This window comes from Lissotriton helveticus, chromosome 2_1 (genome assembly GCF_964261635.1).
Source record: "Lissotriton helveticus chromosome 2_1, aLisHel1.1, whole genome shotgun sequence".
Lineage (NCBI taxonomy): Eukaryota > Metazoa > Chordata > Amphibia > Caudata > Salamandridae > Lissotriton > Lissotriton helveticus.
In genome coordinates, this window is record NC_136059.1 from 1,470,589,820 (window position 1) to 1,470,661,908 (window position 72,089).

Sequence of the window (72,089 nt, forward strand, 5' to 3'; positions counted from 1 at the left end):
AGATCCGTTGTGCTGTTTCTATAGAAAACACCACCCAATCACTGATACACTTTGTGTCACGACAACTGAAATCTTTTCGTAGATTGGGGCTTCAGTGAAGATGGCTAATATGTTCTCCCCCTGAAGTTTTCTGCCTTTAAATGTTCCATAAGTACATGGCAATGCAATTCAGCCCATATATGTTTTTTTCTTAAGCCTTAGGACCCTGTCATCTTCATTTTGTTTTTTCATGTTACAATAGGGTTTTGTAGCTTGGAATGGGGAGGAATTAGTCAGATATTTTCTTTTAAGGTGATCCTCAGTATCAGAGAGGGTATCCTGTTCTGAAATATAAAAAAAATACAGCAACATGCTCTAACTATGGCTCTTGGTGTATGACGTACGAATGGACCAAGGGCTGGGTAGTCCAATAACCTATCATTATTCAAGTGTATTATTACGAGTGAAAAACATGTGCTCTGACAACTAAGGAGAGAACAGGGTTGTGCCCTTGATGACAGAGGAAAAGACTGCACCACTGGAAACTTGTAAAGAACAGCTGCCTCTGGGTTTAAGCAGAATACTTTTGCCATATGCTGACCTCAGTGACCAAACATATACATAACTTGCTTAATGATGGAGTGAAGCCTGGTGATAGATGAATCATAGGTAAATACTAATGTTCGAAAATGCAATGTGCCAAGATAATAAGATGGCAATATGTGCCAGATTCCCATTTTTGTGGGGCATCTCTGTGCTTAACACCCTGAAGCCATGCTCAAGGTTAAAGTTGTTCATTGGTAATTTATAACATAACGTTAGAGTAACTTTTTTCTATCTTGGAGAAATTATTTTGTACTTCAGAAAACTATTTTCCAGTCGCTCCACATCCAGGTAGACTAATTCACCTTGTCTTTTGTCCTGGATTTTCATGAAACAAGGCAGTGTGTTACAAGTGTTATATTCTTAGTTTAGTTCATTTGAGGAAATTGAACTAACACACCTAAAAATAAAGTCTTGTAAAAGGACATCCCATGAACAGACTAGGTCTGTTTTAGTGGCATAATCAAGATATATATTTCTGACTCATTCTTACACTGTCACCCCCAGAATTGATGCCCTGACCCATAGAGTAAACCCACACATATAGGTACAGACTCCCACTTTAAATATTTTGGATCATACTTCTAGGTACTGAACCCCGACCTATGGAGCCAGACTCTCAACCCAGACATGCATGCCCAGTGAACTGTCCCTTTCAATCAGTGTTCCAGGCTTCAAACCCAGACACCTGGACCAGATTCATCTACCCTCAAACTGGACACATAGGCCTAAGGTTACTGGTCTTGAAACTAAAAACGTAGTTATCACCAACTCGGACAGCTAGATATGCACTTCCAAACCAGATAATCCAGCAAAGAAAATCTACCACCGGTAGCCAAGGCGAGGCTCTTTAAATATGCATGTAGGTCAAGATTGTAAAGAAAGCTAGCAAATACAGTGGATATGGCTGGGCTGTAAAAAATATTATCGTCAACTCTTACTTGCATATTTAGTCTTGGCCTGGTCAAATGGAGACCAGCCTGTAAATTGTTCTGCTGGTAATTGTGCAGCCTTTCCCTGGAAGCAAAAATACCCGCAAGGGATATCTTTTAAGAAATGTGCAAATTATTACAGGGATAGTTGCTGATGTTACAGTTGCATCTCCTGGTAATACCCGAGATGTTTTTAAGTAGAAACTGTTTTAGGCTTACCAGAACCTGTGTAATTTGTCCCTAATTATAGATTTAGGATTACAGGATGATTCCATGTGAACATGACACTTTATTTCCAGCCTTGGTTTTCCTCAGACAAATCAATTCTGGGACATGGTGGTTTGCTTCTAGACACAGCAAACTGCTTTTTTTCATTCCATGATAAAAAAATCCTGCTGTAAATCTACACCGTTTGCAAGCATTTTGTGTGGTGCTCCCTGGGTTATGTTTTGCTAGCTAGAGAGAATTTTCTGAACTCTGCAATTCCACTCTTTACACTGGTTTCGGGTGGAGCGGGTTTAGTGAATTTCACTCATTTTGCAATCCAGCAATGTGTATCAACCCTCCTGACTTCCTTCTGTTTAGTTGAGGCAATTCAACTAACACTTGGAATCAATGATTTGTGAAAGGGAAATCCATGACTTGAATGGTTGTAGCCCAGTTAAAGGGGTCCTCTCGTACCTGCACCTAATCTTCCATTCTGACAAACAGGGCCAAACTCACTTCATTACACTCAGGCCCTGGAGTCTTGCCCTGACACAAATGCCTTTGGATCCCACCTAACCATGGTGATCATTGGCCCGCACCTCACCACCAGGGCATGGAGGGCTTGTACTCCCACTCTAATACTTGGAATGGGTATTTAGCAGAACACGTTTCAGGACTCCCACCCCCTAGCACACAAATGACTTACAGGCTGTAGACTCCCATCCACAGCATCGAACAGAGGCGTGAACGTTCGCGTGTTGCATACCTCCCAGTCCTGGATTCTTATCCCTTGGCACAAACCAAACACAGGCCCCGGTCTCCAATAACTCAGAACACAACAAAGGCCCTGAACTACAAATCCTCAGAACACAACTCAGACCCTCAACTCCCATTCCAGTAAACAACATATGCCCTTGATTCACACCACATCAGACAACAAAACAAGCCCTTAACTTAAATGTCCTTCCTCTGACAGATGGGTTTGTACTCCCACCCGACACATAGGCACTGGACTCCCACCCCTACTTACAGGCCTAGGTCTCCCAACAATGACTTTCAGGATAAGAACTTTCAATATATCATCTCACTCCACTCTCTGACTAAACCCAAACCTCATGTTACTATTCTGATCTTCCGAAGTAACACTTTCTAGACTCTTCCCTCCTCTATCCCTCCATTATCTTATTATAATAATAATACTGAAGTTTGTATAGCGCAACAGCTACCTCTCACTGAGGTGTCCCGGCGCTTAGTGAGCAAGGCCGGGGGGGCAGTGTATAAGTGAAAAAGAAGAAGTTAATGATTAAAAAGCCACGTTTTTAACTGTTTCCGGAAACACAATTCTGAACTCGCTTTGCGAAGCTCGAGTGGTAGGGCATTCCACAATTTCGCTGTTGTGGCTGAAAACGTTCTCCCTCCAAGCCGAGCTCCTGAGACACGTGGGACGAAGAGCAGATTTTGCGCATTTGAGCGCAGGGGGCGTGCCTGTTTGTAGCGGGGGAGTCTTAGTTTGAGATATTGTGGGCACTTGCCCTGCAAAGCCCGGTAGGCAAGAGTCAGAGCCTTAAACTCAATTCTGCTTGCCACTGGTAACTAGTGCAGCGCTTGTAGGTGTGGCGAGATTTGTTGTTTGACTGGTATGTGTTTGATCAGCCTTGCCGCCGCATTTTTCACCAGTTGCAATCGCTGGAGCTCATACTTCGGTAGGCCCAAGTAAAGGCCATTGACATAGTCCAGCCTAGAAGTTACTGTAGCATGGACTACTAGTTTGCGGCAATCTGCGGGTAGTAAGTCCAAGAATTTATGTAAATTTCTACGTTTATTTAGGCAACCAGCCGTTACTTGTTGAATGTGGGCGGCGAAAGAGAGGTCATCATCCCACCTCACCCCTAGGTTTTTAGCACTCGTACTCGGAGAAGGAGGAGGCCCCATTTCAGCAGGCCACCAAAGCTCTGGTGAGGGCGCAGGGGCTTTCCCAAAAAAGATCACCTCAGTTTTCCCTGCATTTAATTTTAGCTTGTTCGTGTTCATCCAGATGGCAACATCACAGAGACATCCCTTAAAATTGCTAAAGGCCTCCTTCGTCTGATCTTGGTAAGGGAGCACCAACTGAGTATCATTGACATATGAGATTGCTTTGACGCCCCAGTTGGTGATTAAGGTGAAGAGAGGGGACAGATACACATTAAAAAGCAAGGGGCTCAGGGCTGACCCCTGGGGAACACCACACCATATAGGTTTAGGTGAGGATGAAAAAGGGCAAAGGGTGACTTTATGAGAACGGGCACTCAGGTAGGATTGGAGCCAGGCCAACACCTTCCGGTACCCAGGCCGGTACATTCAAGTCTCTCAAACAGTTTAGCATGATCGACCGTGTCGAAAGCTGCAGATAGATCCAGGAGCACCAGCATTGCTGATGCTCCTGAATCTAATGACCATCTGACTGACTCAGCTAGCTCTATGAGGGCCGTCTCGGTGCTGAAGCCCGACCGAAAGCCTGACTGAGTTTCATGTAGTACATTATTTCCTTCAATGAAATTATTCAGTTGGCATGATGCTCCGGAGGGTTCCAACCAACTACAGGCTCACATGTCCACTGCTCCAATAAACAACCTATACTTTCAAATACTACACTTCCGGAGTGGCAAACTATGCACCAAAAAGAGCTTCAACACATTGTCAGGGGCAGTAACAACTATATAAATGCAATTGCAATCACAAATACATTTAATGGTTGAGTGTTGACCTAACTTTTTTACCCTGGAAAATATCTCACTCCATTGTTTGATAGAAGTATGTCTGTGTTTTCTCCGGTTAGGTACAACTTTTAAGAGGTATTTGAATATAAACAAACCTTTGAGCATCTGTCCCATATTATAATGGGTCCTCCAGCTGTGCAACGGGCATGTTTGCCCGCTTTGACGGCCCTTGGGCTCTTCTGTATTACAGAAAGGGCTGCAGACCCTTGTGCAGCCCTTTCTGTAATACAGATATCGACGGCGCACATATAGCGCCAGCACAATCACTGGCTGGTGTTCCCTCATTTACAAGGGGGTGTGTCTCCATGCAAATGAGGGAATATCTTGGCTCTGCACCACATCATAGACAATAACACAGAGACAAATAAGCTGTCAGAAGGGGCACTGACAGCGCACCACCTAAAAGATAGCACACTGTCAGTATAGCCCCTTATAGCAGCCCTCTGGAGGGGGAAAGGAGGCCTTATGGAGCCCGCAGACATACCCTTGCAGGCAGTTGTCGTCACTCACTGTATCCGCCTGCAAGGGGATCTCTCATCCCTCTTAAAAGTGCAGGCGGGTTGCCTCCTGCACAGTGAAAGATGGAGCGGCTTTGAAACAGCCACTCTGTATTTTCCTTGCATGCGCTGACCCCAGGGTAGTAAAAGTTCACAGCTGCCCTGGAAGCAGGGCATTTATTGTAATAGTGCTCACTCTCCTTGTTAGCACTGAGTGCACCTTTTGAAAGATGCGTCCAAAGCTAACAAGGAAAATGCTCCTCATTGCATAATGTGCACCCTGGGTGTTAGCCTAACTGTCTGGGGTGCCCCCTGTGAAACACTCAATCCTGCCCTAAACATGTGAATAGTGTTAATTATTCATATCAGCAAAATCTTTGCAAGAATATATGGGCCCAAGGAATATACAATTTCACCTATCCTGCATCTATAATCAGAATTGGGAATTACCCTCTGCTAGATTTGAACATTTGATTCATACTTATGTGTAAAATGCTTTGTGAGTAGACCTGGACCCTTAGCATAGTGGATCAATTGTCTAGACCCATGCTAGTCTGCTTTATTGGCCATTATGTTGTTTCAGAACCATGGCCAATGTATATTGTCTAATAAATTTAAATGAGGCTAACATTTACAAACAAATGTGCTTTCTTTATAATCATTTTTCTAACCAACTGGTCGTTTCGATAGGGTAATGGAGCCCTTGGGAAGTTCACAATCTAGTTTTTTACAAAAATCACCAATAATATTCGGTGCCTACAGGGAGAGAGCACCACTCCTCTCTCCAATAGGTGGCCTAAGCCAAAAAAACAATACTATTGTATTCCCAAGTACACACTTTTAACAATCAAAATACAAACAATAAGTTCATGTCCACTTCTGTTATTGTTCTTCTCTGAAAATGTTCTCCGATATCAGTCAACATGTGTTGCGTTGCATATTTTGCAACTTGTTCAAAGCTAAGAAATCACATAGAAATAAAACTTCACTATAAAACCAATTGCAACTACCAATATAATTTCATCATCAAAGGTGACTTAAGTGGAGTTCTTAACATGATCCAAAACTCCTCAAATCCTTACGTGTGTCCATTACATAGAATCCCATGCATTATACCAATACATGTTCCATTCTTTGAACATTTCAAAAACTGTATTTCAAAAAAATAGAGAAAGATTATTTTTCATAAATTGTGGTAAGAGAAATTGAGATCAAAGTGGCTTGTAAGCTAAATACCATTATCCACTTTCTTGTTTTCATGGTTCTGAATTTGAAATTCCGGAATATTTACATAAAAAAAACTCTTACATGTTTTACACTTCCCGTACTTAAATGTAAAGTGCCTTGTCTCCGTGTTCAGGCATGCATAAACATGCAAAACCTATGTGAGAAGTAAAGATTAGGTCGGAGCATACCTAAAGTCTTTGTATGTAGAACCTATTAGAATGAAAGTAAAATCTTGAGTAAAAGATAAAACAAACCAAAGTGATTAACTTTGTTCAATAATGTATCTATTGGGGACACCTACTGAGTAGCCGGTGATAATTCCAACCCGGATGAATATAATCTTCCTCAAGAGTCCATACTTCAGTCTTGAATATTCCCGTAATAAAATTCAAATCTGGTTGAAAAATTATAAACAGGCTCATTAGCAGTGGGAATAGATTACAATCTGCATAATTACTTCAAACATGGTTTGGAAACCACAAATATATAATCTGTCTCTTACCCTTATTGTTATCATCCAAAGGATATCTTCTTCTGGAGCCTCAGTTGGTCTCTCTCCTAGACCGTACTTGACCCAAGTCAATGAATTAGTCACTATGTATGTCAGATTCAAGGTCATATCCCCTGAAATAACATCAACAAAAGGGAGAGCACACATTATGGTGAGACAAAGTTGCTCACTGTGTGTGTACGGCTTCACTCCTTTCCGTATTGCAAGTCTCTTACCTGAACTCAAATTCTCCTGGACCCGCGAGTACGCCGAGTTTGATTTTGTTACGAATCTCGCGTCAGCTCATCTGTTAGGCATCAGTCCATCATGTCCACAGCGAGTGAACATGAACATCCAAATAGGACTACTTTTCATACAGCATTGGGCACCATATTGAAGTGTGAGTTGTAGCATTTATACAATGTTATGCATGCTCTTTGGTGACAGCACTTTGATTCCTGTAGGTAAAAATATGAATACAGTGATCGAAGGGAGCTTGTTCATTATCATTCTCCTGTCGGATCGTTAATTACATTCCGGTTCTTCATATTCACAGGGGGTAAGTATGAGCATTTAACTAGAACTACATCCCCACATGGCCTAGGGTGTCACAATTGAGTTTGCTTTCTGATGGTTGTAAAACTGTATTCATGCTCTTCATGAAAACACTTACAGGCACATGCATCAACGATAATTGCATTCGCAAATGGTGCAAATCGCAATTTTCGGCCGTTTGCGAATGCAATTATCAAAATTTTAATGCATCATGTATTTCGCAATTTTAGGAATCGCAATCATGTTGAGATTTCTAAAATTGCGATTGCATTTAAAAAATCGTAATTTCAGATTTATTCAATGCAATGCATGATCATTTTTAAATTGCGAATTGGCAATTTGGAAGTGGTAAATTAGCACGAGGTTGAACCTCATGCTAATTTACCGAAAACCTTCAAACATGCACAAAAATGAATTTTTTAAAGTTGCATTTTACACACACATGTCCTTGGGACATGTGTGTGTGTAAATTGCACTTAAGTTTAATTTCAGGGGTGCAGGGAGGGGTTCTTTGGACCCCCCTGCACCCTTGAAATTACATTTTCAATTTGCGATTCGCAAATTGAAAATCACAAATTGTAAATGCCTTCCCATTGATTCCTATGGGTCTCTTGGCCCATAGGAATCAATGGGAAGGGTTTTCCTTAATTGCGATTCGCAAATTGTGAATCGCAATTAAGGAAAAATAAGAAATCGCTAAAAAAATGCGAATTATTCATGCATTGCCGTTTGCGAATTCTTAATTGCGATTCCTTAATTTTCGCAATTAAGGATTAGCAAACGGCAACATTGATGCATGTGGCCGTTAGATTCCTATAGGCAAGCTACAAATGCTATGCTTAGAAGGACCTTGGTCTTTAAGTGTAAAAATACTATGTGTGAGATAATACATTCACACCGGTTCTAAAGTGTTTATATCGTGTATACAAGAGTGCTAATAAATATGAGAAAAACAATGTTCAGCAGGAGTATCGATGTTATTTACGAGATAAAGAAACAAACATACTTAGTGAATTTCATTATAACAGACAGTGTAAAGGTAAGTGAATACTGTCTTCATGGCTACATACATGTTTCCTTAGAAGTCTGGATAGATCAATAAAAAGGCAAGAGTGCAGAAAGGGATTCCAGATAATTCACTTTTCTCCATGTGAGCAGTTGCTATCCCAATGATATTATTACAGAAGTCTTATCCTAAAACGCAAGTTCGGTGTGTGTGGCACTCACACATCATAATACAGTCCATGGACACATTTGTACATAATTATTCGACAAGCATATATCGAATTTCCAGTAAGAACACTGTGTACATCAATCCAACTCTGACATTATTATGTATTATATCAGCATTATGTTAATGAAATTAATTTCTCCATCTCAGATTCATATATCACATGAAGAATAGGGAGCAAACAGTAAAAATCATGCATCACATAAGTCATAACAAAATATTAATGGCTTAGTACTCATGTGCTCAGCATTACATTATTGATCCTTTGCATGATGGGGCATTATAGATTCAGAAAATCATGGACCCAAGAAATAGTGCATCTCCTGATCCACATTCAGCCCTAAATCCACGCTCTGCAATCTCAAAATCCAAATTGATTCCCTCCTCTGGAGAGTCAATTCCCTATTTCCCCCTATTGGATGTGTTTGTACATGATCAATACCGTAGAACATAACATTTATTTTTTCTGTCCCGTGCTGCGCAATTGGATATGTGTTGGGAAATTTGATATCAGGTATCCCCTAGTTTCACTCCTCTCATGTGTTCTCCTATTCTTTCTTTAAGTGGTCAATTCATACTGCCCACATATTTTTTTTCAGATCTGCACTCTATAACATACACTACAAACTTGGTGTTGCAAATAATGCAAAATTTGATCGCATACTTCCCAATTCTTAGGGCCCTCAAACTGTCTTTTTTTAATCACATGCCAATTTGCAAATCACACAATGGCCACATTTATGAAAACCAACTGTGTATATATGGAGCGGGCAAATTCGTACCTGTTCTAGTACATAGATAGCTGGGACTTAGCAGGTTTTGCAAGCATGTACCTTTACAATACGTGATCTCTGGTCTGCTAGTGACGCATCCCTCCAGTGACTTATCTTCTTGGAGAATATGCCAGTGTTTTTTACAGGATGCGTACTAGTATGCCTGATAATGTGGTGTAGTCTGTGACTAAGCACACTTTCTCCTTTTGTGAGTCTGTCATGATACATTCTTTGAGTGTATTCTGTCTGTTTGCCTTCTGTATCCTGTATTTTGCTTTATTCAATAAATTACTACCATATCCTCTTTTCATAAAATGTGAGGTCATATCCTGTATACAGTCTGTGAATTCAGGCTCATGGCTTCAATTACGCCTGGCTCTTACAAATTCCCCAAACAGGATTGCCATTGTTTGGGGCCTAGGGTGTGCACTTCTGGAGTGTAATACCGCATTGCAAGCAGTCGATTTGCGATACAATGTGCTATGTATCTCATTGTCCCTAATATACAATTTAACATCTGAAAAGGTGACTTTCCTATGACTGTATTCGCTAGAAAACTTGATATTATTATGGTTACTGTACAGATACTTCAACAGAAGAACGTCAGAGAATGAAGACCAGGTCATGGGAAAGAAGGATATTGGTGAAGCTAACAGTAATCAATTTGACTGATAAAAATCTATCAGGAGATATGAAATCCTTACTGACCAAGGGTCTGGGATTTTGTCTAAATAACAGGGGAGATGGGTGCAGATTAAAAATGTATTCAATCAATTAATCAGGGGTTTGTGAAGCATGCTACCCCAGCCGAGAGGGTCTCAAAGCGCTGGGGGGCTGCAGCTCCAGGTCAGTCAAAGAGCCAGGTCTTGGGCTCTTCCTCAAGGTGTGTAGAGTGGGGGCATACCTGATATTGATGGGGAGCTCATTCCAAGTCGTTGCCACGATGTAGAAGGCTCTTCCACCCGTTCTCGCTCTGCGGATGCGCAGGGTTTTGGCAAAGGCAAGGCCGGAGGATCAGAGGTTTCTCTTGGGTACATGGAAGAAGATTCTGACATTCAGATATTGGGGTCCAGTGTTGTGGAGGCATTTGTAAGAATGTTTGAGTAACTTGAAGGTTACTCCCTTCTTAACGGAGAGCCAGTGGGTAGGTGGGGCAGGTGGTGAGTGGTGTGTTCAGGTTGAGGGATGCCGATGACGAGTCCGGCTGCAGAGTTCTGTTGTATGGTCTGGAGCTTGCGGAGCAGGGATTTCTTGATTCCAGAGTAGAGGGCATTTCCATAGTCCAGTCTGCTGGTTTTCAGTACGTGGGTGACGGTCTTTCTGGATTTGAGGAGTATCCATTTGAAGGCCTTGCGAAGGATATGGGGGGTGTTAAAACAGGTGGAGGCGACTGCGTTGATCTGTCTGTTCATAGTGAGGGATAAGTCGAGTATGGTGCCGAGGCTCCGGGTGTGGTCCATAGGGGTGGAGGGGCAGCCAAGGGCAGTGGGCCACCAGGTGTTGTCCCATGCAGAAGGGGAGGGTCAGAGGATGAGGACTTCTGTTTTCATCAAGTTGAGAGAGCAAACACAAGGAGATGATGGACGGAGCGCTGAAACTTTTCAGACACCCACCGCCAGTCACAGATCTGGGTTGAATCCATCCTCATTCTTTAGCTCGCTTTGCCACAACAGTTTAGACACAGCTGTATGCAAATCAGTCTTAACCCTGTGCCTCATAGGAAAAGTCCAGCCCGGACTGCCAAGCTGTGTGTTCCCTGGACTGGAAACAACAGCCTGGGACCAGTTTTGGGCTAACAGCCCTCATCAGCCAGGCTAGCTTAAATCCAGTGGCAAAGTGAGAAAGGGACCCACGTCAAGGCATTCCCTGCCAAGTTAGGGCGGACAAGCAAACCCAAGGAGTTGATGGATGTATCTCTGAAACTTTTCAGACACTTAGTCTGAGTAACTTATCTGGGTTGAATCCATCATCGTTCTTTAACTCACTTTGCCACCTGAGTTCAGACACACCTATATGCAAATCAGTCTTAACCCTGTGCCTCATGGGAACAGTCCAGCCCAAACTGCCAAGCTATGTTTTCCCTGGTCCGGAAACAAGCATCATGGGACCGGTTTCAGGCTGTGTTTGCCAAAGAGAGTACTGGGCTGTTCCTGGGGTACAAGTGTAGGTCAACGGAAGTGGATATTTAAGGGTGGTTAAATGGTAACCATCCAGTGGGTATCCATTTTGTTGGATATAGTGGCCTCACACACCCTTGCAGGTGTCATGCTTCATCATGGGCAATGCTCCTTGTTGGGTGTGCGGTGCAATACCCAACGGGCTACACCTCAAAGAGGTGCTCTTTGGCGGAGATCTTTTTCCAACTGCCCGTGTGGTGAAGTGTGGGTGAGGGGCCAGGTGGATAGTAGACGAAAAGTGAGTTTAAAATAACGCAGGAGTGCCAGAAGGAACTTTATTCTGATGGTCCCATGCGTTAACTAAAAACAATAGTTAGTCTGGGAGTTCTGGAAAGCGATGTATTCCGTTCTCGAGACTATACTACAAGGTGAAGGTAATGGTCGACATGTTTCTCGCTTTGGGTAAGGTCACCCGCGATTCATCAGGGCCTATAAGTTCGCTGTCTACAGTGTTTCTGATCTATCTATGTATCAGTATTCACATCAACAGTATGGAAAGTACCTGCTTATACATAGTTTCATGCCTGGTGTTGGAAACAAAAAGGGAGAAGACAAAGTATTACATCTCGCGAGTAAGTGAGGTACAAAATTCCACTTACGTATTGACCTGGTGCACTGTGTGGCATGCTAGTGTTGGTGACTACTAGCTATACGTGACAATAAAATCACACTAACGAAAACATCTCCTGGTGGAGCAGTGATAAGTGATTCGCTCAACCGTAACAACTGGATGGAGATAATACTAGTGACATTAAAAAACAGGAAGAGCTGCAGCTATAATGTTTTTCTGGCAGGACACCACTCACCTAAAGGTCAGGAGTTAAATGTACCTGCAGTGCCTGGCGGGATGGACATCGGTGAGTCAAGTCTCTGTAGCTAAGGCTAGGTTAGGGAGGGAAACAAAGGAGACAAGCAGACAGAATACATTTTCATCTCTAGTTGTGATGTGCCATGTACAATCAAGTGTCTAATGTCTAATGTCTGCACAGGGGAGTGTGAGGAGAAATACAGTATTGTTTAGTATTTCGACCGTGTGGTGGTCTGACGCTGTGCTCTACACCACTTTCTTGTGAGGAGTAAAAGTATCCAATGATGGTGGAGTACGGGAGCCACCCGGAGTGTTGTTATGAGGGTTATCTTGTCAAGCATGGACAGCTCATATCAGGGTTCCGTGTATCTCTCGCGGTAAAAGTATCCAATGATAGTGGAGTACGGGAGCCACCCGGTGTGTTGTTATGAGGGTTATCTTGTCATGCATGGACAGCTCATACCGGGGTTCCGTGTATCTCTCGCGGTAAACAGTTTCGAACTGGCTGCTATCAATGTTCGAGCACACTCCAAGCGCCCGAGAAGCCCGTCAATAGTAAAGTGCCCCTGTGTATTGAGTAGGAAAGCCAGGCGGTGGGTCGTCTAGAGACCCGTCGGGATGGTTATTTTAAGTAAATACAAGGGTCGCTCGTGGCGAGTTATCCCCACTGCACGATAATCACTTATTTGTAGCTCCCGTGTCTGCGCAGGAACGCCTACCCTTCTCCGCCAGGACCAGATAGTAACGACTGGCCCGGCGGAAGTGTTATTATAATGAGGTCGGTAGGCGGGCAGGGTGTTTCCCCTGTTTGCTGCGGGTCATGTGATTAGCTAAGTGAATGGCGCGGCCATTTTAAAGTGGTGCCGAGTAATGCTATTCCCTATTACTATTGCTTTTCCAATGGGGGAAGGCGTGTAATTGTTTTGTGATAGTGATGGCTGTGGGTAATAACTTGAATCACTTATACTGCCGCGGTACCGGGGTGGGAAGGAAACTTGGCAGTTTAATTATTATTCTTGCCGTGGAGGGATGTAAGAGGTGCGGCCATCTTGCAGCAGTGAATAGTGGGTCTGGAAACCTATTTACAAAGCCTAATCCAGATGTGGGGACACAGGTTGCTGGTGTTAATTTTAGGGTGTTGAATAGGAATGCAGAGTATAGGGAGCTGGCAGCTGTTTCAACAATTGTTGAGGACTTGATTCCTCTAGTAGGTTGATAGATTATAGGCTGACCCTCACCTAAGCAGTGTGGGAGAACATCTATCGCTAAAGGGAGCTCCAGGTGATATCCTCATTGAGGCTCTTCTTGTCTGAGGCCAAACGATGGATCCATCTTTGTTCCCTATAGAAGAGATTCTGTTTTGTGATGTTTGGGCTTGCTTCAATTATTAACCACTTGAGGGAGTCAGCTGTGTGGTTGGTCTCTAGATAGTGTTTACACATCTCAGTGTTAGTCTTTTTGCAGCGGAAATTACTCCGATGTTCAGAGATGCGTTGTTTAATCTGTCTGGTGGTCATCCCCACGTATTGGAGACCGCAGGGACACAGTAGTAAATATACACAGTTTGATGTGTTGCAATTTGTGTGTTTCCTTAGTTCCCATGTAAATGAGTCTGTTAGTTGGACGGTCTTGTGTGTTGTAGTGAAAGGGCATGCACTGCATGTACCGCAGGGTTAATGGCCTGTTTCAGGCTAACAGCCCTCATCAGCCAGCCTAGCTTGAATCCAGTGGAAAAGTGAGCAAGGGACCCACGCCTAGGCATACCCTGCCAACTTAGGGCGAACAAAGCAAACACAAGGAGATGATGGATGGAGTGCTGAAACTTTTCAGACACTAACCCCCAGTCATAGATCTGGGTTGAATCCATCATTGTTCTTTAGCTCACTTTGCCACCTCAGTTCAGAGACAGCTATATGCAAATCAGTCTTGACCCTGTGCCTCATAGGAACAATCTAGCCCGAACTGCCAAGCTATGATCCTCTTAGCTAGAGTCACCTGAACCTTCTTATAAATACCTACTGATAAGTGCTAGTCGATAACTTTTACCAGGAATGTATTTGCTGAAGTCATCGTATGCCTATGTATTTGTCAAATCACCTTTATGTGCCTTGTAAAGCGCTCTGATACCCGCAAGGGTCTTTTTCGTGCTATACAAAACTGTCAAAATAAAATAAAATAAATAAATATGTCTTCCCTGGACCGGAAACAAGCATCCTGGCGCCGGTTTTAGGCTAACAGCCCTCATCAGCCAGGCTAGCTTAAATCCAGTGGCAAAGTGAGCAAGGGACACGTGTCTTGACTTACCCTGCCAATTTAGGGCTAAAAAAGCAAACACAAGGAGATGATGGACAGAGCGATGAAACTTTTCAGACACTCATTCCCAGTCACAGATCTGGGTTGAATCCAACATTGTTCTTTAGCTCACTTTGCCACCCCAGTTTAGACATAGCTATATGCAAATCAGTCTTTTTTCTTTTTGAATCCTCATTCGCCACACCTCTCACTTCGATAGGCACCCAAGTAATCCATACCCTCATTCAGCGAGCTGAGAGGCGTTGGGGTCTAAGATGGAAAAGACCCGCCTACTGGTACCAAGACTTCCCTGGGTTGTCACGAAGAACCAGCTGAGACAACTCTTCTGCTAAGCTCCGAGAACTAGCTGACCTTTATTGTGGGGCAAGCAGTGACAGACTGGAAGATTCCAATAAAGCCCAGAGAGCATGTAGGCAGCATAATCATATGACTCAGGGAAAGAAGAACCAGCTGAGACAACTCTTCTGCTAAGCTCCGAGAACTAGCTGGCCTTTATCGTGGGGCAAGCAGTGACAGACTGGAAGATTCCAATAAAGCCCAGAGAGCATGTAGGCAGCATAATCATATGACTCAGGGAAAAAAAACCCTCTCTGAGCCTTATCTAGGTAATAAAAAATAGGAATTTTCTCAGTTTAGGAGTAGTAAAGTTAGGACTCCTAACTTTAGGACTCCTAAACTGAGAAAAAGTCTAACTTTAAGACTTTCGGAATTCACAGAAGGCATTTAGGAGTCCTAAAGTTAGGAGTCTCAACTTTACTACTCCTAAACTGAGAAAAATCCTAACTTTAAGACTCTGTATTCACAGAAGGCATTAGGAGTCCTAAAGTTAGGATTCCTAACTTCTGTGAATACCGAAATTAATAAGTGCCTTCTGTGAATACCAAAATGAGTAAGTGCCTTCTGCGAATACCAAAATGGTAGTAAGTTTAGGATTTTGACTTAAGTTAGTTCTGTGAATTGGGACCTTTATCTCTCCTTGGTTCATGGCCGAAACCTCGAATCCTTTCTTGATATCCGCCAACAGTGTAGCAAGAACAGCCTCAAGGGAAGATACAGAGGGTTCTGCAGACTTTATTATCACCGAGTTAATGTCTGCACTTCCTGCCATTGCTTTATGTAGCTCCTGGAGCACAACTTGGGGATCCTGCTCTTCCATTTCCTTCTCTTCCTCCCTCTGCGTTGAGCCGGGGCTTTCAATATCTGTGGTTAGGGTGTCTCCTGAGATGAGAGAACACCTAATACCTGCACATATGCCATTTTCCTAGCTGGTTCTATGAGCCTCTCTGCCTCCTTCCTGCAAGCCTCACCTTGCTTTGCCAGTTTCAAACCCTGTGGCAACACTTTAAAATAATATCTTAATGAAGGTGTAATTTTAAGCTTAGCCGCTGAGGAGGTGCTCTTGGTCTTATTTTTGCCAGACTTTGTCCCCTTTCTTTCAACTTCACCACAGAGGAATGTAGAGCTATTATTTCTAGGTGACATTATGCTACTACTTCCCTGTTTCTGTTTCTGTTTAGTGCCCCCCAAGCTTGAATCACTTCTGCCCTCGAGGTGCTTTGTAGGACTCTCCTCAGCCAACTTCCCCTTTACGGTGCCATGGGCCCCCACATCTCGTTTCCTCCCCCTCCTAGGGGCTTTAGCTGGGGTAGCAGCCATAATAGTTATGTGCCCTACCCAGCCCCTCTTGAGCTCCAGCGATGCCACCTCTCACCGCAACAGGACAGAAGCCGCAACCAACCCACGTCCCGGGCACATCAGCAAAGCGACACGACCACGGTGAGAGAGATGGGAAACAAACTCTGCCGAAGGGTCGTACCGAGCAAACCCCCCACCCCTTACCCTCCAGCAGAAGCAGGCGGCTAATACCCACTTTGGGATAGAAAGGCAGGGAAAGACCAGAATCAACAGCAGCAGAGAAGCATGAGAGCCAGGTGAGTCCTCCCGGTGCAGCAGCAGCTCAGCTAGCTGCCACCATTTTCTCCTCGGTACCCAAAGTTGGACAGAGTGCTGAAACTTTTCAGACACTCACTCCCAGTCACAGATCTGGGTTGAACTCATCATCATTCTTTAGCTCACTTTGCCACCCCAGTTCAGACACGGCTATATGCAAATCATCCATTGCTCTTTTTCCATTTGTCACCCCGAGTGGGACGGGTATGCCCAGACGTGTCTCCCATGCTCTCCATGCCACTGGAGTCAAGCTATCCTGGCTGATGAGGGCTGAAAGCCCGACACCGGTCCTTAGATGCTTGTTTCCAGTCCAGGGAGGACCTGGCCCGGAAGTTCAGGCTGGACTGTTCCCATTGGGCGCAGGCTCAAGTCTGATGTGCATATGGCTGGGTCCAAACTGGAATGGCATGTTGAGCAAAAAAATGAGAGATTTAGGCCCAAATCTCTGTACTGGGGTGAATGTCTGCATTCTGTTCATCAATTGTTCTTTTTGCATTTCTCTGAGTTGAGCCTCAGGCAGCTGCTTCTCATCCAAGATGCAACATACTTCATTCCTTCTTGGAAGCTTAGTCTGGTGGTGTGGGGGTCCTTGGTGAGGGAGAGGATGAGCTGGGTGTCGTCGGCATAGGATACTATGCTGAGTCCATGCTGTATGACGATGGCAGTGAGGGGGGCCATGTTGCTGTTGAAGAGTGTGGGGCTGAGCGATGATCCCTAGGGCACTTTGCAGTTGATATCTGTGGGTTCGGAGCGGAAGGGCATTAGTATGATTCTTTGGGTACTTCCGGTGAGGAAGGAGCGGAGCCAGTCAAGGTCGGCTCCCTGTATGCAGGCGTTGTGGAGTCTGGTGGTGAGATTGCGGTGGGAGATGGTGTCGAAGGCCGCAGAGAGGTCAAGTAGGATCAGGGCTGCAGTGCGGCCTTGGTCAAGGAGGGTGCGGATGTCATCTGTAGCAGCGAGTAGGGCGGTCTTCATGCTGTGGTTGCTGCAGAATCTGGATTGGGAGGGGTCGAGGATGAAGTTCTCTTCGATGAAGTTCGTTAGTTGGGTGTTGACGATCTTCTCAGTGTCTTTGTCCGGGATGGAGAGGAGAGAGTTGGTCTGTAGTTCTTGAGGTCCATCGGATCTGCTGAGGGCTTCTTGAGGAGGGGCTTGACTTCTGCGTTGTTCCAGTCATCGGAGAATGTAACTGCTTTGAAAGTGTCATTGAAGGTGCGTCATAGCTCAGGTGCTATGGTGGAGATGGCTCTTTGGAAGATGTGCGTAGGGCAGGGGTCCGTGGGGCTCCTGATTGACTGCCTTTCATGGTTCATGCTGTGTCATCGGTGGTGACTGGGGTCCAGGAGGAGATAACGTGCTGGCTGTTGTTGCTGGGGGGAGGAATGGGTTTGGTGTACAGAGTCTATTCATTGAGGTTGTTGTAGAGGAATCTTATTTGATTTGTATAAAACATTTTCATTTGATCCACTCCACCAATAAAGAATTGGCAGTGAGCCACAGATTGTTTACGCCTAGTGAATTATCTATTCAAGATGTTTTAGATACCAAGATGCTATTGTCTATCACTGAATGTGAAGATGACATTGAAACCTCAAATATGTTACTGAGAGATCTGAACATAGAAGCTGATATATCCAACACCAGTGGTTTGAAAGAAGGGTCCAAGTGGAACAAGCGAATACAGTCAGAACAAAGTCACCTTTTTGGATGTTGAATTGTATGTTAGGGACAATAAGATACACAGCAGATTGTATGGCAAATCGACTGCTTGCAATGCAGTATTACACACAAGAAGTGCACACCCTAGACACAAAATAATGGCAAATCCCATATGTGGAATTTGTAAGAACCAGGTGTAATTGTAGCCATGATCCTGAACACAATCAATCAATGGGGGGAGGAAGAGTACTGATCCATTCAGTCTCCTTTTGGTTAATCAATAAATCAAGGGGGAAGGATCACTTGTCCTGCATAACTCGGGTACGCAGGTCGAGGTGGGGTGTCTTCCAAGTAAAAAACCCTCATGCACGTGTAAATTGGGATCTTGTAGCGGTATATGCTGTCTCCCCGCTCTTGTTGACACGTGTGTGCATAATCATAGGGTTAGTATTTATGCACCCTCCGCCAGGAGGTATTTACCCATAGTTAAAACAGTAGTGATCGTGAATGGTGGGTGATAGGTGTTGAAGGGAAATTTTATAAAATACCTGAACGGACAGAGTGAAACTTTAATTAGTCTGGGTTCGAGTAAAACAAGATTGCTGGGGTGCAGGTGTGGAATAATTAGGAATCCGAGCGCACTGATATGGTGATTTTAAAATACGGTCGACATGTTCCAGCCCTATTCGCCTCTATAGGTTGGGTGGGCTTTCTTCAGGACCTGTGCAGGGTAGTGAATATAGTGAGAAAATGAAAAAAGGTATTTTGACCTGTTTCATCAGTCAGAGGGAGGTTGCATTGTACCTGCAAGAAAAATATATACGTACAGAAAACACATATGGGGAGAGGGTAGAGGGGAAGACACACAGTTATGTACAAATAGTACAGTTATCAAAATCATACAGATTTTGTAGAACACCTAAAAAATGGCAATACTTTATCCAGATTCATACTCGTATAGGGTGTCAACTCTCTCATCCTCATGCTTGTCGATGTTGGTACATGCTGTGGGGAATATAAATAGTTCGAGTAAGTATATTCTCATGCTAGTGCAATTCACATGTGTCATTCACTTTCATTCTGATAAGTTCTAGTAGATTCTGTACAGAACGGCATAACGTGGCGTGATTGTGACCATTTATTCCTGGTGAACTATTAGGTGTCTACACACTCTTAAGTTTTTTCTATGAGTGATAAGGTGGAATATACTCCAGAAGTGCAGTATTAGTATTAGTATCTTGTTGGGTTTGGTAATGTGCACTGTGTTGTTGGCACGGTTGTGAATATACAATAGAAGTATGGTGCTTCGCTAGTTGTTATGGCTCGTAATTCAGACTGCTCTTGCTTGGGAACGTGTCGTGTATCGTTACTGCGGTGCAAAAACAAGCGAGTGGCAGTGTTCGTAAACGTACCTCTTGAAGTAACAAATTGTACTTCCTTCGGGTCGGCGGCACATCGACCTGCGTACCCGAGTTATGCAGGACAAGTGATGATCCTGAAGTCACAGACTTTAGGCAGGATGTGACCTCATGTTTTATAAGAAGAGGGTATGATACTAAGTTATTGAATAAAGCAAAATACAAGATGCAGAAGGCCAACAGACAGGATACACTAAAAGAACATAGCAAGACAGACTCACAAAAGGAGAAAGTATGCTTAGTCAAAGACTAGACCTTATTATCAGGCATACTAGTATGCAGCCTAAAAAACACACTTGTATATACTCCAAGCAGATAAGTCACTTGAGTGATGCATCACTAGCAGACCAGAGATCACCTACCATAGAGGAACATGCTTGCGAAACCTGCTGAGTCACAACTATTTATGTACTAGCACAGGTACGAATTGGCTCACTCCTTATACACCTGGTTCTCATAAAAGAGGCCATTGTGTGAGTTGCAAATGGGCATGTGATAAACAAGACAGTTTGAGGACCCTAAAAATAGGAAGTATATGATAAAATGTTACATTAAGTGCTACACCAAGTTTGTGTGGTACGTCTTAGAGTGCAGGTGTGTAAAAAAATATGTGGCAGTACGATTCAACCATTAAAAGAAAGAATAGGAGAACACATGAGAGCAGTAAAACTAGGGGATACCAGATATCCAATTTCCCAACACATATCCGATTGCGCAGCATAGGACAGAAATAAAAGCTTTATGTTCTAGGGTATTGATCATGTACAAAGACATCTAATAGGGGGAAATAAGGCATTGAACCTCCAGAGGAGGGAATCAATTTGTATTTTGAGATTATGGAGCGTGGAGATAGGACTAAATGTGGATCATGAGATGCACTATTTCTTTTTGCACATGATTTTATAAATCCATAATGCTACATCATGCAAACTTTCAATAATGAAATGCTGGTCACTTGAATACTAAGCCATCAATAGTTTGTTATGATTTACTTGATTCTTGATTTTACTGTTTGCTCCCTATTCTTCATGTGAAATATGGATTTGAGATCTGAGAAATTAATTTCCTCAAAATAATACTGATCTAATACATACTTATTTCTGAGTCGGATTGATGTACTTGTAATTGTTACTGGAAAGCCGATATATGTTTGTTGAGTAATTATGTACAAATGTATCCATGGACCGTATTGAGATGAGAGAGTGTACACACAACGAACTTGAGACTTATGATAAGACTATCATTCAGATATCATCAGCTCACATGGATAAAAATAAGGTATCTGGAATCCCTTTCTCCACTCAGGTCCATTTTATTGATCTAGCCTAACTTCTAAGAAAAAATGTCTGTAACTAACTGTAATTAAGAGCAGGCGCACTTCCCCTTAGATCTCTGACAGGAAGGTGGGGAGGCAGACTTACTGATAGCTGCCCCGCTTGTGGTACCGCTAAAGAAACAATTGGTCATTTCTTATTTTCCTGCACAGCCTATGCTGTCCCAAGACGCATTTGGCTAACACCAACGTGTAAGAACTTGGGTACCACTAGTAGTACTGTAGCTCTACGTATTATATGCACTAACACTTTAATGCCCTTAGCAATAGCTACAGCTAAGTATCTTGGATGGGCGTGGTCTATTAGAGAGAGACTGTTAGCCACTTGATTGTCTTTTTTATTGTTAGTCTGTCTGCATTTCATATTTGTTATTTTTATCTTAAAAATGTTATCTATAAAATTTTACTCTGTACAAGTATTTATGTTTAAATCTGTTTACCAGTAATCAAGTCTCATCTTTTAACTGAAAGTTTCACTTTTTAACAGAAATGATTGTTAGTCTGATTTTATATTCTTGATTGTATATGCTTTTATGAATGAACCTCGAATAAAGCATTATTTGACTTGACTTGACTTGAAAATGTCTGTAACCATGACAGCAGTATACATTTATCTTTACACTGTCTGTTATAATTAAATCCACTAAGTATGGATGTTTCTCTATCTCGAAATAATATAGGTACTCTTGCTGAACATTGTTTTTCTCTTATTTATTAGCACTCTTGTTTACACGATATAAACACTGTAAAACCGGTGTGAATGTATTATCTCACACGCAGTATGTTTACACTTAAAGACCAAGCTCCATCCAAGCATGGCAACTGTACGCTTGTGTATAAGAATCTAAGTGTTTTCAAGAAGAGCATGAATAAAGTTTTACAACCATTAGAAAACAAACTCCTATAAGTTGCCCTAGTCCATGTGGGGATGTAGTTCTAGAAAGACGCAAATACTTACTCCTTGTGAACATGAAGGACCAGAATGTAATTAACAATCAGACATGAGAATGATAATGAACAAGCTCCCTTCGATCACGGTATTTGTATTTTTACCTACCGGAATCAAAGTGCTGTCACAAGAGAGCATGCATAAAGTTGTATAATCGCTACAAATCACACTTCAATAAGGCGCCCTACCTCTATGAAAAGTAGTCCTATTTGGATGTTCATGTTCACTCGCTGTGGACATGATCGATTGGTACTTAACAGATGACCTGGGGCGAGATTGGTAACGTGACCAAACTTGCCGTACTTGCGGGTCTACAAGAACTTTAATTCAGGTAAGAGACTTGCAATACGGGAAGGAGTGGTGCCGTACACACACTGTGAGCAACTTTGTCTCACCATAATGTGTGCTCACCATTTTACGACCACAAATCCGACATACATAGAGACTAATTCAATGTCTTAGGTCAAGTACAGTCTGGATGAGAGACCGACTGAGGCTCCAGAAGAATATTTCCTTTGGCTGAGAACACTAAGGGTAAGAGACCGATAATAGATTTGTGGTGTGCCACACCACAATTAAAGTAATTATGCAAAGTATAATCTATTTCCACTGCTAATGAGCCTGTCTATAATTTTTCAACCAGATTTGAATTTTATTACGGGAATATTCGAGACTGAAGTATGGACTCTTGAGGAAGATTATATTCATCTGGGCTGGAAATATTACTGGATACACAGTAGGTGTCTCTATTAGAAACATTATTGAACAAGGTTAATCACTTTGGTTTGTTTTATCTTTTGATTTTACTTTCATTTTAATAAGTTCTACATAAAAATACTTTAGGTATGCTCCCCCTTGGTCTTTACTTCTCACACAGGTTTTGCACGTTCATGCATGCCTGAGCACAGGGACAAGGTGTGGATGGTACTTTACATTTAAGCACGAGAAGTGCAAAACATCTAAGAGTTTGTTGACATAAATATGATGGAATTTCCAATTCAGAGTCATAAAAACAGGCTAAAACGATTTGGAGATGCACAGAAAGTGGATAATGTTATTTAGCTTACACACCACTTTGAACTTAATTTCTCCTACCACAACTTATGATAAATAACCTTTCTTTGTTTTTCTGAGATAGAGTTTTTGAAATGTTCAAAGAATGGAACATGTATTAGTATAACGCATGCGTTTCCACGATATGGACACACATAAGGATTGGGTGAGGAGACTATATTGGTAGTTTCAATTGGTTTTATAGCGGATTTTTGTTTGTGTGTGATTTCTTAGCCCTGAAGAAGTCACAAAATATGCGACAAAACATGTGTTCGCTGAGATCGGAGAAAATTTACAGAGAAGAACAATAAAATAAGTAGACACAAACTTAAAACATGTCCAGGGGAATACAGTAGTATTCTTTATAATCATTTTCAGGTGTAGAGTTACAAGCTTTGCATGTCCAATATTCTTGTATTTATAATTAGAGTTTTAATAATCACATCATAACAATAAAAGATCATTATTTTAAGAAGTGATGCTTTTGCTTTTGGAGATCTGTCAGCCAGCTGGTAATGATATAACTGGACACCAGCATGCCACATCAAGGTTTTTAACCCGTTTACTGCGGCCGTTATTTCGGCGCAGTGCGGGCGTTCGACGGAGTGGGCGAGGCTGCGTCGGCCGTTGAACATTCGCAGCACCAGCCAGGTAGTGCCCCGAACGTTCAACGGCCGAAGGCAGCATCAATGGGGTTAATATTTCCAAAGTTCTCCTCCAAAGATTCAAGATTAATATTCTAAAAATAGGATAGACTACTACTTGTATAGGAGTCATTAGAATATCATTCTTTTTTCAGAAAATACTTTCTGTATTTGTATTACTTAATATCGACCACCCTAATAAGGAAAAAGAAATTGGGGACTGAGGGATCAACCGACTCCATCACAGTGGACTACTTTAGCAGTATAAGTAGTTTATAACTAGACTACATTCCCACCCACCTAATTCTTTGTATCTATACAGCGCCTAAGCCAATAGGGATGGTACGGTTAGTCTGTGGAGGACCACCTTCTGCTGTTGAAGAGTCTATTTATCCCTTTTATGCATATATTTAAGCAATCTAGCAGTTTCATGGTGTAACTCCAGCCGTTATAGGAGTGCTTACTCAGGATTGTTCTTCTATAAACATTTCATCATCTACTTGATTTCACTCTTAATGCATCCTTAAAGTTCATCCGAGAAACCCTCCTCCTTTTCAGCATTATAAATGTTACTTAACTCATGATGTACCTCATAGTTCCAACTGCCTTATAAACATGCAGAAAAACCTGCACCTTCTTATCAACCATCCAGAAATTATATTAGAATTTATATTTTTAGAATATAGATCTTCACTGTGCCATTTAACTAAATAATAACAAATTGCATTGGTGGCTAAAGACCTCTGATCACCTTTCTTTTGAGGAAGAAAAACTTAAATTGAGAGTCCAGTTCTTGATAGGGAATTTGTTTGTACTTCATCTCTGAATCAAGTAGATCTGACTAATAATGATGGGCAGAAAAAAAGCACAACTATTTCCAGTGAGCACTGCAATAGATTACCAATCCTGGGTACTGGGCAGTCGGTGGTAATTGAGAAGCATTCTTTGCTGATATATCTATTTACTACAAGTGTCCCAGAGGCAATACATTATTGCATGCATTTAGAGACATTAAAGGTAAACTTGTGTGGAGAGTTTGGCCAGGATTGGTTTTTATCCATCCCTTTGTTCCAGGTTCAACAACTCAGCTCAGCTCAGCTGCTGATTTACCTGCACGAAAAACCAAAAATATCAACAAAAATCTCGAGGGCCAAATGCCCATCACCTACACAGCATGGAGCTTCCACCAATAAAGTCTGTGCTGTCCCACAGAGTGTTTCCAAGCTCTGGTATTGGCGTCAATGGCAACAGGAAGCTGGTCACTGAAGAGGACACAGTTAATTTCAAATGAGTCCAAAATGCAGTTTAGAAGCAAATTGTTTGTTTTATTTTTTCCATGGGAGTGCCAATGTTTAGGTGCCTTTTTCTTGGAGTCCACCAGTAATGGTGGAAAATGTCTGGTAGGCTGAATACCCACAGCAACCCATGGCTCCACCAGTATTTTCCACTGGGAATTGGACCTAAGGGTAGGGTGTCAACCATGATGAAATATGTCAATCTCTAGAATGAATTCTAGGTGATTAAAACCATTTCAGAAACAGGACAACCTCACAGAGTCAACATATCCAGAATCATTGTTGGCAGGGGGAGGTTGTAATATTCTCTGATCTTTCTGATACTTGAGAGGGAGTGATAGCAACACTCTCGATGAACAGGATGACACAGGGATGGTACAACCTCACCAACCTGTCAAATACCCACATGCTTAAAATCTTCTTTCTTCACCCACTCTGTGGCTGGCGATAACATAGCACCCTGTCAACCTTATAATTCAGATGTCCTTTGGATTAATTTTTCCATGAACTGGGCTTTCAAAAGGATTTCCACTAACTGCTCCACTGACAGTAATGGCATTCTAAATGTGTATGCCTCTAGATAAAGTCTGAATCTCATTAGGTCAGCTCAGAGATACCTTAATTTAGCATCCCAAACTCAGGCACAGTTGAGAGGTAGAGCAGCAACACAGCATAGGTCTGCTCCTGGTGATACAGCTGCCCAACATGGCTGTGCACGAAGTCCTCAATGTTAAGACTAAATACAAAATATTTGCTTAGGCAACCAGTGTTAATCCTTCTCTGTTGACTAGGGAGGGAAGCGAGAAAAATAGTGAGTGGTCTGTTTTTAAATATTGAAGCACTCCTTCACTAACTCTTTGTACCATTTCCTAACACCCTCTATTTTACACCCTTCTACCTTTCAACCGCTCCATGCCTTATAGTATATATTGATACAAAAGGGGATGATGGACGGAGCGCTTGAACAAATCAAACGCTCACCCCCAGTCAACTGATCTGGGTTTAATCCATCACCATTCTTTAGTTCACTCAGCCACCCCAGTTCAGACATGGCTATATGCAAATCAGTCTGACCCTGTGCCTCGTGGGAACAGTCCAGCCCGAACTGCCAAGCCATGTCTTCCCTGGACCGGAAACAAGCATCCTGGGACCGGTTTCGGATTCATAATCCTCATCAGCCACGCTATCTTGAATCCAGTGGCCAAGTGAACAAGGGACTCACGTCTGAGCATACCCTGCCACACTTAGGGCGAACAAAGCGATACAAAAGGGGATGATGGACGGAGCGCTTGAACAAATCAAACACTAACCCCCAGTCAACTGATCTGGGTTTAATCCATCACCATTCTTTAGTTCACTCAGCCACCCCAGTTCAGACATGGCTATATGCAAATCAGTCTGACCCTATGCCTCGTGGGAACAGTCCAGCCCGAACTGCCAAGCTATGTCTTCCCTGGACCGGAAACAAGCATCCTGGGACCGGTTTCGGATTCATAATCCTCATCAGCCAGGCTATCTTGAATCCAGTGGCCAAGTGAACAAGGGACTCACGTCTGAGCATACCCTGCCACACTTAGGGCGAACAGAGCGATACAAAAGGGGATGATGGACGCAGCGCTTGAGCAAATCAAACACTCACCCCCAGTCAACTGATCTGAGTTTAATCTATCACCATTCTTTAGTTCACTCAGCCACCCCAGTTCAGACATGGCTATATGCAAATCAGTCTGACCCTGTGCCTCGTGGGAACAGTCCAGCCCGAACTGCCAAGCCATGTCTTCCCTGGACCGGAAACAAGCATCCTGGGACCGGTTTCGGATTCATAATCCTCATCAGCCAGGCTATCTTGAATCCAGTGGCCAAGTGAACAAGGGTCTCACGTCTGAGCATACCCTGCCACACTTAGGGCGAACAAAGCGATACAAAAGGGGATGATGGACGGAGCGCTTGAACAAATCAAACACTCACCCCCAGTCAACTGATCTTGGTTTAATCCATCACCATTCTTTAGTTCACTCAGCCACCCCAGTTCAGACATGGCTATATGCAAATCAGTCTGACCCTGTGCCTCGTGGGAACAGTCCAGCCCGAACTGCCAAGCCATGTCTTCCCTGGACCGGAAACAAGCATCCTGGGACCGGTTTCGGATTCATAATCCTCATTAGCCACGCTATCCTGAATCCAGTGGCCAAGTGAACAAGGGACTCACGTCTGAGCATACCCTGCCACACTTAGGGCGAACAAAGCGATCCATCACCACCCCCTTTTGTACCGTTATAGTATATATTGGCAGCTTGTATAGTGCCTGTTTACTCCAGTTCGGATGCCCCTGTTCGGAATTCCAACAAGACTCAGATAGGTAAAAAAAGACAGGGCCGACACTATGCCTTACAGGCATAATATTCCTACTCCTCTATTGCCAGTCCAACCTAGCATCCATTTCTCCCCAACCATTCCTGGCCACACTTTCTCTTCCTCTCCTCACCACCAATACTTTATTCTCAGTACCACAAGACCACTAAACAACAATGCCAGCATTTCAACAACCTGGTCTCCCACTCCAGTCTTGAACTTATCTTCCTAATTCAAACATGGCTCTGGAATAATACATGTCCACTCTTAACAAGGCCACACCATAGACCTATGACATCGTAATAAGTAATGCCGCCTACTATGAAGACAAGTAGAGCAGTAATGGCCATATTCAGGGACTCTTTAACAACCATCAGCTTCCAGGATTTTTCTTTATACGGATGTAAACCTTTACTTGACTGCAACTCCAACAAACTTTATTGCTGTGTATCTTTAGAATGCCATAAATAGTCCAGTTTCTTCAGATACAGGCATTGATCCGTCTGCTGACATCACCATCATCCATAACAACTGCTGCATTTCGGTAACAAAAAACATTTGGTTCAACAAACTAAACTGTCCTCGAACTACATGATCTTTCCTTTTGAACATAAAAGTGGTAAACTTGTCTCAGCTGATCTCTGCTCATGCCAACAGTGGATGGGATTCATACCATGTGAGGCCACTGCATTGTAATAGGAAATAAACCTTGTGTTGTCACTGCAAGATAAACTTTGATCTCACCACCTTAGCTACATCAATAACTGCAATAGGCCCATTGCAGATTATAAAAGAAACGGTACCCCACCCCTCACAGTTGAGCACTATTTCCTTTATCAACAATTAACCACATAATGAAATGTGTGCACACACTGTGTGGTAAATCCAAAATGAAGCTGCCTTTCAACTCCTACTTATAATCCTACTTGATAACTTCTGCAGGCTCTCCACCGGCTGCCTTTGCCCACATTAGGATCTTTCCAAGCTCTCTGCACCATCCACTGGACCCTTTACGTCATTGGCCCTACCTTCATCCACCTAAAACTATGGCAATACTCACAAAATATGATGCTGTAATCCAGCTGTCTCTAGTCCTGACTATGCCTCCATTTCAAACAACTCTACATCCTTCACCTGGCAAGGAAAAGTACATTTATGACACGTGTGAATTGAGAAGGAGGCCTTGTTATTTCCACATAGATGATAACACACAGCTCAGGTTAGTGGATGATGGTACATATCCACAAGTCTGACTCCATCAGTTTTACACTTTTTCTCTACACGCCATGCAAGCTTGCTGTCACACGATTGGAGCACTCCCCTCATTAATCCAAGAGACACATAAAACCTTCTATATAGGATCATAAATACACAACCTATCAACCAAATACAACCACCAAGATGAAGGAACATGTCTGAAAATAAAACCCCCTCTCCAATAAAACTCTCTGCTTCACTTCATACTAAAGCGCAAACAAATGTTTGCTATAAAATGACTGGACCACAAATGTGAGCCTCGAACACGATACCCAGTATTTTGCACATAAGCTACACAATATCAACCATGCACATCATGCTTTTTTACTGTGAACACCGTCCCTACCGCTGATCTATAGCTCTCCAATAGTTGAACACACATTCTTATCTTCAATCCTGCTTCATTCCGATGTAAGCTGCTTTTGTACTTTTTGACAGGACTATGAGTTACTGAGGGAGTCTCCTTTCCTCAATATGTTCTTGCCTATGTTTGGGTAAAATTTCTCATTTGCTTGATGATGCAGGCAAGCTCCATTTGGCGTGTATGACACATCTTCCAGTGCTACCTTTGGCACCGTTAATGTCATAATCTTTATTTCGGCACATTGGAACCATAAAAGATACATAAAACATAAGCTTACATTATTACAAGGTCCATATAAGGAGGTTAATGATTTGATTTTACAAGATAACACAGATACGGTTCAGAAATCATTACATTTAAAACCTTAATTTAAGTAAATTAAAAAGGCATTAAGATATAAAATACACATGGGTTTCATTGCTTCAGTCCATAATCATCAACATTTTCTGATATTGCTAACATTTTAAAATAGTAATATATATACACGTCATAATCTGAACAAATTAGCAACAGCCTTTTGTGACTAGTTGCTTCAATATTAGATCATAATATATAATTTCTTCTAGAATTTCAGGCCCACTTTAACGCGTACAAAATTTGTTGCTAGCAGAAATCTACTGACGCCAAAAATTATCACCTGGCTAGTGTCAGTTTTTAAAATCCTTTCCGCTTCTTTATATGAGCGCACTCCTAAATTTAAACAGAGAGGTTTAATCCATCTTTTACTAATTACCTCATAAGCTGGGCAAAAGAAAAGAATATGTGACTCGTCTCCTCTTGTTTTACATGAGCACATAGTACATAAGTCACTGGTCTTGTCAGTATGGGTACTTGTCCACCTGGCTACAGTCACATTTGTTTTCAAAATTCCATACCTAAATTTGATATATAATGTTTTAGCCAAAGGTGGTTGTACCTCATCCAAAAACTGCTCAAAATGAGCACTATCTTTGAACGTGAGGAACTTGCTTATCAGAGTTCCACCAACTCTTTCATTTAACAAACTTTGTTCAGTGTATGCCCAGAATGCAGATTTCAATACCCTTTTTGAGTTTTAGGTCGTTATCCCAAAACTGCGCAAAACCAATCCTATTTAACCATGTACATACACGTTTTAACCATATGTTGGTATTATTCCGATCTGATCCCATTATTTCTTGTAGACCATCTTTGTAATATGCCAACTCCGGTGGACACCAGAGTCTTACCCACAATGACAATGGTCTCAGGATAGTGTAATGGTCCGTGCTTTTCATATTTAGATGGAACATAATTGGTATAAATGGTGTGCTCATGGGCAATCTCAGGAGTGCTCTATAAAATGTATTTTCGCTAGTCACAAAAGCATTCCTGCTCGCGGTCCCCCTTATTTCTGCTCCGTGTAATGCAGCAGACTGGGCTTTGAATTTAAAAACCTCACGTGCCGGAGAGACAGCCTTGCTATGACTGTTCCCATGTTTTTTCGTAATTGGTAAAATATTCTGCGTCAGAATCATTTAGCTTTTTTCTAATTGGGTTTTCCATGATAATTTTGAATCCAATGAAACACTCAAGTATGTAAAATTCTGTACGAGTTCCAACTTTTAGCCATTTAAGGACAGATTTCCCCTAATGGTTTTATGGGGACTTATTAGTGTTGATCTCAAGAACCTTTTTGTTGCAGTATGTTTGGAATGAATTTAGTAAACATAGTAGACTTCTGGGTATTTGAGATATTAATATAGTATCGTCTGCAAAAAGGAGGGCTGGTACCCTTTCTCCTTTCAGTTTCGGTGCGTTATTTTTGCAGCCCTACAGATATGATGGGATGTCATTAACAAACCTTGAGAATAATGTGGGTGCCAATACGCATCCTTGGCGAGCCCCCCTCTTAATAGGGATAGAGCTTGTTAGTTCGCCCTTTGGGCCCCATCTAACTTTGGCATCATTATTTTCATGCAACCTCATAATCTCTTCCAAAAGGCTGACTGGCAGCCCTTGACAATTTAATGACTCCCATAACAATTCACGGGGAATAAGATCAAACTCAGCCCTGAGATCTATAAAAGCGACATACAGATGCCCCTTTCTTATGTTTACATACTTCCAACATAAACAACAAAATCTAAAAACCTGATCTATAGTACTTATTTTGGGTCTGAAACCTGCCTGGAACTTAGTGAGGACAGCATTTTCCTCCATCCATGTGTTCATACGATTTAAAATATGCCTTGCAAACAGTTTTTGTAAAATATCCATTAAACAAATTGGGCGATAGTTAGCTGGATCGCTCCTATTGCCCTTTTTAAAAATAAATACAATTTCCGCCCCCCTCCATGTATCCAGAAAATCCACGTGCGCTGCTACAGCATTACATAAGTAGTTAATATAGGGCCCCCAGACACGAATTTTGTGCTTGTATAGATCGCCCGGAATTTTGTACAGTCTGGGTGCCTTCCCATTTATAACTGCATTAATAGCTAATATTGTTTCATCTAGATAAAATTCTAGTTTAGCTTCACTAGAGGGTGACAATAGCTCATCCTTATTTGAGACCCCAACATTATCTGGTGCTCTATATAACTGGGTAAAATGCTCGAACCAAGTAATCTCGTCAAGAAAAACATCCTTAACTACTCCTCCAGTTTTATTCCCTTTGGCCACTAATCTCCAGAAGCCCACTTGATCCTTGTTCTTGTCAGCAGTAAGCAATTTTGACCAGTTTTCCTCATCCCAGCTTATTTTCGCCTTCTCTTGTATTTTCCTATATTCCCTTCTAGCTTCTTTATTTCAATCATGTTCTTATTTTTTATGGTTTGAAGTCATTTGGTCTTTCCGTTGCAACAGTCCTTATCGTACCAGGGTTTCCCGCTTGGCATAGTATTTGAATTTTTAATAGATTTTTTGGGCATTTTTGTGACCAGCGATACCAATGATTTAAAAACCCCTTGTGTAAGTCTACAAATGCACTTCCTTTGAGTGATGTGGTTAAGTGTCTACAAAAAGTATCAGCTAGTGTACTGTACATTTTTCTAATACTTTGTCATGCTCCAACATGTGAGCCCATTTTAGTGAGCGACGATTATTACTGGCTAATACATCATCAATGCTTACATTGGATGCTTCATTATTCGTAGTTGTATCAGGCAATAACCTATTATGAAGTGACAATTGGAGTGTGCGATAGTCACTTTCAATTCTAGGCATAATCTCTAGGTCTACTATGTAAGTCCAATTATCAAGAGAAACCATAATATAATTTTACTTTGGGAATTACTCCTAAAGAATGTGGGGGCCTTTAATATATCTAATGGAAAACGACCATTACAAGCTCTCAACCCGTGAGTAGCTGTCAACCTCATGATTTGAAGAGCTAATACCGTACAAGGAACTGGATTGAGGTCATGTAATATAGGAATATTATTAGCACTATCCTTGTCTTCAAAGATGTCTCTAAGCCCTATAATGGGCTCATAGTTATAATTCAGGTCACCACCTATTATTATACTTGTCTTTACTTCTAAAGAATTTAAGAATGAGTCCATCTTTTCTAATGTCAATGACTCTTTAGATAGGGGGCCTGGTCTGTTATAGACATTGAATAGATGTAGCACCCTTCCTTCCTTCGTTGTTATTCTTATTCCAAGTATATCTATTGAATTTATACATAATTCTGTGATTCTGATCTCAAGTGTTACTTTTACCGATATTACAAGTCCCCCCGAGGGCCTTCCTCTTACAGATGGAACTGCATCTATATAGAATGTTCTATACCCCACTCTATGTGGAGTCTTTATCGCCCAAGTTTCCTGCAGGAGGCAAATATCACTTGTTTCAATATACTCGTTCCACTCAGGGTCACTAACATTTTTCCTAAGTCCCGCTATGTTCCATTAAAATAATTTTAATCCTAATGAATTTGCAACACTTGTAACTATCATGGGTCCATCTACCATATTGTAGCTTGTTTTCATAATTTTCTTTGTCAATACGGCTTTACCAGCCATACTTGGTGTTATATTTTGAGGCACTAAACCATCCCCACCAACATCTACCTCATTTGCTATTAGTAGTCTGGCATGGGGTACAGCAATTGGAACAATATTTTCTCCCCTCTGCCTCCCTTTCTATCGGTATCACCAACATTTCGTCTCCCAAAGATATTGGCGGGTGCAGTCAATCGACAGCCTCCAAGAAAGATAATTCTTGGAAGCTAATGGAAGTATGAGGGAAAGAGATGTTGTCATGGTTCCGGGTTGTTTCCATCCCGCCAGATCTATAAAAGTAGCCCAGAGACAGGGCATGAATGTTAGTGTTCTGCATCAATGTCTCCTCATGTACTCTCAGTAAATTACGAACTGTGTGGGGACGCCAAAAATGTATGACTATACAATCACCTTGTATATTTTTTCTAGAGTCCCCCACCCACCCTAATCTGCGCACCATTAGGATTTCCTTCATTTTATGGGGACTAAACCTTTTGAACTTTTGGAGCAAATCCACAGCTTTGTTTCTAAGATTGTGCCAGGTTTCAGTTTTGTCCCTCCTTAAGGCTGGTACACCAGTTAGTATTAGAACATACAGGCATGCAGCTAGAGGTAAATTTAAAATATCAGAATTGGGGATTAGATCAGTACCTTTTGGACTAAATACTAGCACCCTTGGAGTTTCGTTTTCAGAGTGATCTGTTCTCTTCTCAGTTAGGTCTATTCTTTTCTCTGCTTGACGGTTAGTCTTACTAAGAGCCTCCCTATCCCCTACTGATTCTGCTCTTTCTTCCACAATGCCAGTACTATTCGGGAGATATGTTCTTGGTTGAGCTGAAATTTTTGCATTGTGTCTGACATCCTTAAGCAGAATGTTTCTATCCGACTGCGAGGCCATCAATCTAATACTGCGCAACCGAGGCCCCACCCACCAGGCAGGCCACTTACTTGATCCTGTCATCTCCAATATTTTGTTTGACTGTACCTCCCCTGCCCTCCCCCTCGATTGGTCCGATCATTATGCCATTCACTTCACTCTGCCTGCTGATACTACAAAGTGCATGCCCCTTCCAGGCACTATGAGCAACCATAGAGCCTGGTCTAAGCTGAACATCTCGGCGTTTAATGCCTCACTTATTGCCACCTGCCCCGATACCAAACTTGGGTGCACCTCTTTGGCTCAGGAAGTATCCCACTGGTTAACTTCTAACATTGATCACCACCTGCCGCCGCGTCCCAGACGACCTACCCTGCATCTTGCCCCAGCCCCATGGTTTACGGACGATCTGAAAGCAATTAAATCCGAATGCAAACATCTGGAGAGATCTTGGCGAAAAACTTACGCCCTGAATGATAAATTAACCTATCGTTCAGCACTCAGGTAATACCATCGAGCCTGGAGAAAGGCAAAAGCCCTTTTTGTCTCAGTCTATCGAAAAGGCCATTTACCGGCCGAAAGCCCTCTTCTCTATGGTCAAGAAGCTAGCTGGCTCAAATACCATCCCACACTCCACTCGTGCTAGGGGAAGTAGAATGCAATGAAATTGCTGACTTTTTCATATCTAAAGTCGAAACCATCTACAATGCCCTGTCTCTAGCCTCCCCCAAACCCCCTCCCGACCCCCCTAGTCTGGACTCACTGAGCCTGCAATCTCAGGAAACACAGATTTCTGAATGGCCCCTGTTAGACTCCAACTCGCTACTCGCCTGCATAACAAAGGTCAACTCAGGCTCCCCACTGGACCCAATTCCTATGAACATCCTTTGCCAGCTCTCTCCTGACACTCTACTAGTCTTTCAAGAGCTCCTGAATTCCTCATTGCAGGAATCTATATTCCCGGATGAATGGAAAAGAGCCATGGTAGTGCCACTTTTAAAAAAACCCGGTGCAGACCCCAAGACCCTTGCCAACTTTCGGCCCATCTCCTTGCTGCCCATGTTCTCAAAAATCCTGGAGAGGCATATTAACATACATCTCACTTCTCATGTGGAGACTATAGGTTTTTTACATCCGCTCCCACTTCTCCACCGAAACAACCCTCCTTGGGGTTACTGAGAACTTACGCACTCGTCATGATCATGGCGAGACCGCGGCGCTTATTCTTTTAGACTTAAGCGCCGCATTCGACACGGTCTCACACCCCATTCTTCTGAGAGCTTTGAGAGCGGCTGTAGTGACTGGCCCTGCCCTTGCTTGGCTGGCCTCTTTCTTGAATCACCGCACTTTTCAGGTTGTCTCTTCCGGTTCTTCCTCCTCTGTTCGTTCATCTGCGTATTGTGTCCCGCAGAGGTCCTCACTGAGCCCTTTGCTCTTTAATATCTACGTGAGACCCCTAGCAACCATCGTGGAAGACGCTGGTCTCTCCTTCTACTCATACGCAGATGACACTCAGATCCTTTTTTCCCTCTCCTCGGCCGCAGCAAACGCTCCATCTGCTCTTAAACTAGGACTTAGCTGAGTGGCAGAGTGGATGCAGGCGAACCTCCTGAAACTGAACGGAGATAAGACGGAGGTGCTCATTCTGGGCAAGCAAAAGCACCTCTGGAGCCCTGCACACTGGCCGTCAGAAATGGGCCCACCACCCCTTCCAGTGACCCAGGTTCGTAACCTTGGCTTTGTCCTGGATGACTCGCTCTCCATGCGGCATCAAGTGGTCAAGGTGGCAGCCACTTGCTTCTCCATCCTGGGGTGGCTCTGAAAAATCTTATGGATGCTCCCCGTATGGACAAGACACTCGGTGGTCCAGGCTTTAATCACCTCTCGCCTGGACTACAGCAATGTGCTTTACCTTGGAGTTACCTTGGAGCTTCAGAGGAGACTTCAGCTTGTTCAGAATTCAGCTGCCCGCCTCCTTTGCAAGGTCCCGTGGAGATCTCCAATTCCCCCCTTTCTTAGAGACCTTCACTGGCTCGGCATCGCAAACCGAGTCAAATTCAAGGCCCTCTGCTTTATGCATAAAATCAAGCAAGGGTCGGCCCCAGTTTATCTCCAGGCCCTTGTCCAACAATATTCTCCATCCCACCTCCTAAGATCATCAGCTCATGGCAACTTTCTGATTCCGTGCTTTAAACTGACGAGAATGGGTGGACGCTCTTTCTCCTGTGTTACCCCCAGGCTGTGAAACTCTCTTCCGGCTACATTGAAACTCGAACCATCTTTGTTGAAATTCCGCAGAGACCTTAAAACCTGGCTCTTCTCTCAATAACAACTGCGATGTGTAATCACTACTCTACTGGCGCCGGGAGACCCCCTGTGGGTAGCTGTGCGCCCTATAAATTCAACTACAAATACAAATACTTCCTTATTTTCGGTGTGTATGGTCCTATACTCTCCAAGTAGTTTAGCTCTTTCATCAATAATGTTACTCCCATTTCCAATCATGATATCTAATTTAGCTATAGTCTGGTTTAGTTGGTCAATTTTGCTGTCTATGTCCCTCATTCTAGTGCTCAAACAATCATTTATTTGAGTCTGGACTGAATCTAAAGTAGTTTTGAAAATTTCTGTCACAGTTTGCTCTATTGTCTCAACCATACCATCAGTTTTACTAGGACAAGGTGGATTATCTATCTCAGTTTGTGTTCCAAAGGACCTACTTGAGATCTCCCTCCCTTCTGACAGTCTATTATCCCCTTTGGTTGATCTCCCTGCCCCCCTGGTTTCCCATTTTTATTAGCATGTCATTTTCCCTGCGATGTGCTCTTTGATCTCTCTTTTGTTGTTCCCACCTGCTTTAAGGCTCAAAGCCTTGTTGCTACTGCTGGTGTCGTTGGCACATTCACATCAGGGGAACCATTAAGACTTAATATGGGATCTATCACAGGGATGCCTAAAACAGGAGAAGGGGAAACAATACAATTGCTCAAGGTCAATGTTGGCAATTTAGATGGATCTAAAGATAATCTTCTTTCGACAAGTTCAATTTCATGGTTTAGAAGTGATTCTGCTCTTATGATAAAATCATCAAGTGTCCCTGCTGTACCCTTTCGTTTGCTCATATTTAGATGTTAAGTATATGCCACTTTGCTATGCAAAAATATGTCTTCTCAACCAGCCCTACAATATTAAAAATTAGACCTTATTAGCAGGCTGGAATAAATAAACAAAAACCACAGCTCAATAGGCAGTCACCGATCTGTCCGACTTAATGGGCAATAGTATAAACTGTTGCACTCAATTTCTCTATGGCAGTAGTCTGTGAGATTGTTCCCAATGTCTTAATAATACAATCTACTAGAGGTAACCACCCAAAGTCTGTCGACATTAAGTACAAAATGCCGCAATTCAATGGTCTTTTTCTTCTTGACAAAATTACGCCCTGGCTAGGTAAAAGTCTAACACAAGCTAAAAAGCAATTAGAAATAGGTAAAACAACAGCATAAGATAAGGCGTATTTTGGCATACCCAATAGTTGCTAGGAGTTTTAAGGTGCAATAACCAAGGGGGGTGGCCCAGCCCGGCCTCCTTCGGCCTCTGATGGCCTAAGACGGCCCCTCCCTTGTCCCGGGCTTCTCCCGGCGCATGCCCGTGCGCGTTCCGTGCAGAGGGTGCAGCGAGAAGTTATGTATTGGCTGCGGGCGGCTGTGAGCGGGCCTCAGGCGGCACAGGTGGCGGCAATCCTCGGGCTCCTGGGACTTTGAGTCCTTGCGGAACACTCTCTCACCCCCAGCAGAGTCCTTTGTAAGTGAAGCGGCACCCGCGCAGTGGGTGCCGCGAATAGTTATGTAGCGGCTGTGGGCGGGCCTCAGACGGCACAGGTGGTGGCAATCCTTTGTCTCCTGGGACTTTGAGTCCTTGCAGAACACTCTCTCTCACCCCCAGCAGAGTCCTTTGCAAGCGAAGCTGCACCGTTCACTTTTACTACTGTCACCAGCCACTGTGCCTCTGTCCTAAATTCTAGGTGACGTGTTTGTGTAGGAAATTGTTTCCTACCGGGCATCACTGCTCCTCTTTGAGTCCAACGCCTTCTTGCAATTTTAGTTTTGTCTGATATTCTTAAAAGGGAACTCAGGTTTGGTGGTTAGGCTACCCTCTTTGGATTTTGAGGACCTATACTCTTAATGAAGTGTTCCGGCTCACAACTTGCTTCCCTTGGCTTGTACTGGCTTGTGGTGTATTTGGAGCATTAGGGGTGTATACACCACTGTGCAGGATAGGTGACTTCATGGGCCTGCTTTGCCTGCTCCGTAATCTGTGTTCTGTGCTCTTTGTGATGCTGGTCTGTTTTTCCACTTCTCTTGTCATACTGTAGACTGTATGGGTGCATTCCTATCATAAGTGCACTCACCAGCATTGCCTTATGTCTTCAATTGTCTCATGATTCGCATCGTAGTCTGCTTGTATGGAAATTGGGGATCTGTTTTCCATTTTGTCGCAGTGCTAATGCTGATTCTGAGCATTTATTTTTTAGGGGTGTCATGGAGGGGCATTTAGTGTTTCTTCTGACTACTTTTGGGAACTACAGTGTGCCTCCTAAGGTCTATGTTTGAGCTTGCTCCGTGCTTCCTTGGCTTCCTGTTGTGTCTGTCCTCTATGTGTGATTGTTTAGTCTTGCTGCTTATCTTGCTGCTTCCATGGGGCCTGCTAGGAGGGTTGTCGAATATGACAGGTTTGGGGCCTCCTCAGGTGCTGTGCTAAGCCACAGTGGGGTGGAAAGCGTGGCCCCTGATCTACAGCATATTGGGCTTAGCGCTGCTTTGGATAGCCTTTCCGGTTGCCTGCCTCTATTTCTTTGTGGATCAGCTCCTCCTTTGACCTTTCACGTGGACTAACAGTCCTACTAATGGATTGATTCAGGTGTCTAGATATTCTTCGGGAAGCCAGATGAGAAGTTTTAACCTTGGAGAAATCTAGTCTTTTGGAGAGGGGACCTTTTTTCCTGTCATCAAATTTGTTCGCTGATTTGCAGTTACTAGTGGGAGAGTTAATGGTGTCAGGCCACTCTGCTCTCAGAACTCCCCTTTGTTCTCTACTGTATTTGTTGTACTTGCTGCTTCATTTTCTGCCTGATGCGTTGTTTTGGCCTGGCAGAGTTGATACGGATGGTGTATCTAGCCATATTGTCAGGCTCTCTTGATATGTGCAGCTTCTCATGGCACAGTGTTTCTCTGTACACTTTTTGTCTGCTTTGTTTGCTTTCATGCAATGTTCTTAAACTATTGTTCTTCCAAAAGCTACACTGTTGTTTCCCGAGTAGGTTCTTGATGGTTGGTTTGGGCCAGTGGTTTCACAGTTGATGGGAACCAGCGGCATAGCAAAACTTTGAAGAAGCCCCCTGCAGAGTAGGCCCCCCCCACTTTCAGAGTCAGTCAAGAGCTCTCAGGCCAGGGTACTGTGCTGCAGGAGCCCCTGGAGCTTGGGGGCCCCTCACACTGTGGGGGATGCAGGGCCTATGTTAGGCCACTGATGTGAACTGTCTTTGTCACTGCCTGACTCCTTAGGATTTTTGTCACTTTCATTGCATACTGGTTCTATTTGTCCTTTGGCCACGTCTCTTCTAGTTGTGAGGGTTATCTGTGTATGACCTTTAGGCTACAGTTCTCTAACTGTCTGGGTGTGCTTAGTACCTGCAGGAAGTTGTTGGTGCCCAGCAGGAAGTTATACCTGCGTATGTGGGGGGATGTGCCTACTTGCAAGATGTTCCCTATACAATGGTGTAAGTGCTTTCCTAGCGGTTGGGTTCAGTGGTGGACTTTTTATTTGTCTGCTTGGTGGCCCCCTCCCTTCTAGACATGGGTGTGCATTTAGCCGCTACGTTCCCCGATGGGTATGACCCACCAAGTTTGATTGGATTGTGTCTTTGGCGCTTTGGGGATGCTGAAGTGGGTGGAGGGTTGGGGGGTTGAATATTCTTCCTGTATACTAGATTTGACATTTGGCAACACTGCAATTGACGGATTTGAGCTGCACGTGTCCTTCTGCATTTTAAAGTGGCTTGTCACACATAGAAGTTTTTGGCGAGGTTCTATTGATTACAGGTGAACAATATAATTGTGTTACTTGGAATGTTCACGGCCTAAACACACCCAGGAAGACAAGACATATACTGGCACAATTGGATAGGCATAGTGTCCATATTTCTCTCCTACAAGAGACCCATCTAACCAAACATACAGAGGGTTCAGTGGCACGCAGGTGGGCGTCATATCGACTTGCCTTCTCTTATTCTACCCATGCGAGGGGGGTCCTTATTCTTATTAGGAAAGGGGTCTTGTTTCAACCTATTGACACTTGTGTTGACAATGAGGGCCGATGGGCAGTGGTACATGGAAAGTTGGGGAGTGTGTTGGTAACTATCGTGAATATCTATGGGCCAGTGGTTGATGATCCAACATCGTTTTTGAAGTTATTTAATGTTTTGCGCACTTGGCCGGAAGCAGTGCTCAACACACACCTCAATCCACAAGTGGATAAATCCAATTAAACCGGGGAATATATGGTTAAAGTGGCACAGTGTATACGCAATTTTATGGAGGAGATGGGTTTAGTGGATGCCTGGCGGTTGCGAAATGAGGGGGTCCTAGAGGGCACAATATTACTCCAGCTTTTAACAGCTGGTCTCAGCTCGATTATTGGTTACTGAATGGGGAGGCTAAAGGGTGGGTAGAGAAGGTTTACACATTGTCGAGAACCCTATTCGATCACAATCCTGTTGTCCTTATAATGACTGTTTCACTTAACCCACATCGCCCCTTCACTTGGCGCTTTCGGGCGTATTCACTGCTAGATCCGGTTTACGCGGAGTCACTCAGGAAAGCTATTGTACAATACTTTGAATTCAATGTTGGCTCGGTTGACAGTCCCGCAACCCTGTGGGAAGCCTTTAAGGTTACAATCAAGGGGGTATGCATAAGTACCTCGGGGGGCATTCTGCATGATTTGAGGGGTCAACTGTGAAGGTTGGAAGAATGGTTACGAGAGCTGGAATCCCAATACGCTGTTTCCCCCTCGCCTGACACACTGGCACACATTCACGAGTATGGTATAGAATATAACTCGCTAGCATCAACAGAAATAAAGTACCTCTCTAAACGATATGTGGCGAGAGCATATGGCGAGGGTGGTACACCTGGCAGGACTTTGCCCAGTCGACTTCGAGATAGAACCGACGCTCCCCCGGTAGACCATATAGTTGATCACATGGGTAATGATCATTATTCTCAGAGCGGCATCATAGTCCAATTTCGCTCTTTTTACGAGACCCTTTATAAGTCATGGGGTGCCATTCCTGACTCTGCATTGCATGACTACCTGGCTGACATGGCCTGTGCCTGGCTATCAGATGTGCATAGAAAATATCTCAAGCCATCCCATCGACGAGGCAGATATCAGAGAAGCCATTCTTTCACTACCTAACAAAAAATCCCCAGGGCCCGACGGGCTGACGGCAGAGTTTTATAAGGAGTATGTCGATCTCCTTACACCACATATCTTGGCAATGTATGCGGAGGCGCACGATCTGGGATACCTGCTGCCATCCTTGAGGCAGGCCAATTAACAGGGAACATGGTAGCTCCCGTTCCGGAAGCACTGTTGCATCATAAAGAATGTCTGCCACAATTGTAATCCATTTGATCACTTTATTCAAGTTGTATCAATTTTTCTTTCAATTTTTCAACTCATCGTGTCACATGGAATTCGTAAATTTATATTAAAATCTGATGCTGAAGGTATGCCCATCCAGGCCTTTTCACGACAGCAGGACATATACAAATATCATCCTCCGTAGTGTGTGTTTCCCAATGCATTTAGGGCTTCTTTCATCGCCCTTCGTCAGGGGTTTCACTACAAACATAAACAATGACTTTAGACTGCGTATTTTTTAAAAACATTCAAAACATAGAACATATTTGGTACGCTACATGTTCATAAATGCTTCCTTAGACGTTTTCCCTCTAATAACCACAATAAACCCGTAAGACCTAAATGTGAAAAACTACGATCCTCCTACTCTTGATCAAACATTATAAATCGTATCGTAGTGCATATATATAGTCCCGCTATCTAACACCCGGTTGCCCACTATTCGTTAAGCCAAACCACTTCAAAACATTCTTGTACCTTCAATGTATGTCCTGGTTGCATTCCTGCTATTTCAAAAACCATCTATCGTTGTTCTCACACCCGTTTCCCTTAATATATCTAGCAAACCCCTCCCCTTCTCAAATGCAACACCCTGAACTTCAACTCCCATGCTTCACCATTAGTTAGTACCTAAAGAATAATCTCATAGTGGTCAATTGTGATCTACGAATACCAATTACCTCATTTGATTGCCCCGCCCACCCTTTCGTTGTAACGCGCTACGCCTAATCAGGAATATATTGTAGAAGCATTAACAATACAGTGCCGACATATAGAAATAACAGTTCTTTAAATCACGTGGATAAAATCCAGGTTATAAGCAAGTTCATGTTCATCACAATGTTCGGTTTTTATAAATTCGTCTTAAATCAGAACCGCATCCATCATGTTTCCGAATTGAGGTGAGTTCGTTTTCCATGTTACTACCGTTGTTATATTTAATCCTTGTAAACCACGGGTGCTACTTCATAAGGGGCCATGATTGTCACACTGTTGAAGAAAGATAAGCCTTCTACGCGATGTGAATCTTATCGCCCGCTATCCTTGATTCATCTTGATGCAAAGATTCTGGCAACAGTGCTGGCCACCAAATGACAACCTTTGATGCCACTTCTGGTACTACCAGATCAATCCGTCTTTATCTCAGATCGCTCCACCTCTTTAAATTTGCTTACGATATTTGCCATGTTCCATGTGCTCAACCCGGAGTTGCCAGCCGTGGCCGTTCTTCTTGACGCGGCCAAGGCATTCGATTCTATAGAGTGGTAATATATGATATCTATCCTCTATAGGATGGGTTTACCACTGGTTTTTGTACGCTGGATCCAGGTCCTTTATACTGATGCGTCTGCAAGGGTAAGAGTGGGTAGGCTAACCTCGGAGCTGTTTACCATTGAGCGGGGCACTAGGCTGGGCTGCCTACTGTCCCCCTTTCTTTTTGCTATCGTTTTGGAACCCTTAGCATGGAAAATTCACCAATCTCACAGGGCAGCTGCACTGAATTTTAACAATTGGCCGATGGGAATTCCTTTAAACGCGGACGACATGGTCCTCTATGTTCGAGAACCGCAGACATATCAGTCCCCAGTAATCCAGGAATACATCAAACTTGGCATTTTCTCTGGTTTGACCATAAATTGGGAGAAGTCTGTTGTACTCCCCCTTACACCTGCAACAGTGTCGCCTCAGATGGAGTATCTTCTAGTCTGGAGGGAGGACCCAATAAAATACCTGGATCTTTGGATACACCATGACCCTGAGACTGTAATCAGGGAAAACTATGGGCGTGCATATACGGAGTCGGTGCAGCGGGCAGATCGTTGGGTCGGTATGCCACTTTCATTGGCGGACCAAATAGCAGTGATCAAAATGATTATTCTCCCCACATTTCTGTACTTTTTCTGTAATATCCCTCTCCCCTTAACAAAACATTTTTTTAAAACAGTACAGACTCTACTGCCAGAACTGGTGTGGGGGACGAAACCACTGAGAATAGGCTGGGCCACGCTGGTGTTGCCATTTGAGAAGGAAGGGTTCAATGCCCCAGATCTCTTTTTATACTATTTGTGTGGGCAGGCGCAGTACGCGTATTCTTGGTTCAAGCTGCACGATTCCATTCCCCATCTTGCTGTGGAGGAGGGGGATGCAAGCCCAGTGCCACTAAAAAGCATAATCACGCACACCAATGGGCAAACGCCCAAGTTGGAAATCAACACGATTGACACTACAATCTCAGCATGGCAGGAGATTGGGAGGCGGACAAATAGATTGCCCCTTTACGCTCCAGCATTGGTCATTGAAGGTCATGCACTTTTTCAGTGGCCAGGGAGCATGGCCCGATTGCGGCCCTAAGGGAGGCAGGCCTCACTCATATGAGTGATCTTTACAAAGCGGGGACATATATTAAGGGTACTAATCTGCATTATATACTGAATCCCGCGCCATTGTTCCAATATACCTGCTATAGTTTGCGCAGATCTGTCGAGATCACTATCCAGTGCCGCTCGCAGCCTTGAACTGCGAATCCTGTTGGTGGGCTTTTGGTCCTTTCATTGCCCACGGACTGCTACGTCATTTGGAGAGTGAGGAGCACTTACAAACCGGAATTTCACCGCTGCTGTCGGCGCCGGGACTGCGAGACCCAGGGTGCACAGTGCTTCACCACCATAGCGCACCTGGTGTCTCTTCCCACCCCCAGCTCCCGTGCGGCTAGATAAGACTCGCGGCCCCCGCTCCGCCGGAGCCGCTCGCAGCCTTGGACTGCAAATCCTGTTGGTGGGCTTTTGGTCCTTTCGTTGCCCCCGGACGGCTGTGCCATTTGGAGAGTGAGGAGCACTTACAAACCGGGATTTCACCGCTGTTGACGGGGCCGGGACTGCGAGACCCAGGGTGCACAGCGCTTCACCACCATAGCGCACCTGGTGTCTCTTCCCACCCCCAGCTCCCGTGCGGCTAGATAAGGCTCGCGGCCCCCACTCCGCGGGAGCCGCTCGCAGTCTTGAACTGCGAATTCTGTTGGTGGGCTTTTGGTCCTTTCGTTGCCCCCGGACTGCTGTGTCATTTGGAGAGTGAGGAGCACTTACAAACCGGGATTTCACCGTTGGTGTCGGGGCCGGGACTGCGAGATCCAGGGTGCACAGCGCTTTACCACCATAGTGCTCCTGGTGTCTCTTCCCGCCCCCAGCTCCCGAGCGGCTAGATAAGACTCGCGGCCCCTGCTCCGCGGGAGCCGCTCGCAGCCTTGGACTGCGAATCCTGTTGGTGGGCTTTTGGTCCTTTCGTTGCCCCCGGACTGCTGTGTCATTTGGAGAGTGAGGAGCACTTACAAACCGGGATATAACCGCTGTTGACGGGGCCGGTACTGCGAGACCCAGGGTGCACAGCGCTTCACCACTATAGCGCACCTGGTGTCTCTTCCCGCCCCCAGCTCCCGTGTGGCTAGATAAGGCTTGCGGTCCCGGCTCCGCGGGAGCCGCTCGCAGCTTTGAACTGCGAATCCTGTTGGTGGGCTTTTGGTCCTTTCGTTGCCCCTGGACTGCTGTGTCATTTGGAGAGTGAGGAGCACTTACAAACCGGGATTTCACCGCTGCTGTCGGACCGGGACTGCGAGACCCAGGGTGCACAGCACTTCACCACCATAGCGCACCTGGTGTCTCTTCCCACCCCCAGCTCCCGTGCGGCTAGATAAGACTCGCGGCCCCCGCTCCGCGGGAGCCGCTCGCAGCCTTGGACTGCGAATCCTGTTGGTGGGCTTTTGGTCCTTCCGTTGCCCTCGGACGGCTGTGTCATTTGGAGAGTGAGGAGCACTTACAAACCGGGATTTCACCGCTGCTGTCGGGGCCGGGACTGCGAGACCCAGGGTGCACAGCGCTTCACCACCATAGCGCACCTGGTGTCTCTTCCCGCCCCCAGCCCCTGTGCAGCTAGATAAGACTCGCGGCCCCTGCTCCGCGGGAGCCGCTCGCAGCCTTGGACTGCAAATCCTGTTGGTGGGCTTTTGGTCCTTTCGTTGCCCCCGGACTGCTGTGTCATTTGGAGAGTGAGGAGCACTTACAAACCGGGATTTCACCGCTGTTGACGGGGCCGGGACTGCGAGACCCAGGGTGCCCAGCGCTTCACCACTATAGCGCACCTGGTGTCTCTTCCCGCCCCCAGCTCCCGTGCGGCTAGGTAAGGCTCGCAGCCCCAGCTCCGCGGGAGCCGCTCGCAGCCTTGAACTGCGAATCCTGTTGGTGGGCTTTTGGTCCTTTCGTTGCTCCCGGACTGCTGTGTCATTTGGAGAGTGAGGAGCACTTACAAACCGGGATTTCACCGCTGCCGACGGGGCTGGGACTGCGAGACCCAGGGTGCACAGCGCTTCACCACCATAGCGCACCTGGTGTCTCTTCCCGCCCCCAACTCCCTCTTATAACCACTTTTACCCCCACGCACGCGGGTCGCGCGCGGGACTCAGCCCGGGGCTAAGCCCGGGAAAAGGGCGGGCCGTTTGAGGCCGTTCGAGAACGTTAGAGACCGGGACTGGGCCACCCCCTTTGCATTCCTTAATTTCATTCACTATGGCTACGCGCGAGACCAGGAGTAAGAGCACACTAGCTGCTGGGACTACTGCTGGGTCTACTAAAGGTACGCTTGACACCTATTTTGCAAAGGTGGGGTCTCTTCTCATTGATGAAATTACTATCTTGGAAAGGCGAATATCGCAAGAAATAGACTGGGTAAGGCGATCATCCATGGGCACAATAGCGCTAGCCAGGACCCTGGAAAAGACACTGGACCGCATCGAGTCTGACACCGGGGAGAACGGAGCCAGAGGTGTGTTAGACACAACTGACCAAACTATTTCTACTCTACTAATGAATGATTTTGATACTAGTGCCTCTGTAGAGTTGAGCTTATTACCCCTACCCCAGCCCCCTCCTCCCCCATCAATGCTATTGTCAGTCTGGTTAACACAGACGACATTACTGATGTAGGTAGCCGCCCTGCGCAGGGGGAAAGAGATTGAGCTATCCCAAAGAGGAAAAGAGGGCCACAAAATCAAGGGGGAGGTAAGGCTAAGGTAGCTAAGCATAACCTTTCAGTGGAAAGAAGTAATCTGGTATCCGGCAGAAAGGCACACACACCCTTAAGGAGAAATACGCCATTACCCCTGCCAAATCCCGTCCCTCACACACCACCTCAGATACTTAGTTGTAATGCAACCTCATGTGATGAAGATATTACCCTTGCTGACATTGGGGCGCTCTTGAAGACATTTCTAAGCCCTCTGGAAGCACGCCTAACTAAGATGGAAGCCAGACTAGTGTCAATTGAAAAAGCTACGGTCCAATTAGCAGACACCTCCAAAAAGGATAGCACTGTTGCCAAAGGTGGGGGGGGGGGCCCAGGAATAAGAAGCCTACACCCAAGTCCCTAGTAAAAGAGGTGGCGAAGGTGGTGGCACCTGCCATCATGCCCCCTCAACCTCAACAACCCACCCTGCACACAGTGCCGTCCCAGTTGACCGATTGTGCAACATCTTCACGTCCCTTGGAAAGGCCAGCTGTAGCTACCCAGGGAGACCAGGGCATTATCAAAAAACACAGGGTAGTAAACTTACCGCCGGAGGCAAGTCCATATACAGTGATCTTAGCTGGGGTCCCAGAGCTAAAACCATCTTCAAGAGAACATGTCACGGCTCTCAAAAATAAGTTGGTCAGTTGGCGCTCCATCAGTAGGCCCCTCCCCCAGGGAACAACGAGTGATGTCCTCATGGTGAGGAGAGTCCCATGGTTAGGCAATACACGAAAAACGATAAATGGGGATTGTGTCCTAATTAATTTCAGGGACCCCGCGACTGTTGCACACATTTGCAGTTGGTCCTACCCCGACTCTGGGACATCTATCCAGTCCTTACCTCTATCCTTTTTCTATCCACCAGCGATTCATGGGAGAGATGAGGAGCGATGGGATACTAACCACGAGGGTGAGGGTAGTTGGAGTTATAGAGGGAGAAGACCCACATTTCACCCCGTTGACCACCACTCGACCTATTTTCCAACTTACAATAGGTATAGTACCTTGGATTTGGTCGACTGACAGAGTGTGAGTATGAGGGGGGAGGCAGCTGAGCGATCCAGGGGGGCTACGGAAAGGGGAGCAACTACCACTAAAATCTGCAATAACAACCCCTGTGAGCCAGCCCGTGGTGAGGTGCAACATTCTAACAGAGAGGTTCACATAAATGTAGCCGGGAGCATCCCCAGCTTGAGTGAAACTTTACATGAACTAGGGGATTGTCCCGTTAGCAACATGTTTCCAACGAATACTGTAGATATGGGCATTCCTCCACTCCCCACCCCGAACCCCAGACCGCCCATCCTAAATATACTATCTTGGAATGTGGCTGGCCTGGGGAATAAAATAAATTCCCCGGATTGGAGCACATTCATTGAAGGTAGGGACATATGCATGTTCCAAGAAACCTGGGCGAGAGAGGAGGTCTCTCGCTCAGGTTTTGCATCTTACTCTGTCCCCGCAAAGTGGGGGGGATAGGGGGCGCCCCTCAGGTGGGCTTGCGACCTGGGTGGCGGTTGACCTGGGATGCACGGCAATCGTGCTTCCATTAGGCACTGAGCACATTCTTGGCCTCCTGTTGGAGTGGCCGAATTCAAGAAGACTTGTGGTGATCAACGTCTACTCCAGACCAGTTGGTATCTCACAGGAGTCATGTACCATCAACGACCTTTCGGTCATCCTTAGTGATATCACCCAGGGTATTCCCCTCTTGATTGGAGGGGATTTAAACAGCCAGTTCGAACCTCTACCGGGCTTAGTGGATGGCTTCTCTCAGGAGGAGGATGCAGTCTGGTCCGTACTCCCAACGGCAGCACTTGCACCCAGAGCTTGGACCACGCTGGCTGTCCAAATTACTGGTCTAACTCTCAAACATGGCGTGCGGGCCTGCAACGGACGCATCAATTCTGATATCCCTACCAAATGCACCTACAATAGAAAAGGGAGGGAGTCGAGATTAGATTATATTCTAGTCCCAATTTCGTCATGGTCTTACATTAATGACTTCCGGGTTCCACCTAGGGAGGATAGCGACCACAACGCATTGGAACTGGAATATGCCCTCCCAGGCATTAATGACAGAGGACTTATGAAGGATGTCCCTGGAAATGGGTTAGCGCTAACGAACAACAGAAGGAGCGTTAGGTGGGAGAGGCTTGTCTCCAACCCAGAGAAAGTATCAGGGCTTTATGCCCGGGTTATTCCCACACTCAAAAAGGTTTCAATGTTAACCGAGCAGCCCAGCTGGCCGGGTTTCAATGAGCAGCTGTGGCGTTTGCATGAGGACATGGTTAAGTCTGTAGAGGACGTTTTATTTACGATAAAAAAAGTGGTGATGGTCATCATACCCGTTCTACTTGGTATAATGTTGCATGTTGCAAGGCTAAATCTGACCTGCTGACCTCGATCAAAGAAGGCGGAGACAGATCTGTGATCAGGGCTAAGTCCCCGATTTCACATGCTAAAAGTGAATGGAAGCAACAGAAATGGGAGACTCTAACAACTTCACTATCATGTAGGGACTTACGCAAATTTTGGCGCATTGTAAACACGGGATCTGAGGAGTTAGCCTCGGCCATCGAACCTAACATTTCGGCCAAGGCTTGGCAAGATCACTTTCAGTCTCTCTATGGGGTTGATGATTGCGCCCTTAACGAACCCTTACCAATTATTAGTACGTCATTAGAGGGGGACACCTTTATAGAAAAAGAGGTGCGAAAAGCCATCACAGGGCTGACATCTGGCAAAGCCCCTGGCTTGGACGGCTTACCGGGGGACCTATTTAAACAGGAGCCCGATGTATGGGCACCATACTTAATGATGCTATTTAACGCCGTCCTTGGGGGCATGGATATACCGGGTACTTGGCTGTTCACAGAGATAGTCCCTATCTATAAGAAGGGGTCGCCTCTGCTCCCAGCCAACTACAGGCCTATCAGCCTCATTGACGTAACCCAGAAAATTTTCAGTAGGCTGATACTCGATCGCCTCCAAAATTGGATCGAGGAATTTGCCATCTTAAGTCCTTACCAGGCTGGGTTCAGAAGAGGGGTCTCAACAACTGATCAGATCTTCCGTTTGAACCTGTTGTTCTGGAAGACTGTGACAATAGAGGGCGGCAGCTTGTACACGGTCTTCATGGACTTGCGAGCTGCCTTTGATCTAGTACCGAGAGATAGATTGTGGACTGTCCTGGCGGAGTAAGGGATCCCGGGGGACATTCTGTTAATTTTGATGAGATTACATCGGGGGAATTATGCCCAGGTTAGATGTGGCAGAAGTGGGGCACTTTCAGACAGTTTCCCCGTTGGCAGGAATTGAATTGAATTGAATTGAATTGAATGAATTGAATTGAATTGAAAGAAAATGTATAATGCGCAAGAACAATGACCCGCAGGTATCAAGGCGCCTAGCAAAAGATAAAAGAATGATCAGGAAAAGGACATAGGAACCTAAATATATGCTTGGCGGAAGAAAAGGGTTTTTAAGGCAGTACGGAAGTTCTGTAGGGACGGGAGAGATCTCAGATCCAGAGGAAGTTTGTTCCACCACTTAGGAGCAAGGGTGGAAAAGGCTCTGCCACCCCATTTGGCTCTTCGTACACGGGGGGCTGCCAAAAGCAGTTTTCCAGAGGAGCGCAGAGTCCTTCGGGGGACATAGTGGGAGATGATGGATCCTATTCCAGAGTCGCTCTTTTTGGCAATGGCTCTATAGGTCATACAAAGGACCTTAAACCGGATACGATATTCTACCGGCAGCCAGTGCAGCGTTTTCCTGGCTGCAGTGGCCGAAGAGCGTCTGGGGATATCCAGGACAAATCTGGCTATGGCGTTTTGTACTACCTGTAAGCGCTGCAGCTGTCCTTTATTAAGTCCAGCATACAGCGCGTTACAATAGTCCAGACGCGAGCCAATAAGGGCAACAGCTATTTGTTTTCTTGCCTGGAGGGAAAGATATTTCCTGACCCTTCGTAGGGTGTGAATCAGGCCCCAACAGGTGGAAATGGTTCTGCTCACCTGGTTGCCTAAGTTAAGGGCAGGATCTATTAGCACCCCGAGATTTTTTGCAGAAGATGTGGGGGAAGGGCACGTTCCAAGAGAGTCAGGCCACCAATTGGCTGACCAGATGTTTTCTTTCCCCCCAAACACCATCACCTCCGTCTTCTCCCCATTCAGTTTCAGAGAGTTCTGGATCATCCAGTTACCAACCGCCTCCATACAAGATCTAAACTTGGAGGCGATTAGTTCATCTGAATGGGGAAGAGAGACGAGGATTTGAGTGTCGTCTGCATACGAGACTACCTCCATCCCGAATGATCTTATTAATTTGGCTAGTGGGGTAACATAGATATTAAAGAGGGTCGGGCTAAGTGCTGACCCTTGAGGAACCCCACATAGCACAGGACGGGATGGAGATAGAAATTCCCCAAGCTTGGGGGGTAAGACAGGGCTGTGTGCTTGCACCGACCCTGTTCTGCCTCTTTGTCAATGGGGTCATTGATTACTTGAACAGATTGGTCGATACTGACGCTCCCAAGCTTAACCCCTTCGACGCTCATGACGAGCTCAGCTCGTCATGGAGTTTCCATTGATTTCAATGGAAATTACATAATAAGGATGGAAAAGGCCTTAGCATCCAAGTGGTTAATGGCAGCAGGGTCCCCGCTATCATGTTTGCGGACGACACCCTGCTGCTATCTAAATCTCCCATGGGTATACAACGGGTTTTGGACAGGGTTTCGACCTTTTGTGTGGAGCGAGGGTTGGAGATCAATGCTATGAAAACAAAATGTATGATCTTCAACCCTCCCTCCACAACTCGCCCAAACCCTACCATAGGGTCGTTGAGATTAGAGAGGGTTCTCATCTTCGAATACCTGGGCCTAACCATTAACCAAAATCTGACTTGGGACTCCCACTGTACTAAGGCCATCACGAAACTGGCCCAGCTAACGGGGGGGATCCGTAGGATGGCAAGCAGGTCTACTTTTAAGCCCTTTGGTCCCCTTATCCATATCTATAAAATGCAGGCAAGAGGGGCCGTTACCTACGGCGGAGAACTGTGGGGCCATGCAATTGCCAAGAAACTGCAGACCAGCGAGAACAATTTTATAAGGCAGCTGGCAGCCTTACCACCTGGCACCCCCCTCCTCCCGCTGAGATTAGACTTGGGTCTTAGACCTATTACTGAAGAACTGGGACTGAAACCCCTAACCTTCTACCGTAGAATTTGGAGCTCACCCGATTTATCGAGTTACAGGATCGAGCTCACAGAGAGCCTACTCCTACCAAATGCTACCCGGATACCCTGGCTGACATACATCAGGCTAACATGTGAGTCTCTAGGAAGGCCGGGATTATGGCTTGACCCGGGTAACGCTTGTGGCAGGACCCCACGTAAACTTCTGTCGAGAGAGTTCTACTAGCAAAAGCTACTTGTCTCGATTGAGAGTACACGTGAAGGGTCCTTAACCAATCTGTTCACCATGTCCAAGGATTCATACCTCCCCGAGCCGGTCCTTGATGGAATTAGTCCCATCCTGACAAGGAAACTTTTCATGCAGTGGCGTTATGGCACTCTTTCCCTTGGGGCCTTCACGGATCGATGGGGCAGGTTCCAGCCCCCTACACAGTGCCCAGCCTGTCGACATCCTCATGAAAATGATCTCCACATTGCTTTTTTGTGCAAAGGCTACCAAAGACCAAGAAAATACTGGCTTGTTCCACTCTTGAAAAATCTCGGATTTAGGCTATATCTTCGAGCCTACAGAATATTAAAGATAGACCTATCCCCCCCATTGTGTTTGCTGTGGCGAAGTATCTAACAGCTATGTGGCATATTCATAATCGTTGTATCAAGCTAAATATGGACAAAAGCATTGCTTGATGATTTTTAAATTGTTATGCTCTCTAACTGTTCCTTTTACAATATTTCCTTGAATGTTTTAATTACTGCTTATTTCTACTGTTTTATCCATTCCTTAAATTACAATCTGATTTCTTTTTTCCTTTTAATCATTGAATTTCTGCTGTAATCTTTTATGATCTATATTGATCGAAATAAAGATTGTAAACTATCCTGTTTTCCAGAGGAACCAATAGTGTCAAAGGTGCTACAGCTGGTCATAGTCGCCACATCAAAGAAAAAGATGTTGACTAGGCTATACAGGGTTGTGCAGGAGGAGACGGTATGACAGCAGGATAAAAGCTTGCCCCTTTGGAACAATATCCTAGACCTCCAGGTTACGGTGAAAATTTGGGAGCAGAGTTGCATGTTGACGGGGCGGTTGTCGTCCAATAGTAACTTACACATTATTCACTTAAAGTTCCTCCACCAGATATACCACACTCCCAAGAAGCTTCATAGAATGGGTCTTAGGGATACAAATTGCTGCAGGCATTGCGGGCAGGGTGGAGCCGATTTCCTTCATCTTGCATGGCAAAGCAGGATGGTGCACCTTTACTGTGAAGAGATTGTCATTCTTATATATGACATGACTAGCCGGAGATTAGACTGCACACCATTGGAATGCTTATTGGTGTACGTGCCGGGTTTGAAAGCTACAATGGGTCGCTTTGTACGAGTGGCGTTGTTATTAGCAAAGAGGAGGGTACTATTCACATGGGATGGCGGCCAGCGCCCAAGCAGAACAATGGTTGAAGGATATGATATATTGTCAGGAGCAACTGGACCTCTACGCTGAAGAATTACTGAGGTCCTCGTGCCCTAAGGACATCTGGGCTCCCTTACGGGAATATTAACTAGCTTGGTGTGAACAAGAGGGGTGACAATGCTGGGTTTATGATGTTCACAGTATTATATTGTCTTGTAATGCAAGGGTGTGGAGGGCATGTGTATGCTGATCTGTATGTTGTTATTTGCTCATAATGTGCTGCCAAATTATTGATGTCATTGAACGCAGGAAGGAGTTTTGTTAGGGTTTGTTATGTTGGAAGCACAACACTTGTAATCTATACTCAAGAACAGTATATGATGTGCACTGCTGAAAATGTAATAAAAATAAAAGTTATACCTGCGTAGGAGAGCAAGATACGTGGATACCATTAGGGGCCAGATTTAGCATTGGATTGTATTACCCTTGTTTTAGGCGGAGTATCGCAAGGGCAGTGCAATCCTTAAGTCAGATTCACCAAGCAAAACAAGGCCACCTTGCATTGCCCTGCATTGCTTGGTAAATCACAAGGTAGTACAAGTTGCTGCCTTATGTTACTCTGCCCTGGAATGCATTCCATGGGTGTTCTCACACATCCACCCATTGATTTTGGCTCATTCCCAGATTTACGAAGCCTGGTAATCCTGTAAATTTGTCAAAATGTTATGCATTCTGTTAGAAACTGGGGTCTCTGCTTGGTAGGTTTGTATCCTGTCCAAGTGGGAATCCTTTCCTCTAGTCAGGATAAGGGCGTTATACTCCTAAATTAACCCCTGCTCCGCCTTCTTGGCAGCTTGGCATGGGCAGTCATTCTTATCTTAGAAGCAATGTGTAAAGTATTTGCACATTATACACAGTAATAGAGTGAACACTAAAAAAGGACTCCACACAAGTTTTAGAAAAATAGCCAATCTGGGAAAAACAAGACCAAAACGATAAAAATCCAACATACAATAATAAAGACAAGCATTTTGCAACAATCAACTTAAAAGACAGTTCCTTAAAGTCGATTACTCCATCCGGGGCTATCATGGCATTATGAACAAACAAATCCAACAGTTCAGGATGACCACGAGGTTGTTGGCCAGCTACTGTGTCAGGAAGACCCACAAACAGTACCTTGGATATGTAGGGTGCCGTGGACCGTGCGAGGAACTCCGAAGAGGCGTTGTTGGAAATCGTCATCCCGGAGGTCGGTGCAGTAGTCGTTAAAGTCACATGTGTTGCAGATTGAACTCCGTGAGGTTGAAATCAGGACCGCCTGCATCGACAGATGTCGGGGCTTGCGGGACAAAGTGGTGTGGTGCGGCATTCGGTGCCCTAGGGTTGCAGTACAGGCTGCGGCTTGGTGACAGCATCCAGTCGTGTCGGTGAGACTAGGGCAGTGCGAAGTAGAGCAGTGCTCATTGTGGTGATGGCAGGTCATTGTGCAGGCAGTGGAGTCATTGTTGCTGAAGTGCTGTCGTTGGTAGATGATCTGGAGTTGATAGCGCTTGCCTCGGCGTGGAGCATCGTCATCAGGGAAACCAGGCCGCAGAAGTGAGGTGGTGCGAATGCAGTGACCTCAGGTCCTGGTGCAAGCAGCGTCTAGGTGGCAGCATCGTCTGTAAGACCAGGGTTGTGGTGCAAGCAGTGTTCTTGACGGTGCCTACAGGTCACATATCCTGCTGCGGCATTGTTGACTGCATCAGGTTGATTTTATTTTCTATTGCAACAAAAACCACACAGTTCTCAGTGCTTGTAGAAGATATTCTTGAAGTCCTTGCTGTTCCTGAGACTTCTTGAATAGGGGCAAGCTCTACCTCAAAACCTTGGAGAAACTCAGGAAAATAAGTTGCATAAAGTCCAGTCCTTTCACTGACCAAGAGAGAAGTAGCCACTGCTGACCAACACAGCAAAGCACACAGAAAAGTGGTAGTTCCTACTAATAGCTTCTCAGCTCTATTCCTTGCCAGGTTCCTTAATCCAAACAAGTTCTAAGGTTCTGGGTTCAGGGCTCAGTATTTTTACTACTTGTCCCTTTGAAGTTTTTAGTCAGCAAGCCCTCTTGCTCAGTGGAAACCAGCTCTGTCCTCTCTAGTCCAGCTTCACTACAGGAGGTGGAAACAGCATTGTGCAGAGCAGACTTCGCGTATTCAGGTGCCAGTGAAAACTTTTCCCACTGCTCTAAATGCAGAAATGTCTTTTCAGCCTGGCTATAAGTCACCCAGGAAATGCAGGACACACCTCAACCCCCTTGTGACTACCTAGAGTGAATGCACATCCCCAACTCCTGGTACTCCAAAACCAGAAGGTGAATACATAAACAGGCAGAGACACATAAGACGGTTGAACAAAAAAATGCCCACTTTCTAAAAGTGGCATTTTTACACATCGAAATTAAAATCCACCCATACTAAAGTATGTGGTATTAAATTCTGAGCTCGGAGAGCCTAAACTCAATTTTTCTATCTTTTCCCAATTGTAAGTTAGACTGGTAACATTTTACAAGGCAGCTTCAATGACCACCTATGGACAAGACAACTCTTTAATAGTGAAAAACAAAATGCATAGTATTTCACTATCAGGACGTGCCCTACATGTCCTGACTTTTAAGTACACTGCACCCTGCCCATGTGGCTAACTTAGGCTTATCTTAGGGATGACTAATATGTAACTAAAGAAAAGGATAGGGCCTTGTAAGTGGGTGCACTTGATAGGTTTACATGGCAGTAAACACTATGCGTAGACACTGCAGTTGAAGATCTGATATACATTTGAAAGGCTACTTGGGTGGGTAGCACAACAAGTGCTACAGTCCCACTAGTAGCATTTGGTTTACTGCCCATAGGCACACGCAGTACACTGTACTAGGTACATACTAGTAAATCAAATTTACAACTCATAACACAATTTACAGTAGGAGCACTTGCACGTTAGCACTGATTAACAGTGAGAAAGTGCACAGAGTCACTACACCATTTTTAAGGAACAAGGAACCCTGGAAGTCAAAGAGAGCTACGGAGTACATATGTAGAACAAGAACAACTGTCCCTTCTAGCACTGAATAGCATAGAATTACAATGAAGTCTACGTATAGTATCTCCAATGGGAGAGAATTATTTATTCAGTCAAACAATAATGTAAAAACGAACAATAATGAGCAAAGATTTACTTGGCAAAAAATCTGAGATTCCCAGATCTCAGGCATTGCACAGTTAAGTGACTAACAAGAGAAGTACATAGAAGTATCTTTGCTTGTTAGACAGTGTAAATATAACAATCAATGTCAAGACACTAAGGTCAACGACGTTTTGATTTCAGCTAGAGTTAAGGGATCATCATCATGACCCAGGATTTAGGTCTGAGATATATGCCTGATATAATCCAAAATGAGAGGGTATTTCCGAGAATGATGTCCGGATAAGGATTTCAATGATCCAGTAGTAGGTCCGATGCGGGGATCGACAATCAGGATTCCCGTGGGAATGAAAATAGAGAACACAGTACAGTGACCGGTCTGTTCCGGGAGAGAGAGAGTGGCGACACAGTTAGTAACATTAACACTGGTTCACTTTTTTGGTGGAGCTAAATGGCCCAAAGGCAGCTACAATTTAATTGGTGCATGGCCAGATAGATATACCACCCTCTGGTATTGAGCTGATAGCAATTGTTGAATAAATGTGTGTTCTTTGTATCCAGGATATGTTAGGTTCCAGTAGTTTAGAAGACCATGATCTTACCTCACGGCCTACTAGGTTGCCCTGTTATTAACATTGGCTTCGTCCAATGGGCCAGAGCAAGCCAATGTCCAATCTATATCAAGATCCCAGTAATATCCCAGTTGCTGCCCCCATACCTCCAATGTAATCAACATTGTGTTTTCCTGGCCATTGCAATGCTGAGTTATTAAATGTTACCTCACTTATCAGAGTTCTCAAAGTGATTTCCACAATGCCTGTACTAGAAACCGGGGCAAAAGCCATATTCGAATGCCCTGCAATGTCCTCCACAAAGACAACTTGTCTGTTTCACTTCTGCTTTGACACTATGAAAGGGCTGTCCAGAGTGTGTGGATTTGCTCAAGTGATTGTGAGCCAGAAGCATAAGGGGATGTCGGTAGTGAAGTATGCTCTTGGCCCTCATACCAAGGTATCATAATATCCTTATGCTACAGTAGTGAGTGAACTCCTGTACTGCTCCTCCAGAAACAAGAGAAATGTTTGGTTATCCTCTATCTAACAGCATAGGTATTGCAAGAGAGCCATGGGTTAATCATTATGGGATGGGTTGCACAATGATAGCTAGCAATGGGTGTTCACATTTTCACAGAGAGCCAGTTAATTTAAATGTTCCTGGTCTTAGGGCCCCAGCTGGCCAGTTCTGGGGAAGCAAGAAAACATTGATATCAATAGAGTGTTCTGCCACTGTAGGCTGTGTCTACGAACAATCAATAGATTGATCTCCTCAGCAGTGCATGAAGGTGTCAAGAGCTTCAGCCGGCTAGTAACACTGCACAGCACAGGGTAGAGTGACAGAGCAAATGTGCACGGTCTGAATCCCCGCTTACTTACTAGTAATCTTCATTACTCTGACTCTTGGTCTTCCTTGACACAGTCCTAACACATGAGACGTTATCTCCAACGTGCTTGGTAGTACAGGCGGAACTGTTCCCATGAGGAACAGGGTCAAGACTGTGGTTTCTAGCATTATTGTTTAAAGTGTTTGTCTCACTTAGGATGCTAGATACAGGAGACAGAATGTAGAATGTAATAGGGTTCCATTCTTGTGAAGCGTGGTGCTGTAGTTCCAGACATCAGTTCAAGCTGGTCTTTAATATTACTGATTCATGGATAAGATGGTCTCTATTAAAGAACCAACTTTAACCTGTACATGGTTTAAGTCTCCTCATTACACTGGTAACAAGTGGAAATAGAGAGCATCTCAACATCTTATATATCTGGAGGAATGTTTCTACTTGTATTTTTTGTGTTCTAATTTTTTATTGAATTTTTGAGAATACATCATAAGAATAAAAACAAATGAGCAAGAGATTGTAAATATATAACAAATCCAATAAAATATAAAAATAGCAATAATTACAAATGTTTTGATATTTTAATAAATCATGTAAAAGACGCATATAAATAAATACAATACGCATAAGTACTTAAATAATGTAATAAACAAATAAATAGAGCATTAGCAAATAGATAGTGAAAGGAAAAATACATTAGACAGAGGGAAGGAAAGGAAATGATGTAAAAAGTAAGAATTGATAGATATATAGATGAAATACATAAGTGTTATCCCATGGAAGTATTTATATTTGCAAAAATTGAAACAAAGTTTATTGAGAAAAAAATATAGGAGAATGAGCCAGGATATGAAGAAAAGAGGAAAAGAAATAGAGAAGAGAAAAATGAGCAAGGCAAAATAAATTATCGAACAGAGTAAACAGGGATGTAAAAGTGAATTAGTCTGCTTGAGTGGAAGTGTTGAGATGAGCAAGAGTGACAGAGGAGTCAATAACGTTGTTTTTTAGGAATGGTGATCACATCTGAAGAAATATATCAGCTTGATCTTGAAGATTATAAATCGTCCTTTCGTGTGAAGCTGTTGGTATCATAGCTACCAACCATTCCTCCTGGGAGTGTGGTGAAGATGATTTCCAATGATGTTAAATACATATTTTCTCTGTGGCTAGAGCCGTGTGGAAAAGACGATGTTGTGGTTTGGAAAGCTGTGGGGAGTGACGCAAGTCATGCAAGAGAATATTTATTGGTATAATTGGTAAGTGCAAGGGCATTATGGAGCTCAAGGTAGTACCGATATAGTTCCAAAAGGATTGTATTCTTGGACATTCACAAATAATGTGAGTAGTGTCACAAACAGAATTAGAGCATCTCCAGCAAGTAGTGGGAGGGAGTAGATTAGCTTTGTGTAATTTGACTGGCGCCCAGTGCCAATCATGTAGTATTTTGAATAAACAGAATTTGAACTTGATTCACGAGTTCCTTTGTGGATATTCTCCAGGATCTGATCCCACTCAATGTCTCTATAAGAGGTTGATAAACGGGATTGCCATTTGCATTGAAGATCGTGTGACAAGTATTTAGAAAAAAGATGAGATGTAAAGGTTTTATAAAGACTGGAAGTCACTCCTTGGTGTTTCCCCCAAGTATTTGAATAGTACAATATTGGAAAAGTCTGCAATGACCAAGGGGTGGCCCCAGACGGCTCTTCAAGCACTGTTGGAGCTGAAGGTACTTGGAAGAATGTTGTGTAGGAAGATTAAATTCCTCACTGAGCTGTGAAAACAATTTGAAGTCGCCATCATGGAGAAGTTGATCGGAGCAGTGAATCCCTGCAGTTTGCCACACAGGCCAAGATAGCATACGACCATTAATACGGATAGTTGAGTTATTCCAGAGGGGACCCTTGCTATGAATTTGCGGGTTGGAACCTAATAAACGATGTCCTTGTTGCCAGGATTTATGCATAGCAGATACAATTTGATTTTTAGAGTCAAAACGACTAGTACCACTACCATATAAAAGAGAAAGATCTAAATCTGTGGACAGAAGATGACGTTCTATATGAACCCATTGCGGGACATCTTTGATTCCAGGTAACAAATAAGAAAGTTGGGAAATGTGCAATGCTATGGAGTAATGCTCACTGGATGGAAGAACAATTTCTCCATATAATTGATAAGCCTTCAGCTTTGCTAAAGCAGGACATGGTTTAGCTGAGCTCCAAATAAAATTTTTAATCTTTGAATCTATTGATCGAAGCAGGGAAAAGGGAATCTGGAGGGGAAGCATACCCAAAATGTAGATGAATCTCGGAAGGGTGACCATTTTAATAGCTTGGACCACCCGATAGAGAGAGTCCCAAGGCCATCCATTTGTCGAAGTCACGTTGCATTTCAGAAATTAGAGGGGTTAAATTATCTACAACCATTTCCTCTAAACCTTTATTGTCTAGGATGCCTAAATATTTAAGGAGTGATGGTTGCCAATGAAAAGATATCCATGTATAGCTGCTTTTATGTTTCCATTAGATATGGGTAATGCCTCACTCTTATCCTAATTGATCTTGTAATCCGAGAAAGAAGAAAAATCATTAATGATTTGAAGAAGAGAAGGAAGAGATCAGGGGAGTTGTGTAAGAGTAAGTAAGATATCATCAGCATAGAGGTATATTTTAGAGTGTCCAATTGGAAGGGGGACACCTTTAACCTCATCAGATTGATGAATGGTGGCAGCTAAAGGTTCCATAGCCAGGAGGAAAAGAAGGGGGATAGTGGGCAACCTTTGCGCGTTCTTCTCCTAATCATAAATGCGTCAGATAAAAGTTCACCTGGGCAGAAGGATTGTCGTACAATAAGCGTACCGTATCAATATATTTCGTACCCAGTCCAAATCTTTCCATGATCGTGAAAAGGTAGTCCCATTCAGTGCGATCAAACACCTTTTCTGCATCAAGTGAGAGTGCTAATGCATCATCTGAAAGATGTTTAGCCGACCACAGTGCAAGGTCCAAAGTGCGTATATGATTCCGAGAGGAACACCCCGTGACAAAACCAACTTGAGTATGGTGTATCAAAGAAGGCAAGACTTTACGAAGGTGGGATGCTGGGATGCTAGCTAAGATTTTAATATTGGAATTTAATAATGAGATGGGACGATAATTGCTGCATAATAGGGGATCTTGACCTGGTTTAGGTAGAACAGCGAAAATAGCTTTGTTGGAGAGAGGGCCTAATGAAGATACATTTTCCACCTTTTGGAATGCAGCATGCAAAGTATTAATAACCTTGTGACCTCCCATCGATAACATTTGGCAGGGAATCCATCCTCACAGGGAGCTTTGTGATAGGGTAGGGCAGTTATAGCTTGAGAAATTTCATCTTTAGTGATTTCACCTTCAAGAATGGCTCTACCGTCATTTGATAGAGACAGGAGATCTACCTTTGTAAGAAATGCTGACATTTTATCCAAGTCTGAATGATTGTCTGGAGTGTAAAGAGATTGGTAAAAGGAGGCAAACTCATTGACAATGTCTTGAGGTTTTGTACAAAAATCTCCCTACTCTGTCCGAATGGCCGGGATAGCCATAGCTGCTTCTATCTGGTGTAATTGTGCAGCTAATAATCTTCCCGCCTTTTCACCTTGTTCGACCTTTATTTTTCTGCAAAGCATACTCTGCTTTGGATGTGAAAAGGCTATTTAGAGCCATGCGAGCTTGTTCAAGCGATTTACGATTTTGTATTGTTGGAGAAGCTGTGTACAAGTGAGAGTAAGATTGTATTTCTTGTTCTAGTTCAATTTGCCGCCTAGCATTTTGTTTATTCCCAATTGCTGCATCACACATCAATTGACCCCTAAGATTAGCTTTAGCTGCAGCCTAAATAGTCCTGTTGGAGGCTACAGAGCCTTGATTAGTGGAAAGATAACCTTGGAGACGTGATTGTAATTGAGATTTGCCGTTTGAAGTTCTATGACGTTGTATGCTCATACGCCACAGTTTCCGTCCTGGTCTAGGAAGTCCTCTTTCAAGGGAGAGGAGGACAGGAGAATGTTCGGACAGAGCTGCTTACAGGATGCGGGAATCTTTGACCAATTGGACTACTTTCTGTGATGTCAAAAAATTATCTAAACAAGAGAATGTGCCATGGGCGGAGGAAAAGAAGGTGTATTCCTTATCTGTTGGTTGACTAAGAAGCCAATGATCAACCAATCGACTATCCAACATTATTTCACCTAGCAAAGCCCTATCTGAAGCATTTCCCCTGTCTAATGGACCTATCTAGAATGGAATCTTGCGTCACATTCCAATCTCTGCCAATCAGGTATTGTGATGCATCAATTTCTGATAGTCGATGGGACACTGAAGAAAGAATGATTTTTTTGGTGCCCGTAGGGGCATAGACAGATCCTAAGCAAATGTGCGAGTCTCCAACTCTTAGTTTAGCAAAGATATAACATCCATCTGTATCTTACCATGTTTTTGAAACAGTAACCGGAAGTGATTTGCGAAGGAGGCTTGGATCTCCACATTTGCGGGAGGGGCCAATATCATTGTATTCACCCTTTTGAATACTACTATGTATGACCTTTCCCACCCAATATAGTTTTTCAGACTCTACTGTTTCTAAATGGGTTTCTTGTAGTGAGGCCACATCTACATGTTTGGATTGGAAATAGGAAAGTACTTTGTGGTGTGTTTGCCTGCAGCTAAGGAGTACGCTTACTCGGGACTGCGAGGACCAGAAGCCTACCTTGCTCACAGCTGTGTCCTCTTCCCCTGTTGTTCCCGCCCCTGCCTGGACATTGAAAACAACTCACGGCCCCCGCTCCGCGGGAGCCGTTCGCAATGGTGTGTTTGCCTGTAAGTTAGGGAGTACGCTTACTCGGGACTGCGAGGACCAGCAGCCTACCTTGCTCACAGCTGTGTCCTCTTCCCCTGTTGTTCCCGCCCCTGCCTGGACATTGAAAACCACTCACGGCCCCCGCACCGCGGGAGCCCTTCGCAGTAGTGTGTTTGCCTGCAGCTAAGGAGTACGCTTACTCGGGACTAAGGGTGGGCGTAAAATGCGTTCCGCGGGCGAATTTGTGGATTTTCCGCAATTTCGCAATCCGCGAATGTCGCGAAATCGCGGTAAAATCCGCGAATCAGCGGGGACGAATTTTCAGCCAAGCAAGGGTTACAGCAGCAGGTGCAAAAGTTGAACCTAATTTCTTTGTAACCTTTTACAAAAGGGTTCAAAGAAATTAACTTCAACTTGGGCACCTGCTGCTAAGTGCTTCCTGGCGCCTCGTTGCCTACTTGCAACTATTCTCTGACCCTGCTCTGACCCTTGAAGCAGGGTCAGAGAATAGTTACAAGTAGGCAACAAGGCATCTGTCCCAGGAATTAAACCTCATCAGGAAGCACTTACAGATATAAAAAAACAGGAAGAAGGGAGAGGATGGCAAATTCACCCATTTTGAGTTGTCAGGAGGGGTTAAACTAAAAGAGACCTTTACAGCACAATTTTCATATGCATTTTGCTAAAAATAAAAAGCTGTATGTTCTGTAGGGGCAACTCAGGAATCTGGCCCTTCAGAGATCCGGCCTCTCTTTCTTTCTCTCGTTCTCTCTCTCCCTCTCTTTCTCTCTCTTTCTCTCTATCTATCTCTCTCTTCCTCTCCTTTCTTGCTCTATTTATCTCTTTCTCTCTCTCTTTCAAGTTCTTCCTCTTTCTCTGCTTATCTCTTTCTTTCTCCGTTGTTCTCTCTCTTTTCTCTCTCTCTCACTCTCCCTCTTTCTCTCTCTCTTTCTCATTCTCTCTCTCATCCTCTCTCTCTCTCTACCTCTCTGTGTGTCTTTCTCTCTTTCTCTCGCTCTTTCCATGTCTCTCTCTCTCTTTCTCCCTCTCTTTTACTTCCTTGCTCTTTCTCTGTCTCTTTCTTTCTTTCTTTCTCTCTCGTTCTCTCGTTCTCGCTCCCTCTCTCCTCTTCTCTCTCCCTCTCTTTCTCTCCCTTTCTCTCTCTCACATCCTCTCTTTCTCGCTCTCTCTTTCTCTCTCTTTCTTTCTCTCTCACTCTCCCTCTTTTTCTCTCTCTTTCTCTTTCTCTCGCTCATCCTCTCTCTCTCTCTCCCTCTCTGTGTGTATTTCTCTTTCTCTCTCTCTTTCCATGTCTCTCTCTCCTCTTTCACTTTCTTGCTTTTTCGCTGTCTCTCTCTTTTTTCTCTCTCATTCTCTCTCTCCCTGTTTCTTTCTTTCTTTCTTTCTTTCTTTCTTTCTTTCTTTCTTTCTTTCTTTCTTTCTTTCTTTCTTTCTTTCTTTCTTTCTTTCTTTCTTTCTTCCTTTCTTTCTTTCTCTCCCCTCTCTCTATTACTCTCTCTTTCTCTTTCTCTCCCTCTCTTTCCCACTACCCCTTTCACTTTCACTTTTTTGCTCTTTCTCTGTCTGTCTGTCTCTCTCTTTCTTTCTTTCTCTCTCTTTTCTTTCTTTTTTCTTTCTTTCTTTCGTTCTTTCTTTCTTTTTTTCTTTCACTCTCTCTCTCGCTCCCTCTCTCTCTCTATGTCTCTCTCTTTCTCTTTTTTGAAACATTGCAAAGATCTCGTAAATGACAAAGTACAAACAAGCATTTGCAATGCAATAGGTCTCGCATGTTTTGTATTTACGTGACTTAGCTGTATTGATATTACAAATTACAATGGCTTTTAGTTTTTAAATAATTAATACTTAAATAAAAGTGATTTTAATTTATAATGGCAATAGCTTAAACTTTTGTAAATAACTTTTGTGAAGATTATGTTCAGTGTATTTTATTGTGACGAAAATCCAAGAACAGAAGTGAAATATTAACATATTTTTTGTGACATTTGTAATAAAGTTTGAAACCTTGAGAGAACATATTTGAACCAGTTGTTGTTGAATGGTTGGGCAGATTGATGCTGGGGTGGTGCTGAGTGGTGCTGTGGTGGTGCTGAGTGGTGCTGTGGTGATGCTGAGTGGTGCTGTGGTTATGCTGAGTGATACTGGGATGGTGCTGAGTGATGCTGGGGTGGTGCTGAGTGGTGCTGTGGTGGTGTTGAGTGATGCTGTGGTGGTGCCGAGTGATGCCATGGTGGTGCTGAGCGGTGCTGTGGTGGTGCAGAGTGATAATGTGGTGGCACTGAGTGGTGCTGTGGTGGTGCTATGTGATGCTGTGGTGGTGCTGCGTGATGCTGTGGTAGTGCTGAGCGATGCTGTGGTGGTGCTGAGTGGTTCTGTGGTGGTGCTGAGTGATAATGTGGTGGCGCTGAGTGATGCTGTGGTGACGCTGAGTGATGCTGTGGTGACGCTGAGTGATGCTGTGGTGGCGCTGAGTGGTGCTGTGGTGGTGCTGAGTGCTGCTGTGGTGGTGCTGAGTGATGCTGTGGTGGTGCTGAGTGATGCTGTGGTGGTATCCCGCCCTGCATGTGCAATACCTCTACACAACTGGAGTACTTTCTACTGTCTAATCAGTAAGTGCTTCCTCGTTGGCTAAATGTATAGGGGTAGATTTATAATAACTGGCACATCCCCAGGGATGCAGCAGTTATTGTGCGCCGCAGCTCCGCCACCCATGGTGCGCCGCATTTACAATGTGGCGCACCAAGTGGCAAAAACGGCACAGATGCGTCACCCATCTGTGCCGCAAAAGAAGCGCATTGCTGGAGCTGCGTTGCCCTTGCGACGCAGCTCCAGCAATGCTCTGGGGGTGCCCTATCTCCTCAATGCTGCATCAAGCCTTGCGCCTGCTTCAAGCAGGCGAAGGGTTTTGACACAGCATTGGCCTAAAAGTGACTGAGTGAAATCTTGTAGATTTCACTCAGCCACTTTTAGGAGGCTGAGTCGGAACACCTCCTGATGGCGCAGGGCTTTACAACGTGACACATCTCACAGAGAGATGCGTCACGTTGTTAATACCCAGCACCATGGCGCATCTTTTGTGCTGCCGCTGCGTCACAAAAGGTCTCGGTAGAGGGTGGCAGTGGTGAACCAGAGGGTGGCAGTGATGAACCAAAGAGTGACAGTGATGAACCAGAGGGTGGCAGGGGTAAACCAGAGGGTGACAATGCTGAACCAGAGGCTGGCAGTGCTGAACCAGAGGGTGGCAGGGGTGAACCAGAGGGTGGCAGGGGTGAATCAGAGGGTGACAGTGCTGAACCAGAGGGTGGCAGTGGTGAACCAGAGGGTGGCAGTGATGAACCAGAGGGTGGCAGTGGTGAACCAGAGGGTGCTGTGCCCATACACGACTGCATGGGTAACTTCGCCATGCAAGCGGCCCGCGAACACGCAAAAAGCCCCGCGAACACGCAAAACACCTTGTGAACACACAAAATAGCCCCGCGAACACGCAAAAAACCCCGCGAACACGCAAAAAACCCAGCGAACACGCAAAAAAAAAATACTCAAATTTGTGGATTTTGCGGATTGCGAATTCGTTTTCTCGCGAATTCGCAAAAACGCGAATTCGCAAATTTCGCCCATACCTACTCAGGACTGCGAGGACCAGCAGCCTACCTTGCTCACAGCTGTGTCCTCTTCCCCTGTTATTCCTGCCCCTGCTTGGACATTGAAAACCCCTCTCGGCCCCCGCTCTGCGGGGGCCGTTTGCAGTGGTATGTTTGCCTGCAGCTAAGGAGTACGCTTACTTGGGACTGCGAGGACCAGCACCCTACCTTGCTCACAGCTGTGTCCTCTTCCCCTGTTGTTCCCGCCTCTGCCAGGACGTATTTAATTGGTTACACCTTCCAGCCACGCGGACGCGCCCGCGCACTAGGAGAAGCCCGGGCCCGTTTTTGCCTTTTCTAGACCGCGAAAGACCGGACCGGGCCACCCCTCTTGGCTTTTACTGCGAACTTTGTGGTGTGTCCAGGGTCCTTCACCAGCATCAGCCATATTATCATTCGCCAAGTAGGATAATGATGGGCCGAGAGACCAGGAGTAAAGCAAACATCTTCGGGCACATATGTGGCAGGTACTTTGGACGATTTTCTGGTCAGAGCAAGCTCGGTTTTATCTCATGAAATAACAATTTTAGAACAGCGACTTTCCCAGGGAATCCGGAGGGGGGTGTTCCAAAAAGAAAGCGTGGGGCACAGACAAGTGGGGGGGAAAAGGCAAAGTTAGCTAAATGTTCTAGCCAATCTGATCCTAAGGCCCAAGTACAAGGAAAGGTGGTTCCCCCAGTAACTAGTGACATTTTTACTTCCTCTGCCCTGAGTTTCCCTACAGTGCAGCCCAATACTTCTAATATTGGTGGTGTAACTCTGGCTGGGACAGACCCATTGACTTCTTGTATAGGCACCCTTTTAAAGTCCCTGCTTGGCCCTTTAGATGCCAGACTTGCCCAAATTGACCTTAGGCTGACAAATATAGAAAAAGTTACTGGGGCTATGGCAGATTATTTGCAAACAACTAGGATCACGCAGGGGAAACCTGACACTAATGAGGGGGGTGTGCCTATAGTTAACACCCACTCCCCAGCAATCCCCTCCCTATAGTCCAGAATACCTCAAATAGGAACGCCAATTCTGTCCTTCCTGTCAGCCCTGTGAGGTTGGCTAAAAAGCCTAACTTGCATGGTGAGCGAAAAGTTCAAGAGGTTAATACATCGAGAAAGCAAATGGTAATAGATCTACCTCCGAAAGCAGCTCCCCTTATAGTGGTCTTAACTGGAGTTCCTGAGCTTGATAATCCAGTTGTAGAAACGTTTGTATCACTTAAAAAAAAGTTGCAAGTTGGTTGAACAAAAATAGACCTCTTCCCACATATATTTCCAGCGAAATTTTGATGGTTAGAAGGGTTTCCTGGGTGGGCAGCACTACTAAAAACATTAGTGGTGACTGTGTTCTGATTAATTTCAGGGACCCTAGAACTGTTCTTCATATCTGTGATTGGCCGGACGGCGACTCCGATACTTTAATTCAGCCCCTCCCACTGTCCTTATTTTATCCATCTGACACTCCCTGTCCTAACTCGGTGCCAGAGGAGGGCTGGACAAGGGGGGTATCTAGAGGGCAGAGCAGGGGGATTAGGGACAAGTCTTTTTACACCCATATGTCTATTCAACATCTTAACTATAATCGGTTCAGCTGCCTGGACCAGGTCGACTGACTACAATATAACCATGGAGTAGTAGGTCGACCTTGGCCAACCGATGGTCCTACCCATAATTTGATTCATCATAGGGGGACTGTCACACGTATGAGTGAAGGCAGGTATCAAGGAGCTGCCCATGTGGAGAGTAACCACTTAAGGCCATTGGCATGCGCACCCCCTAGACCCAACAACTGCGACAACCAGACAGGCCAAATAACTTACATACCCTATTAGCTAACACAACTAAAATAGGATCTAGTTCCCCAATTACGGCAACGAGAATTAAGGCCGACTCACTATCAATATTGTCCTGGAACCTGGCAGGTCTGTGCAATAAAATGGCCTGTCCTGAGTGGGGCTCCTTTATAGACAACAACAACGTGTGCCTTTTCCAGGAAACCTGGGTTAGGGAGGACCAATTACGGAGTGGTTTTGCTTTATTCTCAGTTCTGGCTAGATGGGGGGGAAGGGTCGCCCGTCTGGGGGCCTAACTATTTGGGTGAGCTCCCATTTGGGCTGTAAAGCCAGGGCCATGAACACTTCGTCTGAGGATGTCCAATGCGTGGTCTTAGAGTGGCCGAATGCTTTAAGGATAGCATTGGTTAATGTCTATTCCAGACCCGTGAATATTACAAGCGAGTCTAGAACCATTGAGGAGCTTTCTTTATTCTTGAACACCATTCCTCACGGTACCTCGCTTGTGGTAGGGGGTGACCCGAATTGCCATTTCGAGCGACTCGTGGGCTTGATGGAAGGCGCAAACCTAGAGGAGGATGCACTTTGGAAAATACCCCCAATAGTGGGCCCCCCACCCAGGTCATGGACGCCGTTAGCTGTCCAAATTATGGCTCTAACACTTAACCATTCAATTAGGGCATGCAACGGACGTGTAAAATCTGATATCCCCCCAAAATGTACTTTCAACAAGCCTGGCCAGGAGTCACGCTTGGATTATATATTTGTTGAAAGTTGTGCCTGGGCTAAGGTTATCGACTTTAGGGTCAATACTAGAGGTGAGAGCAATCATAATGCGCTGATCTTGGAGCTTTCCTCGCCAGGCATCCCTAAAGACATCTGTATGCCCAATGACGCCTCGGATTCGAGGGCGATCATATCTAGCAATAGGCGCAGAGTTAGATGGGATAAACTGGTAACTCATCCTGAGCAAGTACTGGAAGCTGTCGGTGCTTTAATCTCGCAGCACTTGACCCCCGACAAATACCAAAAACTCGGGGACCTCCACCAGGTGCTAACTAAAACTTTAGCAGAGGTTCTTAATCCCCTGGTGTCAGAACAGATAATCAGGGGCAATAGAGCCACATGGTATAACACTGCCTGCAGAAAGGCGAAGGCAGAACTGCTTCGGGCTGTGAAGCAAAATAACAATAAGGCACTAATAAAAGTTAGGAGACTAGAATATAAGCGGCTAATCCATCATGCCAAGATTCAATGGGATAATGATAACTGGGCTAACCTAATGTCGGCTCTTAAAATAAGAGACGCTCGGAAATTCTGGTTAATTGTGAATATGGGGTTGGGCGACCCACTACCAGCAGTGGCACCAAACATTGCCACAAACGTGTGGGAGGATCATTTCCGTACCCTGTATGGAGGGGGTTATGCCGAATGTGATGGGACCAAGGAGGGCTGCTGCTTAATCCTATTCCCCAAATTGATGGGGTTAATTTTACTGAGGGAGAGGTCTGTGTTGCCTTATCCAAACTTGCAGCCGGCAAAGCGCCAGGGTTGGATAGACTCCCAGGCGGCCTTTTTAAAGCATGAACCCACGGTCTGGGTGCCCTACTTAACGGCTATATTTAATGCAGTCCAGAGGGGAATGGGGGTCCCTAGTACTTGGCTGGGAGCAGAGATTGTTCCTATCTTCAAGAAGGGCTCTCCTCTTCTCCCAGCCAACTATAGGCCTATAAGCCTCATTGATGTGCCGCACAAGATCTTCGCAAGGCTGACTCTAGACCGCCTTCTGGACTGGATGGAGGAGTGTTCAATTTTGAGTCCCTACCATGCAGGGTTCAGGAAAAATACATCCACTATGGATAACATTTTTCATTTCACCCTAATATTCTGGCACACTTTACACCGTTTTTGTGGACCTGCGTGCGGCCTTCGACCTGGTCCCATGTGGAAAATTATGGTCTGTTCTGCTAGAGCTGGGTATCCCTTGCCAACTTTTAAACATGATAATGCGGCTCCATAAGGAGAATTTTGCACGGGTCAGGTGTGGAAAAAACGGCGTGTTGTCATCTAGATTCCCCGTTGACAGGGGGGTGAGACAAGGTTGCGTCCTGGCACCGACCTTGTTTTGCCTCTACGTCAATGGGGTAATCGCCCACCTGAACGCGGTACCAAACAGAGATGCCCCCAAGCTCGCTGGTTGCCGGGTGCCTGCGATTATGTTCGCAGATGATACTCTGCTATTGTCTAAATCCCCTATGGGTATTCAACGCGTGCTGGATGTTTTTGAGGCATTTTGTCTCGAACGGGGAGTAGAGATAAATACCCTCAAAACTAAATTTATGATTTTTAATCCCCCAGCAACCACACGTTCAAACCCGAGGATATGCACAGCTAGGTTGGAAAGGGTCCAGACCTTTGAGTACTTGGGGGTGACCTTAAATGAAACCATGACCTGGGCCGCACATCAAATTAAATCCCAACTTAAATTGGCACAACTAGCGGGGGGCATCCTTAAGTTGTCAAATAGATCTTCCGTCAAACCGATTGGCCCACCCCTAGAAATATATAAATTGCAGGCTAGAGGAGCAGTAATGTATGGTGGCGGACTCTGGGGCTACTTGTGCAGACCCGAGATTGTCGTCACTGAAAATATATTTCTAAGACAGCTTTTGAAGTTGCCCCCCAGCACGCCTCTCTTGCCGCTGAGGCTCAATTTGGGCCTCAGACCTATAGATGAGGAACTGGGTCTTAAACCGCTAACATTCTGGCGGAGGCTTTGGACCACCCCAGAGCTCCTGAATTACAGACTGGAGCTTCTGGAAATCCTAAGACTTCCAAATGTGAGGAAACTCCCATGGTTCAAGTATTTGAGAGATGAATTTTGGAGGATAGGACTTCGCCTACTGTGATCTGACCCGGAGACAGCTTGTATCAGGGTCCCTCGCAGGCGTTTGGCAAAGTTGTATTATGAAAGCAAACTAACTGCCTCTACACAGAACGTAGAAAACGGCACCTTATCTGAAATTTTTTTAATGATTAAAGACTTTTATTACTTTGAGCATGTTTTAGATGACATTTATCCTATTTTAATGAGAAAAATGTTCTTAAAATGGAGATACGGCACCTTGCCAATCAGAGCCTTTACGAGTAAATGGTGTCCGTATTCTCCAAAAAACTGTCCCGGTTGTAATTGCGAGCAGGAAAACAAATTGCATATATTGTTCTTTTGTCCAGCCTACCAAAAGTCTAGAAGGTATTGGATTATTCCCCTATGTAAAAACCTGCGCTTTACACACTGTATGCAAGCCTACAGAATTCTTAAAACAGACCTATCCACTGTGACTGTATTTGCTGTAGCAAAATTCTTGGCAGCCATGTGGAACAAGAGAAGGATGTTAACAAATATTACCTGAATGTAGATCTTTTCTCTGTTAGCCTTTTATATCCGTTTGCTATTGTTGCATAGATGTATAGATGGATGTATTGAAATTTTAGGCATGTAATGGATGAATTTATGGACACTTTTAATTAACTGTGGTCTGTTAAGTATTAATGGGTCTTACGGGTAGTTGCATTTCCCTCGCTTTTACTACATTGATTATTTGCCTATACTGTATTATTTTTATCAAGTGCTCAATTCTGTGAATTCTTTTATGAATTTGTCGAAATAAAGATACAATGATGATGATGATGACTTTCTTCCATTTAATGTAAATGGTGAGACCATGCACATTCCATGTGATTGATTTAAAGGAAATGTATTTGTCATGTTAAAGCAGTATAAATATTAGTAGAATGAAGATAAATAAAACAATAATCAGTGTTCTTGGCTAAATGAAAAAAGCAAAAAAGTAAAAAATGTAGAAAGGAAGAGGAGATAGAAAAGAGTACCCTGGCTCAGGAAAAATACATCAATATGTAATTAAATAAGAACAAGCAGGAGTTAAGAAATGTAATTTAGACAAATAATACAATAGAAAACAAAACTGTAAGATGTTTATTAGATAGTACAATAAAGAGGAGAGGGAAGGGATGAGGGTATAATCAGAATAGGATGAGAGAATACGGAATAAATAGAGGGAAAGAAAGTTGGGAACCTAAACTGTTAACAGCAGGCCCGGGCGCACTGGAGTGCTGCCGCGGGAGAGGACCCCACTGGAAAAGAGAAGAAATTAGGAGAGTAAATA